Raw genomic sequence first — 70,189 nt, 5'->3', positions numbered from 1 at the left:
AATTATTTTACTTAGCTGTAAACAAGTTAGTTGCAACAAAATTTCTTTTCTGTGAGGATAGCTCCCAACATGTTCTTCAACACAGGAAAACATTTACTGTTCAATTTCTTTGAGAGATTTCCACAGAAAGCATACAGATAGACTGAGACTATCACAGTGTCTGTTCCACTCTATTATTTTCAAATATACTTGCAATTTCAAAGGTGTACCAATTCAGAGATGTAAGAAACTTCATTGGCTTGGATACAGAGCTTAGGAGGGTGAAGGCTGTGAATGCCTCTTTTCTTTAGTGCATGCCTGATTTTCCATTCTTCATACGTAAACAGAGAGTGCCTGCTATTTCATGGACCAAAAAAGAGCAAATCTTCCAAGGAATGGAACTTGCCCTGGCATTCTCTGCGGTATGAAGCCAATCCAAAGCCAAATGCCAAGATACCAGCCAGTGTATTTTTGGGCAATGATCTAAACAACAGACTCTGCTTTCTTGATGATGGCAAATGGGGCCTTTTTCTTGCTTTCCATGAGTAGACACTGAAGCCACGTTGTCAATGTCTTTGCTTCTCTTGTAGTTGAGTGTACTCTGCTTATTCTTTGACCCAAAATTGTGGGGTTTGAGGATTGCCTCCCAGGCAGTGTCTCTGGTGCCCACAGAGCAGAGCTCACCTGCCTCTGCCACTACAGATGGACTATTGCCTGCCTGCAGGTGCCTGCCTCTACCCTTCATGGCACCAGCAGAACAAAGTATGTCATAGTTCCTGATGCCTTTGTAAATGGGTGATTTTATTTATTTTCCAGATAGTTTCCCGTATGTTCCTTGCAATGTATATTGTAAATGCACTGACATCTGTATATTGATTTTGCATCCTGAAACTTCTATATTTGTTTATTTTTCTGACAGTTGTTCATGTAAACTTTAGTGTTTCTATACAAAATACCATGTCATCCACAAATAAAGACAATTTTACTTCTTTTCCATCATGAATGCTTTTTTTTTATCTTTCTCTTGTTTATTTGCTCTGGAAAATACTCTCAGAACTATGTCAAATAGATGTGGTGATAATGAGCACCCTTGTATTGTTTCTGGTTCCATAAGGGAAGCTTTCCTGAAATTAAAAAAGATGAAATGAGATGCCATCCAAACTGGAGGTACTGACGATGAGGTTAATGAGGTGGAAGAAAGAGTGAGAAACATAGAAGATAAGTTGAGAACAAGGAAGGAAGCTGGGGAAAAAAAGAGAAAAACTATTAAAAGGCCATGATGAAGGGTAAAGGGAAATAAATAATAGCCTCAGAAGGAAAAAACTACGTATAACTGGGATTCCAGAGAGTGCCGAGAGGGACAGATGGCCAGAAAGCATATTTGAACAAATCATGGCTGAGAACTTCCCTAACTTGGGGAGGGAAACAGGCATTCAGATCTAGGAGAGAGGAGGCTTCCCCACCCACCAAATCAATAAAAACCATTCAACACCTCGACATTTAATAGTGAAACTTGAAAATTCCAAAGATAAAGAGAAAATCCTTAAAGCAGCGAGAGACAATAGACTCCTAACTTACTAGGGAGAAATATTAGATTAACAGCAGACCTCTCCACAGAGACCTGGCAGGCCAGAAAGGGCTGGCAGGATATCTTCAGGGTCCTAAATGAGAAGAACATGCAGCCAAGAGTACCCTATCCAGCAAGGCTCTCATTCAGAATAGAAGGAGCAATAAAGAGCTTCCAGGATAGGGAGAAACTGAAAGAATATGTGACCACCAAACCAGCTCTGCAAGAAATATTAAGGGGGACCCTGTAAAAGAAAGAGGAAGCCCAAAGAAATAATCCGCAAAAACAGGGACTGAATAGGTATTACGATGACACTAAATTCATATCTTTCAATAGTTACTCTGAACATGAATGGGCTAAATGATCCCATCAAAAGATGCAGGGTTTCGAACTGGATAAAAAGCAAGATCCATCTCTTTGCTGTCTACAAGAGACTCATTTGAGACCTAAGGACACCTCCAGCCTGAAATGAAAGGTTGGAGAACCATTTGGCATTCAAATGGTCCTCAAAAGAAAGCTGGGGTAGCCATCCTTATATCAGATAAATTAAAATTTATCCCAAAGACTGTAGTAAGAGATCGAGAGGGACATTATATCATAATTAAAGGGTCTATCCAACAAGAAGACCTAACAATCATGAATATTTATGCCCCCAATGTGGGAGCTGCCAAGTATATCAATCAATTAATAACCAAAGTAAAGACATACTTAGATAATAATACACTAATAGCAGCAGACTTCATCACAGCACTTTCTGAAAATGACGCATATTCTAAGCACAACATCACCAAAGAAACAAGAGCTTTAAATGATACACTGGACCAGATGGATATCACAGATATATACAGAACTTTCCATCTGAACGCAACTGAATACACGTTCTTCTCAAGTGTACATGGAACTTTCTCCACAATAGGCCACATACTGTGTCAAAAATCAGGTCTCAACTGATACCAAAAGATTGGGATTGTCCTCTGCATATTTTCAGACCACATGCTTTGAAACTAGAACTCAATCACAAGAAGAAATATGGAAGACACTCAAACACGTGGAGGTTAAAGAGCATCCTAGTAAAAGATGAATGGGTCAACCAGGAAATTAGAGAAGAATTAAAAAGATTCATGAAAACTAATGAAAATGAAGATACAACCATTCAAAAATCTTTGGGATACAGCAATAGCAGTCCTGAGAGGGGAAATACATCCCAATACAAGCATCCTCAAAAAATTGGAAAAAACTGAAATACACAAGCTAATCTCACACCTAAAGGAACTGGAAAAAAAACAGCAAATAAAACCCACACCAAGCAGAAGAAGAGAGATAATAAAGATTCAAGCAGAACTCAATGAAATAGAGACCAGAAGAACTATAGAACAGATCAACAAAACCAGGAGTTGGTTCTTTGACAGAAGGGAAGCTTTCAACCTTTCACCATTGTATATGATGTTTGCTGTGAGATAGTCAAATATAGCTTTTATTATGCTGAGGAGTGGCATCCTCTATATTATTCTATGCTTGTAATTTCTGCATATCTGCGTCTTTGACAAAAAATGCCCACTGATCAGAAAGGATTACACTCTTGCACTATTGGTGGGAATGTAAGGCTGGCAGCCACTCTGGAAAACACTACAAAGATTCCTCAAATGTTAAGAATAGAACTTCCCTGTGATCCAGCAATTGCACTGCTAGGTATTTACCCAAGGGATACAAAAATACTAATTCGAAGGGATACACTCTGATGTTTCTAGCAGCATTATTTACATTAGCCAAATTATGGAAACAGCCCAAACATCCAGCAGTTGTTGAATGGATAAAGATGATGTGGTGTGTATAATATAATATACCATTATATGTATATTATGACTCAGCCATAGAAAAGAATGAAATCTTTCATTTCCATCAATGTAGATGGAGTTAGATTACATTATGCTAAGTGAAAAGGTCAGTGAGAGACAGAGAAATACCGTATTTCACTCCTGTGGAATTTATGAAACAAAAAAAAATTAGAGCATAGGAAAAAGGGAGAGAGAATTAGGCAAACCAAGAAACAAACTCTTCACTACAGAGAATGAATTTATGGTTGTCAGAAAGAAGGTAGGTGGGGGGATGAGTGAAATAGAAGATGGGGATTAAGCAGGGCACTTGCTGTGATGAGCACCGGGTATTGTAAGGAAGTGTTGAATCACTGGATTGTCATCTACGAAAAGCCCACAGCAAATATCATTCTCAATGGGGAAGCACTGGGAGCCTTTCCCCTAAGATCAGGAACAAGACAGGGATGTCCACTCTCACCACTGCTATTCAACATAGTACTGGAAGTCCTAGCCTCAGCAATCAGACAACAAGAAGAAATAAAAGGCATTCAAATAGGCAAAGAAGAAGTCAAACTCTCCCTCTTTGCCAATGACATGATACTCTACATAGAAAACCCAAAAGCCTCCACCCCAAGATTGCTAGAACTCATACAGCCATTTAGCAGTGTGGCAGGATACAAAATCAATGCCCAGAAGTCAGTGGCATTTCTATACACTAACAATGAGACTGAAGAATGAGAAATTAAGGAATCAATCCCATTTACAATTGCACCCAAAAGGATAAGATGCCTAGGAATAAACCTAACCAAAGAGGCAAAGGATCTATACCCTAAAACTATAGAACACTTCTGAAAGAAATTGAGGAAGACACAAAGAGATGAAAAAATATTCCATGCTCCTGGATTGGAAGAATTAATATTGTGAAAATGTCAATGTTACCCAGGGCAATGTACACGTTTAATGCAATCCCTATCAAAAAGCCATGGACTTTCTTCAGAGAGTTGGAACAAATTATTTTAAGATTTGTGTGGAATCAGAAAAGATCCCAAATAGCCAGGGGAATTTCAAAAAAGAAAACCATATCTGGGGGCATCACAATGCCAGATTTCAGGATGTACTACAAAGCTGTGATCATCAAGACAGTGTGGCACTGGCACAAAAACAGACACATAGATCAATGGAACAGAATAGAGAATCCAGAAGTGGACCCTCAACTTTATGGTCAACTAATATTTGATAAAGGAGGAAAGACTATCCACTGGAAAAAAGACAGTCTCTTCAATAAATGGTGCTGGGAAAATTGGACAGCCACATGCAGAAGAATGAAACTAGACCATTCTCTTGCACCATACACAAAGATAAACTCAAAATGGATGAAAGATTTTATGTGAGACAACATTCCATCAAAATCCTAGAGGATGGGGATCCCTGGATGGCACAGCGGTTTGGCGCCTGCCTTTGGCCCAGGGCGCCATCCTGGAGACCCGGGATCGAGTCCCACGTCGGGCTCCCGGTGCATGGAGCCTGCTTCTCCCTCTGCCTGTGTCTCTGCCTCTCTTTCTCTCTCTCTCTCTGTGACTATCATAAATAAATAAAAATTTAAAAAAATCCTAGAGGAGAACACAGGCAACACCCTTTTTGAACTGGGCCACAGTAACTTTTTGCAAGATTCATCCATGAAGGCAAGAGAAACAAAAGCAAAAATGAACTATTGGGACTTTATTCTTTTTATTTTTAATTTATGATAGTCACAGACACACACAGAGAGAGGCAGGTGAGTGTGGGCAATTGAATGTTCTACCAGGTGAGTGTGGGCAATTGAATGTTCTGGTCCCTGAAGCCCAAAGGGGCCGTGGGTTTGCCCAAGCCTGCCCTAGGCTGTGCTCTCAGTTTCAGAAAATAGAAGAGCAAGGGGAACAGGGGGTAGTAGGGGGAAGAAGGGGCTTGAGGCAGAAACATGCCTCATGGCCAAGGTCCCAGAGAGCGGCCAGGTGGGACTAGAACCTGAAAGTCACACAGATAAGTTCACAGAAGGTTACAGGGGCTCAGAGGCCTCTTCTTGTTTTACAGGAATTACAACACCCTGAGAAAAACATTTACTGCCAGATCAACCACAAAGCAGAAGTGGCTTCCTAATTACCTCATGGCACTTCTCCTTCCTATCACAGCTCCTGCTGTGGAGCTGGGCAGGGAGTCCTAACAGGAGAGAATGGGTGTTGGTAGCAGAGAGGAAGGGTCATTTCTCTACAGGAGTGACCAGTTCCGCCTCTTGAACAGCATTCTACAAATCTTTTGACCCATAACCCTCTCCCAGACCACTCCCCACTGTACTCCCTGCACCATTCCTGTTAGCCCAGGACCCCTGGGGCCCACCCAGCCCATGGCTGGAATCCAGGGTTCAACTTTGGCTATCTCAGGGGAATAAGAAATCTCAGGCCGGGGGCGGAGGGGTGCTGGATCCTGCCTCAGAAGAGGTACATTCCTGGCCAGAATGGGACTTGCCTTGTCCGGGCTAGTCTAGGGGAGGCAGTGCATGCAAATGAAGCTAAATTGTTTGCTGGTCCTACCTTAAGCTGAGACAACCTGGATCCCAGTGAAAAGAGTAGGAGAAGGAGTGAACTTACCGGGTATGTGCACCTGCTGGCTGGACCATGGCCTGGGAGCAGAGACAGAGGTCAGCACCCAGAGTTGTGAGGAAGCTTGGGCCTACCATCCCAGGTAGGGACAGGTCCTGAACTCTCAGGGACCAGGGAAGAAGCAGCACCTCCCAGGGAGAGACCCATCGGCCTTTTAGGGCACTGAGAGTGCCAGGTTATGACCCATGATCCAAACTCTAGAGGTCAGGGATATGGACAGTGGAGTCCTCCTGTGCTGAAGCCCCAGAGAAAGGTCAGAAACCCCATGGGTGACTCCAGGATTGGACACTATGGGGCGGGACTATGGAGCTCCTAGTCACACCAGGGCTGAAGAGCTACTCACCGGGGGTGGAAGCTGGGATCCGGAGATCTTTGAGATCACGACAGGCACTGACCCTAAGAAAGATCGGCTTAAGTGTGAGGGTTGCAGGGCGAGGTCACAGTTTTGTTGTTATAGTTGGGGATAAGGAGGAGAGTCAATCAGGCATGAGTTACAGAAACCCTCTCTCCACCACTGTTGTTTAGCAGGGCAAGGGCCCAGGAGAGGGGATAAGGAAAGGCATTGGAGCAAGTCTGTCCTGGACCCAGATAGGAAGCCTTAGAGGTTGATGGTATCTAGGAGAATGTGTCCTGAAAAGCGATGAACCACCCAGGAAAGATATAAAACATGAGGATTTGAATGTGTAGAGGGGGCAAGGCTGCAGCATCATGTTCAGGACATGTTGGGAACCCTGGGGATGCTGGATCCCTGAATGTGGGGCCCCTGCTGTGTATTTCCCTCGCCCCCTAAGGCCAGGAGATGCTGTATGTGACAATGACCCATCCTCTATCTCCATCTTCCTGGAAGAGGCATAAAGTACATCCCAGGACCTTCCCTAGGTGATCCCAGGTTCTCTGGTCTCACACAAGTGAGCGTGATGTTGTCATGGTTCCTGCATCTGCAATTTGGGGTGACCATCCCACGTGCCCTGTCAGGTTCTTCCACTCTGCTGTGTGAGCTTCCCCAGGACCTCCCTTACATCCTGAGGCTGCAAATCCCCCTCACAGGACTCGTGGACTTAAATAAACCATGAGAAATGCCCTTTATTGAGCCCTTACTCCTGTCAGCACTGCTGTAGATTTGCCAAGTGAACCAGGACCACCCTGAGGAGCTGTTCCCCAATTTTGTCTAATTTACAACCAACTAGGCTGTGAAGGAAGCATCCAGGACTGCAGCTGGCAAGGAAGGAGCCAGATGGAATGAGATGGACAATCCAGGGGGCAGTTGGGAACCCTGGAAGAGCCACCAGAATCCTAGGTCAGGACTGGCTCTCCCTCCTGCCTGGAAGTCAGCTGTGGGACAGGATCAGCTGTGAGAAATGCCATCATACCGTCCACCCCTTGTGCGGAGCAGGAGACACCCCAGGGCAGCCACGAGTGCTAGTTCGAGCAGAACCCCAAGTGCAATGCCAATGATGGACCCCAAAGGGAAGCCTGTGCTGTTTCTTTTGTCTGAAATATGTAAAAAGGGAAGGGAAGGTGTATGAAGTCAAATCTGGGGATACCACGAGGGGCCAAGAAGGAAGGGCCTGCTTATGGAGGAAGTCAAGGCCACTGAGGTCTGGGTGGTTGTCACCACAGAGTTCTCACCCTCAGACTGCTGCATCACATCTCTTCCTGATGAAACCATGAAATTTCTCTAATTCTCATGTTGTCCCCCATCAGTACCACCATTCTGTTCATCTTCCTATCACAAAATGCTTCTCCCCTGTGTCTTCCCTTTCATTCTCATTGATACTCTTAAAGGGAGACCCTTATCTGTCCACTCAATGCTGATTAAAGGGAATAACATTACCTGATGACTTCTGAGGGCAGTTCTGTGTAAAGCACTTTGGATATACTTTATTTTTTTTTTAATTTTTATTTATTTATGATAGTCACAGAGAGAGAGAGAGAGAGAGGAGAGAGAGGCAGAGACACAGGCAGAGGGAGAAGCAGGCTCCATGCACCGGGAGCCTGACGTGGGATCCGATCCCGGGTCTCCAGGATCGCGCCCTGGGCCAAAGGCAGGCGCCAAACCGCTGCGCCACCCAGGGATCCCGGATATACTTTATATTTAATCTCATCTGCTTCTCTGCTCTTGAGGGTGTAATCCCTACTGTGCAAAATGAGCGTCTAAGTGTGGAAAGGGCTTAACTAAATCAGTGAAGGTCACAGACCTGTAATGTGAGAAGACAACAGTGAATCCCAATTCCACGTGATATTACAGCTAATAACAAAAAGGTTAATGACAACATAATAGTTGCTAAATTTGATTGAGTCCCAAATTTGTGTATGAAGCTGTCTCAGGATTTCATCTCATGAGCTCATATTAACAACCCTCACAACAGCCTTAAGATCCAGCTGTTGTTTCCACTTTTATAGATGAGAACACTCAGGCTCAGGAGCTTGAGTGTCTTTCCCAAGGTCCAACAGCTGGTACATATCAGAACCAAAAGGCTACAAGATTATTCTTAGTCTGGTTATCTTATCCACAAAGTCCTACAGGCCTACATTTCCTGCAGGTCTTTATCCGTCCCATGCCAGGAAAATATACAGGAAGGAAAGTGGAGGAGTTGAAGGTCACTCAAAGCTCACAGTCACACTGAGGGGATCACTTTAGCTGGAACTAACCATGTTGGAGACCTCACACTGGTAATTCCCAGCAGCCTCCCTCCTGACAGGCCTTATGGCCAGGATGCCTTTGAACCGGGACAGCTCCATCCACTCTATGAGCTTTAGATTCTGCCCATTGAAGAACCACTGGATGGAACCCCAGTGTTATTTGTGGAGCAGATCAGGACCACAGAGTCTTTCTGTTCTATGGCATTGGCATTATGTTCTATGTCTATGGCATTTCTGGCCTGGAGAGAGGGCTGGTTCACTGGATCTGTGGAGAAACAGAGGTATGGAAGGAGCATGAGCCTGGAGCTTAGGCCTATGCTCTTTCCTCTGAGATCTTGGCCAACCTAAGACCCCAGTGAGCTATGTAATGGTGACTCAGGGAATGGCCTTGTTACCTGCAGAAGGATGAGTGTCTTTGTTCAAGTGTTGAATGTAAGGAGAGGGCTATGCCTCCCCCTCTGGCCCTCACATTGCCTCATTCACGTGTCTGCTCCGACTGGACAGCTCTGTAGTATCAGCAGCAGGAACATCTCCTATATCCATGTGTCCATAATCCTCATCATCAGGTGGAATTTTTCCCCCATGGATTCGTTTCTTCAATTTTTGTGACTTTATTTATTTTTTATTTATTTATGATAGTCACACACACACAGAGAGAGGCAGAGACATAGGCAGAGGGAGAAGCAGGCTCCATGCACTGGGAGCCCGACGTGGGATTCGATCCCGGGTCTCCAGGATCGCGCCCTGGGCCAAAGGCAGGTGCTAAACCACTGCGCAACCCAGGGATCCCAATTTTTGTGACTTTAAAAGCTCAGGCCTCTTTCCTTACATCCTTTCATGGGGGAGGAAGCCTCACAACCATTCCCTCTCTGTGTCCAAGGCAGCTTTATGGAAAATAGGGAAGGTAATTTACTAAGGAATGAGACAGGCTTCATAGCCTAGGATTCAAAAAGTTTTCAATCTACAGGATTTCTCACTCTGAAGCTTTTCACCTCCAGATCTGTGGATTGACTCTCATGGCGAAAACCTCCTGTAGAGAAGTGGTTTACTATATACAGAATACTGGCACCATTAGGAATACAAGAAACTACCACATCATAATAAAGATATATATTAAATGCCTATAGCTAGCATCATACTCTATGATGAAACACTGAAAGTGTTTCTTCCAGATTACATAGAAGATAAATATGTCATTTAAACAAGCTGTAATCAACAGAGTTCACAAATCCAAGTCAAAATAATTAGAAGGAAATAAACAGAATACAACCAAATTGGAAAGAAATAAGTACAATTATGTCTGTTTGCAGATGGCATGACATTACATGTCTAAAGCAAGGATCACCCTGAAAACTGTCAAAATCATAAATAATTTCAATAACTTTGCAGGATACAAAATCAACATACAAAATCTCTCTGTTGTTAGCATTAACAACAAACTACCCCCAAAAGAAATTAACAGAAATGTCTGTTCATGTGTTCTTCACATTTCTTAACTGGATTCTTTGGTTTTTGGTTGTTGAGTTTGAAAAGTTCTTTATATATCTTGGATATAGCCCTTTATCTGATGTGCTAATTGCCAATACCTTCTCCCATTCTGTAGGGACTTTGTTGGGTTTTGTCAACTGTTTCCTTTGCTGTGCAAAGCTTTGTATCTCAATGAAGTCCCAATAGTTCCTTTTTGTTTTTGTTTCCATTACCTCTGGAGATCCGTCGAGCAGAAAGTTGTGTTGCCGAGGTCGACGAGGTTACTGCCTGTATTCTCATCTAGGAATTTGATGGATTCCTGTCTCATGATTAGGTCTTTCATCCATTTTGAGTTTATCTTGGTATATGGTATAAGATAATGGTCCAGTTTCATTTTTTTCTACAAATGACTTTCAAATTTTCCAAACACCATTCCTTGAGGAGACTGTCTTTTTTCCAAAGAATATTCACAAACAGACATTTCTCCAAAGAAGCCATACAAATAGCCAACAGAGACATGAAAAAAAAAATGGTCCAACACTTGGTATCATGGAAATACAAGTAAAACCACAATGAGATATCACCTCACGGCCATCAGAATGGTCACATTAACAAGTCAGGAAACAGCAAATGTTGGTGAGGGTGCAGAGAAAGGGGAAGACTCGTACACTGTTTGTGGGGATGCAGGCTGGTACAGCCACTCTGGAAAATAGTATGGAGATTCCTCAAGAAGTTAAATATAGAGATACCTCATGACCCACCAATGCACTACTAGGTATGTCCCCGAAGGACACTAATGTGATCTGAAGGGACCTGCATTCCAATGTTTACAGCAATAATATACAGAGTAGCCCAACTGTGGAAAGAGCCCAGATATCCATTGGTAGATGAATGCATAAAGAAGGTATTGGCAAATAGCATATATATATATGAATATATATATGAATATATATATTCATATATAGATGAATAAAAAGTTATATATATGTATATATGCAGGATGAAATATTACCTAGCCATCAAAGGGATGAAATTTTAACATTTATATCAATGGAGATGGAACTGGGGAGTATTATGCTGAGCAAAATGAGTCAATCAAAGACAGACAATTATCATATAGTTTTACTTATGAAGAAATTCAGACACACACACACACAAAACAAATATTGTTAAGGTTCCACTTACACAAGGTACTTAGAATAATCACAGTAATAAGCGAGAGCAGGCAGGGTGGTGGTTACTAGGCTTAGGGGCAGGAGTGTTTAATGGATGGTGGTAATGGTTGCACAAAAATACAAATATACTAATATTACTGAATTGTATACCTAAAATGCTTAAAATGATAAAACTTATGTATATTTTATCACATCAAAAAATGGTAATCGAGGAAGAAAGGAATTTTGTGTAAGGTCACACAGTAAAAGCCAGACCTAGGATCAGAAACTAAGTGTATTTGATTCACAGACTTAGGTCTTCACCACACTCCCATTTTGTTTACTGAAATGGTCCCTGATTCTATTCTGTTCTCCTGCCCTCTGGGCCTTCTATCATTTGCACATCACTGGTAGAGTTATCTTCCCAGGGAGATGTAACACAGGACAAGGTGTCATTTACCTTCTACATCCAGCCTGACAGGGTCACTTTTGCAGAAACTGACCGGATTGGAGACCTCACACTCGTATTTCCCGGCATCCCCCTTCCTGACAGGGTCTATGGTGAGGGTGCTGTTGTCCTGGGACAGCTTCTTCCTATCCGTGAGTATTAGAATCTGGCCATTGAAGAGCCACTGGATAGAGACCCCGGTGTTACTTGAGGAGCAGGTCAGGACCACAGAGTCATCTTCTGTGACTGTGGTGTTGCTGGCAGTGAGAAGGGGTTGGGACACTGGCTCTGTGGAGAAACAGAGGAGGTGACAGCATGAGAGTGGGCCTGGGGTCTGGTGACCCAGCGAGCTCTGTCAAGGTGCCCCTGAGGATGGCCCTGCTTCCTGCACAAGGTTGAGTGTCTGTGTTCAGGTGGCAGTCTGTCAGGACTGGGCTGTCCCTCTAACACTGGCCCTCTGTCACGTGTCTGCTCTTCCTGGATATCTCTGTACCGTCAGCACCAGGAACCTTCTAAATCTCCATGTGCAGCATCCTCAACATCAGGGGGAATTTTATAGCCACTGGCTTCTTGGGAACATTTCCTGAGCTTTCTGAAAAGATCAGGCCCTCTCTCTAGTATGGTGTTTTACATAGAAAGGGAAGGCATTTATTTCTCTTTTGTAAAATAATTTATTAGAAAATGAGAACAGCCCAGCCAGTCTTTCTGAGCTTAGGTTTGGAGAAGCTCCAATCTAAAGGGTTTCTCAATCTGAATAAGACTTTTACTTCCTGCCTGTGGATTGACTATTACAGGGAGAACCTCTTTAGAGTAGTGGTCACAGTTTTCACAGAAGGCTGGTACTCTTAGCTGTGGGCATAAATATGTACTTTGGCATTGCTCCTTCTGTGCCATGAAGGGACGTCATGGGGGCATCTACCTATATTGCAGTGGGCACCATTATGCAGTGTTCTCTCAGTGTTGGATCAAATGTGCTGGGGTCATACAGTGTTAGAGAACTGGGAGACTGCAGAGTCAGGACACAGTAGAGGGGCTGCATCAGGACTCTTTCTTTCCCATTCCCCAGTGGTCTCACTGCAGAGATGCTCTGGTACAACTGGAGACACAGTTTGGCCAGATTACAGACAGGGGTGACTGGAAGGGTGGAAACCAGGTTATTTAGTAGTTAAGTGTCTGCCTTTGACTCAGGTCATGATCCCAGGGTCTGAGGAAGTCTGGGGAACCACTGGGAAGAAAGAGTTTCACCAGGAGGAGGATATGAGTCAGGAGTAAAAGGCACGAAATGAGCCCATGAGCCTATGGGGACTGCAAACCTGCTCCTACTGCCTTTGACTCCCTGGATGAGTCACGTAGAGAGTAGATCAAGGGATCATATGTCCCTGTCAGGTGTGTTCCACTTGTTACAGTAACAGAGGGAAAAAGCCCTGGATGATGGCACAGTGAAAGATCATTCTCCTGGTGACCTGGTCAAGCTGGCTCCTCACGGAACCTGGCAGACGCTGCTGCTCTGATTTCTGTGTCCTCCAGGCAATAGCCTGGGAGGGTGGGCCTGGCCACAGGGTTTATCAGAAGAATCCAGGAAAGGCTTAAGGGTAGAGGGAGCTGCACAGAGCAGGACTAGTCCCAGCCGAAGAGGAGGAGGAGGAGGAAGATGAAGGAGATGGAAGGAGCAGGAAGCCAGAAATGTCCCAGGCTGTGAGCAGGGGGGGTTACAAGTGACTTCAAAGACTCCAGGAAGAACCCACAGCTGACCAAGGGGCAGGGCCAAGGCAGCCCTGCAAATCCTCCCATGGCCAAGCAACACCACAGGCGTCAGGAGACTCGTCTCGGGGAGTGGCCTAAGGGGCTGGTGGTCAAAGGGACAGAACATGGCTCTCAGTCCCTGAATGGACAGGGAGCAGGTATGGCCAGGATCTCCTGGGACTCTGCATCCAGGGACCAGATATGAAGAGACTGAATCATTCATTCATTCCTTTCCTCCTTCATGAAAGAGCAATTGAGATGTTGGGTCTTGTGCGGGTTCAGGGTACATGGTCAGGAGGAGAGGGCGGAGTCCTTTCTCTTACACGCCCCTGGGATCACACCAACACATCGGGAAACAGTGAGTCCAGGTCCAGTGCAGGAGCTGTGGATCGGCCACTGGGGAGGCCTGGGCATTCCCCGCACTGACTCTGATCGTTGATGAAGGTGATTTAGTTCCTGAGTAAAACCATGAATTCTCCATTTGCTCTCCCTTCCCAGACCAGAAAATCTGCCTTGAGCTGTGGATCCCTAAGAAGAAAGGTCTGATCCACCAGCTGCTCTCAGGGTCCAAAGATGCCTAATAAGGCCCCCTGAGTGGAGGAGGAGATGTGGCCGTGGCTGCAGACAGACCCTGTGGGATTGTGATCTGCCTGCTGCTCTGGTCTGTGTGACTCTGATTCAGTGTCTGCATCGCCCTCTGCCTCCATTTCCCCTCAATCAAAATCAAGTAATGGCTTTTGATTAGCTGTGTTCTCTGTCATTAACCTGAAATCTTTCACAATTACCTGACCTAAGGCTGGCTATAGAGGAGCTGCCCAAATAAACATCTGTTATTTGCTTCCATGAGACACAGCTCCCTGGGCTGTATCCTAAGTGCAGGAGTTACTACCAGGAGTGCTGACCTTCCTCTAGGGTCTCCTGTCCTCCAGGGCGCTCAGTGTCTCAGGAACCTTGCCTATCACTGCTTTCTGCCCCACTTCTCAGGTGAGGGACCAGGCTCTGCCCCTCCCCAGATGCTGAGCCCTGGCGGGTGACCCGCTCAGGAACCTCAGGACTCAGGCACCAGGAGATCATTGCTCCCAGTCAGCCCTGCCAGGAAGTCAAAACCCAAGCCTAGCACAGACTCCCCTAGCTTGGTCACAGGAGTCAGAAGTCCTAAAATGGGTGTAGACAGGAGCTTTCTGGCCTGAGCTCTCTTGAGGATCCCAGGGGACCCATCAGGCCTGGCGTTAACTGAGCCCCACTGGGTCTTTCTCAGAGTTATGATCACAGACAGGGAGGAGCTCCAGGGGCTGGACTGAATCTGTCTCCCTTTGCTGAGTTACACCTGTCAGGCTTGTTCTCTTTGCAGGGAATGTCTGCTGGGTTGGAATCCAGGAGTCAAATTCTGATCTTTGGAAATGTGTCTCCACTGTGTGTCCTGCACTAAATGCTTGAACCACTACAGGGACATAAAGCAGAGAGGGATGGAGGCCCAGTGCAGGCCTGTGAATCCTGTGTGTGTGAAGTAGAATTCCCCCCACCCGACACCAGAGGTGAGAGAGGAATTACTCACGGAATACTCGGAGCTGTCCAGGTACTAGTGCAGTTTCAAATTTTCTGTTTATGATTTGTAGGATGTAGGATCCAGTGTCGTTCAGGGTGATGTTCTGGAACAGCAGGGATCCATTGGGGTATATTGTCTCTCTGCGGCTGTATGCAGGCCCCGGGGTAGTGACTTTGGTGTCTATTACATATAATAGAATTTTATGGGTCGGCAATACAGTTTCCCCTCTGAACCAGGCAAGGCCTGCTGTATCCCCAGGCAGATTGAGGACCCGCAGAAGAGCATCCTTCCCTTCAGCAGCATTGGGAGGCACGGACTCCACAGTGACTTGGGCAGTGGTGGGCGGATTCCAGGAGATTAAGAGTGAGACTAGGAGGGAAGAGAGGGGACGGATCAGTGTTTGGACCTATATGTTGGAATGGAAATCTGGGACCCTGGAGGTAGAGCAGGTCCTAATCCCCCAGGCTTAGGGTTAGTGCGAGCATGCACAGTATCTGGGTGTCTGTGTGTGTCTCTTGCTGGTCAAGGTCAGCTACATGGCTGTGCTAAAACTGGGCCTCTGAACTCATTTCCTCCTTTTGAACACTCTCCCTCAGATGTCTGTGGCTCTCTCTTGATTGCCCTCAGATACCTGCTCACACTCAGGGGCTCTTGGGAGAAGCCTGTCCTGACCACCTCCTCTGAAGATCTTCTGTCTTCACGTCCTGACCTTTCCCTGATCTGTTCCCTTCAGGGGGCTTGTCCTTACCTGACATGACATTCTAGATGTCTCTGTGGGTCTGTCTTCCTCCCAGAGAAGTGAGCTCAGGGAGCAGGGACTGGTCTGCTCTGTGCTGTCCCCCGGGGTGGCCCGGCTGCAAATACCAGGGCTGAGCGTCCCCAGGGCCCTCCGAGTCTGGCGCTTATCGGTCAGGACCCCAGGGTGGTGGCAAGGCCAGGGTTTAGGGTCCCTGGGTGTGGTTCCCGTCAGGTTGCAAAACTGAGTCCCCGGTGAGGAGGCCCTTGGGACCCAGCCCCTCACTCCCCACTTGCAGATCCCGAGGCCGCCCCGTCGCTGAGCCGGCTCCCCCGCCCCGCCCGCCGCCCCGTCCCCCGCGGAGCCCCGTCCGCCCCCCCAGGCCCCAGGCCCCAGGCCGCCGCTCCCCCGTCCTCCCGCCCCTCCCAGGGGATCGGCCCCCTCACCGGCCAGCAGGAGCTCCTGCCAGGGGCCGCGCCCTGCTCGGGGAGAGGCCGAGGGGGGCTCCATGGTGCCCGCTGCCCGCTCCGTCCGGCCGGGGTGAGAGCAGCTGCCGCCGCGCAGACGCTCGGGCCCCGCGGTCCGCCCCACAGCGCCGCGTCCTTCCCCCTCCGCGCGGGGCCGCCTCTGGGGGCGGGGCCGGGTCACGTGGGCCGGGCGGGGGCTCGCCGGCCCCCCCCCGACGGCAGGTCCCGGGGTTCCCTTCCTCTGTCCCCGTGGGGGTCCCCGCAGCTGCTGAGGCCTCCGGTCTTCAGCGGGGATTTCCCGGCAGACGCGAGCGCGCGCACACGGCCTGCTTGGCCCGAGCACGAGCCCGGGGCGTCGGGTCCGGGGCGCGCCCCGCAGCTGGGGGCGAGGTGCAGGGTCCGCGCCCCCACAGCCCTCCCTCCTGGCCCTGGGGCTTCCCCCTGCAGAGCGGGAGCCCGCGGCCGCCTCCAGAGCCTGTCCCGGGACGTCACCCCCACCGGGCCTGGGGATCACCTGGGGAACGTCATCAAGACTGCGGAGGCCCAGGTGACCCCTGGACAGGCTGCTTTAGCAGATGCGCAGCCAGGCTGAGACCCCGGGACGTGGCGCCGGGGCCGCCTCTGCTCTGCGCCCACGGAGGGAGGGTCCGCAGATCCTGTGGAAAAGCAGATCTGACTCGGCAGGTGTGGTGTGGACCCCGGAGCCTGCATCTAACCAGCTCCCAGGGGACGCGGATCCTCCTGGCCCTGGGGGGCAGGCTTTGAAGAGCCGGGCTGAGGGGGACCCGGCTCCCTGAGAGGGTGACCCTTGTCCCTTCCCTCAGTGGCCTGTGCTGTGTCCTGGCCTTGAGTCTGTGGGCACCACACACACAGCCCAGGGTCCCCAGATCCAGGGGATCGTTTCCCTTTGTTACAGGGAAGTCCTGCTGGGCCTGGGTCTCCCCAGTGATCTCACCTGCACTGGGGAGTTTGGATTTCCTCCTTGCAGCAAGGTCACAGAGAGGGCTCTGGGGGTGAGAAAGGGGCAGACTGGTTGATGACTAGTGAGGGACCTAGTGGGCAATCCTTTGTGTACCTGCTGCCTGGCCTCTCAAGAGCTCAGTTCCCAGATGGGAAGTGTTTTTTTCTGTGTCATGGGAAGAGAAGATGGTGGTGGCATATTGGGTGCCTAGGACTCCCTGGCTCAGGGAAGGATTTGAGTAGACCCTCCCTCTCAGTGTCTGTTGGCTGATCTGTGGCCCAGAGAATGTCATTTGCTCCCAGTCATCCTGGGCAGCCTGTGTCCTCTGCCTCATAGACTTTCCTATGGTTACTCTGCCTCCCCTGTGGGTGGTGCCAGGCAGGCAATAGGAAGTTACATAGGGACCCCTGGCAGATTGGGGTGCTCCTAGGGCCCTCCTGGCAGCAGGCAGGACAGTACTGGCACGTGGGAGGGACCAGAGGTTCTGTTAGAGAAAGGGATGGAAATTAGGCTCCCCCTCCACCTCATCCATAAGCTGCTTCTGGGTTTGCGCTCCTGTGTGTTGTCTGCATGTCCCTATGTCACCTCCTGGAGCTGATGCTGGGGCAGGCTCCAAAAGGATTTGAATGAACTCAGACCTGTTGAAAGGGCTAGCCTATTTAAAATCAAGTCATTTGTTTTCTTTTTTCTTTTTTCTTTTTTAATTTTTGATAGTCACACAGAGAGAGAGAGAGAGAGAGAGAGGCAGAGACACAGGCAGAGGGAGAAGCAGGCTCCATGCACTGGGAGCCTGACGTGGGATCCGATCCTGGGTCTCCAGGATCGCGCCCCTGGCCAAAGGCAGGCGCCAAACCGCTGCGCCACCCAGGGATCCCTGTTTTCTTTTTTAGTATGCTGTTGTTGAGTTCCTTATATATGTTAGATATTAATCCCTTAACTCTACATAGTCTGAAAATATTTTCTCACTTGGTAGGTTGGCTTTCCATTTTGTTCATGGTTTCTTTTGCTGTACAGAAACTTCTTAGTATGATATAGTTCTGCTAGTTGACTATCATTTCTGTTGCCTGTGCTTTTTGTGTCATGTTCATAAAGTCATTGCCAAGATCAATGTCATCAACATTTTCCCCTATGTTTTTTTTCTTAGGAGTTTTATTGCTGGGGTCTTATCTTTAAGTTATTGATCCATTTTGAGTTGATTTGTGTATGTGTAAAGTAAGTGTGCCATTTCATTCTTTTGCATGTGGCTATCCACTTTCCCCAACATCATTTGTTGAAGAGACTATCCTTTCCCACTGTGTATTCTTGACACCCTTGTCGAAGATCCGTTGACCTTATATGCATGGATTTGGTTCAGGGCTCTTTGTTTGTTCCACTATTGTTTCCCTCTGTCAATACAGGTACCTGCTAGAGAACTGGTTCTGAACTTGGGTTTGGCTCCTCACATCTCAAAAACCCACACTTGAGAGACAAATGACGGCAGATGCACTCGTTGGAGTGCTGTCATCATGCCTTACTGTTTTGATGACTGCTATTTTGGAATGTAGTTTCAAATTAGGAAGAGTGATGCCTCCAGCTTCGTTCTTCTTGATCAAGTGGACTTTGCTATTTGGCGTATTTTGTGGTTCCATGCAAATTTGAAAATTGCTTTCTTTCTCTTTCTCTGAAAAATACTGTTGGCATGTTGATGGGGATTGCATTGCATCTATAGGTCATGTTGACTAGTAACGATATTTTAACACAATTCTTCCAATCCATGGACAGGGGATATCTTTTCATTCATTTGTGTGTGTTTCAATATTTTTCATAAATGTCTCACAGTTTTCAGTGTATTTATCTTTCCCCTTCTTGGTTACATTTAGTCCAAATTATTTGATTCTTTTTTTCTCCGTTTTTTTCCTCAGAAGACCTTGAATTCTTTTACTTATCTGTAAACAAGTTAGTGGCAACAAAATTTCTTTAAAAAAGAAATTTTAAAATTTATTTTTTAAAGATTTATTTATTTATTTATTTATTTATTTATTTATTTATTTATTATAGACAGAGAGAGAGAGAGAGAGGCAGAGACACAGGAGGAGGGAGAAGCAGGCTCCATGCCGGGAGCCCGACGTGGGACTCGATCCCTGGACTCCAGGATCGCGCCCTGGGCCAAAGGCAGGCGCTAAACTGCTGAGCTACCCAGGGATCCCCATATATTATTTTCAATACACTGCAGTTTGAAAGGTGTACCAACTCAGAGGCATAAGAAACTTCAAAAGCCATAGATACAGAGCTTAGGAAGGTGAAGGCTGTGAATGACCATTATCATTTAATGCATGCTGGATTTTCCATTCTTCACACATAAGCAGGCTGGTCATGTTATTACATGGGCCAAAAAAGAGCTAATCTTCCAAGAAATGGAACTTACTCTGGCATTCTCCTAGGTTTGCAGCCTTTCCAAAGTCAAATGCCAAGATACCAGCAAGTGTATCTTTGGGCAATGATCTAAACAACAGGCTCTGCTTTCTTGTGGTGGCAAATGGGGCCTTTGTCTTGCTTTCCATGAGTAGACGCTGAAGCCATGGTGTCTTTGTCTTTGCTTCTCTTCTAGTTGAGTGTACTCTGCTTATTCCTTGACCCAAAATCTGTGGGGACTTGGGGGTTGCCTCCCAGGCAGCATCTCTGGTCCCCACAGAGCAGTGCTCACCTGCCTCTGCCACTACAAACAGGACAGGTGCCTGCCTCCAGGTGCCTGGCTCCACCCCTCATGGCCCCTCCAGAACAAAGTATGTCATTGTTTCTGATGGTGTTGTAAATGGGATGATTAATTCAATTTCCAGGTAGTTTGCTGTATGTTCCTTGTAATGTATAGAAATGCACTGATTTCCAGGGGAACTTAGGTCACTCAGTGGGTTGAGCATCTGACTTCATCTTGGGTCATGATTCCAGAATCTCGCAATTGAGCCCCAAGTCAGGCTCCCTGTTGGGCAGGGAGAGTGCTTCTCCCTCTCCCTCTACCACTCCCGCTGCTTGTTCTCTCTATGTCAAATAAATTTTAAAAATAAATTAAATCTATAAATACATACATAAATGATTCTTTATAGAAATACACTGATATCTATATATTGATTTTGCATCCTGCAGCTTCCATATTTGTTTATTAGTTCTGTCAGTCATTGATGGAACTTTTAGCATTTTTTATAAATGAGATCATATCATCTACAAACAAGGACAATTCTTTCCTGGCAAGAATGCCTTTTCTTTCTTTTTTCTTGCTAATTGCTCCAACTAGGACTCTCAGTACTATGCAAGCACACGTGGTGAGAATGAGCACCCTTGTCTTGTTTCTTATTCTAGTAGGGAAGCTTTCTACCTTTCATCATTGTGTATGATGTTTGCTGTGAGATTGTCATATACAGCTTTTATTATGTTGAGGAGCAACATGCCATATATTTTTCATACTTGTCATTTCTGCATATCTGTGTCTTTGCACAAAAAAATGTCCACTGATCAGAAAAGATTACACTCTTGCACTATTGGTGGGAATGTAAAGTAGGCAGTCACTCTGGAAAACAGTATAAGGGTTCCTCAAAATATTAAAAACGGAACTACCCTGTGATCCAGCAATTGCACTACTAGTTATTACCCAAGGGATACAAAAATACTAATACAAAGGGATACATACACTCTGATGTTTATAGCAGCATTATTTACAGTAGCCAAACTGTGGAAACAGCACAAACGCCCAGCAGTTGATGAATGGATAGAGATGATGTGGTATATAGACACAATGGAATATGACTCAGTCACAAAAAGGAATGAAATCTTGTCAATTGCAACAATGTGGATGGAGCTCGAGTGTATTATGCTATGTGAGATAAGGTGCTCAGAGAAAGAGAAATACCATATGATTTCATTCCTGAGGAATTTAAGAAACGAAACAAATTAGAATAGGGGAAAGAGAGAGAGACAAATCAAGAAACAGGCTCTTTACTATAGAGAACAAACTGATGGTTGTCAGAAGGGAGGTGGGTTGGGGGATGAGTGAAATAAGAGATGAGGATTAAGGAGGGCACTTTTTTTGTGAGGAGCACCAGGTGTTGTATGGAAGTTTTGAATCACTGTATTGTACACCTGCACTAATATTACACTGTATGTTAACTAAATGGAATTTAATTAAATTCTAAATATTTATTTTCATTTGATAGAGAGTGAGAGAGAGAGAATGGGCAGAGGGAGAGGATCTCCAGCAGACTCCACACTGAACAGTGAGCTCTGTGATTCCACGACACCCCGAACATGACCCAACTGAAACCAACAGTTGGATGCTCAACTGACTGAGCCACCCAGGTCTACAAATAACTGGAATTTAATAAAAACTTTTTAAAAATGCCAACTGATCAATTTTTATGTCACTGGCATAAGTTAGACAACTATGCCTCTTTATTTTTTTTTCAAAGATTCCATTTATTTATTTATTCATGAGACACACACACACACACAGAGGCAGGCAGAGACATAGGCAGAGGGAGAAGCAGGCTTCATGCAGGGAGCCCAATGTGGGACCTGATCCCGGGACTGTGGGATCACACCCTGAGCCGAAGGCAGATGCTCAACCGCTGAGCCACCCAGGCCTCCCAACTATGCCTCTTTATATGATACAATATAAAACCTAGCAAGCATTGTCCAAGATATCTTGAATCTACTTAAGCTTTGAGATTCATTTTCCAATTTATAGGAAGTACAGGTTATAGAGAAGCAAGTAAAATGACACCATAAGGAAACAAAGTCAGAATGTGGACATTCTATAAGACAAAATGTCTGGGCTGGTCTTTTCCAAGAGTCTATGCCATAAAAAATTTGGAGGAATAGAGGACTGTTACAGAGTGAAGTGTTTTGCTTACTGAATTTTCAAAAATTGAACACGCCCATGAATCTAGCAGCTATTTTAGGAAACAAAATATAGCTAGCACTCTATAAGTTCCTGCCTCTTCCATCTATAAATAACTTTTTAATATTTAATTATTTATTTGAGAGAAGCGGGAGGGGCAGAAGGATAGGGAGAGAAATCCTTAAGTGGACTCCTGGCCGAGAACAGAGCCAGACATGGGGATCAATCCCAGTGCCCTGACTTCATAACCTGAGCCTAAATCAATAGCCGGCTGCTTAACCAACTAAACCACCCAGGTGCCCCCCAATTATACACTTTTCATGCTCAGTCACCTTTGCTTTCCCGGGATAAATTGCACTTAGTCCTGGTCTACTGTCTTATTCTATGTACTACTGGACTTGGTTTGAGAATACTTTCTTTAGCATTTTTGCCTCTCTGTTCATAAGGATGACTGGCCTGATACTTTCCTCTTTTTGTACCTTTGTTGTCGGTCCTATTTCAGTTTAAAGGTTATAGTAACCTCAGAATGAGTTGGGGGATATTCCCTCTCTGTTCTATTGATGAATTTGTCTGATTTTGAGACTGTATGTCTTGAAAGTTCTGTGGAACTCACTGATAAAACTTCTGAACTGGAAATTTCTCTTTCCTTAAAATCTTTTCATATAAAAAAATCTCAAAGATATGCAAAGAGAATTTGTATACAAACATATACAAATGGACTCTAGCTCATTATAATACAGAGAGTGGTATGGTGAACCACCATGTACCCATCCCCAGCTCCAAAGTATCAACTCCTGATGAATTTTGCTGTATCGAGGTACCTGGTTGGCTCAGTGGTTGAGCATCTGCCTTTGGCTTAGGTCATGATCCCAGGATTCTTGGATTGAGTCCCACATCAGGTTCCCTGTAGGGAGCCTGCTTCTCCCTTCCTGCCTATGTCTCTGCCTCTCTCTGTGTGTCTCTCATGAATAAATAAATGAAATATTGGAGGGGAATCATGCTTTATCTATCTCCGTTCTACTCCTCTACCCACTGGATTAAATATTAGAAATCATAGAGATTGTTTGGAAACATTTTGCGTGTGCTTCTAAAACATAAGGCCCCACCCCCAATTGCAAAAAGCAAACTTAAAAAAGGTTGCAAGACTATTAGAGGAAACTCCATATACCTTTCATGCTTATTTACCAATGCCACATTTGCATAGATGTAAATATGCATGGGCATCCATACAAACCTTCTTCAGTTTACATGTATATGATTTTTTGATGAATTACATGAATGTTATAGGTATTCTAAAACTTCATCCTAACTACCTCAGCCCAAATCTCATCAGAAACAGGATTTTCTCCTATATCCACAGTAAGATACTTAAGCTCCAACAATCTGATATTAATACAATAATATAATCTACTATGATGTCTACACTAGCTTCCTATTACTGCTGTAACAAATAACCACCAACACAACAGCTCAAAAGCAACAGACATTTCTTATCTTACATTTTGGGAGGTCAGAAGTCCAATATGGGTTTTATTGGGCTAAAATAAAGATATTGGCAGGGCCACATTCCTTTCTGAAGATTCTAGAGGTGGATCTATTTTCTTGCCTTTTCCAGTTTCTAGAGCCTGCTGATACTCCTTGACCTGTGGTCTCTTGATGTGGGCTCATGTCATGATGTCAGGGTCTTTAGGTCAAGCCTTGCACTGGGCTCCCTGCTCAGTGAGGAGTCTGGTTGAGGATTCTCTCCCTCCCTCTACCTTTGCCCCTCCCCTTTCTCAGGAGCAATCTTTCTCTCTCTCTCTCTCTCTCTCTAATAAAGAAATCTTAAAAAAGGAAAGGATCTTACATTGGCACCACTGGATACCAGGAGAAGGAAAAAAGTATGGATTGAAAAAGTGTCTGAAGAAATAATGGTCCAACAAGCTGAGTGAACCCCAACATGATAAGCATCACTAAGACACATGGCAAATTTCTGAAAACTAAAGAATAGAGAAAAAATATCTTAAAAAGAGCCAGTGAAACAACTCATTGCATATTAAGGAACACTAATTCAAGCGACAGATTTTGTATCTGATGGCTTGGAGGCCACAATGAAGTGGTCTGGTTTTCAAGTGGAGGACAAATCCTGTGTCTGGCAAAATGATCCTCAGGAATAAGAGAAAGAAGGAAATTTTCTAATGAGGGAAGATTATGAAAATTTGTTGCCAGCTGATCTGCTATTAAAAGATGGATAAAGGAAAAGATGACCAATCCATCCTCTTCTGTTGCTTATGTTTTGTGTCCTATCTAAAGCTAACCAAATTTACTTTGTTTTGAAGTATACTATACCCCCACTGGGGGCTCGAACTTACAATTCAGATATCAAGAGTCACATGCTCCACCAACCAAGGCAGCCAGGCGCCGCTAACAAAATTTATTTTTTAAGATTTCATTTATCTATGTGTGAGAGAGAGGAGAGAGAGCACGCAGGGGGAGAAGCAGAGGGAGAGAGAGAAGCAGGCGTCCACTGACCAGGGGACCAATGTGGAGCTGGATCCTGGGGGTGGGGGGCTCGATCTAAAGAGGGTGTTCGAATACAGGAGCCTGAAATCATGACCCAAGACAAATGAAGCCCCTTAACTGAGCCACGCAGGTGCCCTTACGTAACCAATATTAAAATAATTGAATTCAGAGAATGTTCTCTGAAAATAGTAATCAAACTAGAAATCAATAATAGACGACAGAAAAATTTCCAAAAACTATGGAAAGTAAACTACATATTTGTAAATAAAATATGGGTCAAAGCAAGATTCAAAAGACATTTTAAAATACACAGAATTAAATTAAATACAAAAAAAAAGAACCTCCACCATTTGTGGAATGCAACTTATGCTGTGCTGAGAGGGGAATTTGCCCTGAAATGCTTACATTTCATGAAAAGAAATGACTCAAATCAATAATCTAAGTTCCTACCACAAGAACTAGGAAATAAGAGCAAAGAGAACCCAACTAAAAGCAGAAAGAAAGAAATCATAAAGAGAAGAGCACCCAGGTGACCCTTATGTCAGGCACTGTGAGTGGACAAAATGGACCTGAGCCCCATAGAAGGGCAGGGCTGGGTCTGTAGCACCAGAGTTGGTTCTGTGGGTGGGATGTGGATGCGAAGGAGGAGATGGGGGAGGCTGTGAGGGGCCTAGTCTTTTCTCTCCCTCTGCAGGGTCACAGGCAGATGCAGGAACCCTCAGATGTTGGCTTCTACCCTGGGAGATCTTCAGGCTCCACCTGCCCTTGGGTGGAATGTTTGCTCTGCTGGGAAGGGCAGGCAGAGGGCAAAGGACTCTGACACCAGGCACAGGGCTCAGCCAGGAGCTGGGGGAAGATCCCAGGGTTCTGCTCAGCCCTGCTGCCTGGAAGGCTCAGCTGGGGCTCAGGAAACAGGATACTGTGCTCAGGGGGGCTGGGTGATGGGTAATGGGTGTGTTTCCAAGATAAGGCACCAAGAGTCAGAAGTTCATCATGAAACATTCTTGCCTTACTATAGACAAGGGAGAGGCCTGAATCTCAGGGGCCAGGAGGTTCCTCAAGAAGCTGGAGCAGAAAGTCTCCCTGAGGACACCCTCTGGGTGCTGCAATCAGCACTGCAGGGAGCTGGAATGGATGTGCCAGCAAGTAACATCCACACATATGCAAAGGTTTGAGGATTGACAGATGAAAGCAGAATCGGGTTGTCCCATGAGAATGCTACTTCTGCCTCACTGCACTCTCTTCTGCAGAACAGAAATGGGCGGCATCTCCAGCAGTCCCTCATTGCTCCTCCCTGCTCAAGTCCTGGGAGGAGCAGGGCTGAGACACTGTCCGTGGTTCAGAGGACTCTCAGGCCTTCCTAGGGCTTGGGAGCCTTGATCTAGCTGTATCCCCTTTCTTCCATTCTTAACATGGAGCATTACTGATGAGGAGGTGGAGAGGGCTGCAGGGAGTGTGGACTGGCCTCTGTCTCCATCGCTCAGGGCAGTTAGAGTCCTGTGGACATCATGGCAGGAAGTGACTCCACAATCAGATGACCAAGTCCAGGCTGCTCACCAGCAGTTTGTAGTGAAGAAGGGTGATGAACTTACCCTTGATCCATGACCCTGAATATCCTCAACGTTTAGCATTGATTCTGTGCTCAGGCCTTGGCTCCTGACCCCACCAATGGCCTGGGGTTACAGGAGAGCCCCGGGAAGGAGGGTTCCAAGGTGAGACTAAGAAGCTACTTCTGCTTTGTGGTTAATCTGGCAGTAAATGCTTGTGTCAGGGTGTTGTAATTCCTGTAAAACAGGAAGAGGCCTCTGATCCCCTGTAAACTTCTGAGAACATTTAGGCTCTAGGCCTACCAGGGCTGCTCTCTGGGATTCGGCTGTGTAGCAGGTTTCTGTCCCAGACCTTTTCTCCCTCCTACTACCCCCTGTTCCTCTTTGTTCTGCTGTTTCCTAAACCTGAGAACACAGCCAGGGGCAAGCTGGTGGCAGATCTTCTGTCCCTTTGAGTTTCAGGGACCAGAACATTCATTGCCCACACTTACCTGGTATATAGGAACCTCTTTTGTGGGGCTGGGCAAGGAGGCCTAAACAGGAAATAATGGGTGTTGGTATATAGAAAGGGAGGGTCATTTCTCTACAAGAGTGACCAGTTCTGCCTCTTGAGCAGCCTTCTCTAAGCCTTTTCCAAATCCCGTCCCACACCACTCCCCACTGCACTCTCTGCCCCATCCAGGACCCCTGGATGCTGCTCCCAATGCCCACTCTGTCCCTGGATGGACTACAGGGTTCACTTTTGTCCAGCTAAGGGAAGCAGGGAATACTCAGGATATCGTGGGGTGTGGTCCTGCCCCTGATTGTGTCCATTCCCAGCCCGAATGAGGCTTGTCTTGTCCTGGCTAGTCTGGGGCTAGCAGGGCCTGTTTTGTGCTGCTGAATTAGTTGGTGACCCTGCCTTGTGCCTGCAAAGCCTAGACCCCAATGGAAAGAGTGGGGGAGGAGGCAGGCTTACCGGGGATGTGGAGCTGCTGACTGGGGCATGGCCTATGAGCAGAGAAAGGAGTTAGCACCCAGCGTTGTGAGGAAGCTTGGGCCCACCACCCCAGTCAGGGACATGTCTTTAGCTCTCAGAGAACCAAGGAAGAATGTGCACTCCCAGAGAGAGACCCATGGGCCATTTTAGGGTCCAGTGAGTGCCAGGTGCTGATCTATGATCTATATTTCCAGAGAATATACCCAGTGGAGGTCTCCAGTGCTGAAGCCCAGAGAAAGGGTGAGAGGCTCCGGGGGTGGGGGTGACTGGCAAGAGTGGACACTGTGGAAGAATTCAGGGCTCCCAGTCCCACCCATAATGAAGAGATACTCACAAGGGGTAGATGCTGGGTGCCAGAGCTGTCTGAGATCATGCCAGGCACTGGCCCTAGGAGAGATCATCCTTACTGATGTGGGTGTAGATTGAGGTCACATCATTGGTGCCAGAGCAGGGGGCAAAGAGGATCTTCATTCAGGTAAGAGTTAGAAAACTCCTCCCTCCACCACTGCTTTTTAGGAGAGCAAGGGCCCAGGAGAAGGGATAAGGAAAGGCCTTTAGAACATGTCTGTCCTAGGCCCAGAGAGGAAGCCCCACAGGCTGATGGTATCTAAAAGAAAGTGTCTTGAAATGGGATAGAGGACTTAGGAAAGGAATCAAACTTTATGGTTTGACTGAGTGGAAAGGTCAAGGCTGCAGCTGCAATTGCAGGACATGTGGGGAGGCCTGGGGATGCTGGATCCCTGTTCATGCATGGTCATACCATAACCCCATCAGGTAAGGAGATGCTGTAATGGGACAATGGCCTGTATGCCATTTCCATTGGCCTGGAAGAGGCATAAAGGGCATCCAGGAACCTCTCCCTGGATGAGCTTAGGTTCTCTGGTCTCACACTACAGAGACAATGGTTCTCACATCTGCCATTTGTGAGGATGACTCCATCTGGCTTCTTAAGCTCTTCCACTCTCTGCTGTGTGACCTTTGCCAAGACCTCCCTCTGATCCTGAGGCTGCAAATCCCCCTCATAGGGTATGTGGACTAAACCATGGGAGGTGCTGTTTACAGAGTATGTAGTCCTGGACGTACTTCTGTACTGTTGCCAAGTGAATCAGGACAACTATGAGGGGCTGTTCACCAACTGTCCCTAATTTATAACTGAGGAGGCTATGAAGGAAGCACCCAGGTTAGCAGCTGGTCAGGAAGGAGGAAGACAGAATGAGAGGGAAAATCCTGGGGCATTTAGGTAGCCTGGAAGAGTCAGTGAGAATCCTAGGTCAGGGGGCATCTCCTTCCTGCCCAAGTGTCAGGTGTGGGACAAGATCAGCTTGTGGAAAATGCCATCATACCTTCCAGTCCTTGTGCAGAGCAGGAAATACGCCAGGGTAGCCATGAGTGCTACTCCAATCAGGACCCCGAGTGCAATGCCAATGATAGACCCCACAGGGAGACCTGTGGTGCTTCTTTTATCTGAAATAAGAAGAAAAAAATGAGGGGGACAAGTCTCAGGTCAAATCTGGGGAAACCAGGAGGGGCCTCGGGGGAAGGGCCTGGTTAGGGAGGAAGGCAAGGCCACCAAGGTCTGAGTGCCGTATGTGTTGTTACCACAGTGACCCGACTCCCTTGGCCACTGCATCATTTCTGTTCCTCACAGTGAAACACTGGACATGCTCTAATCTTCAAGTTCTCCCACCACCTCCAGAGCCAGTATTGGCATCCAATTCAATTTCCTCTCACATTATGCCTCTTCCCCTGGGTCTTCCTTTTCATCATCATTGATGGTCTTAGAGAGTGGCCCTTACCTGTCCACTCAACACTGATTAAAGAGAATACCATTAGCTGACTGATTTTGAGGTCAGCTCTATGAAAGACTTGAGATAAATATTATCTCATCTGAGCCTCCTGTGAGGGCCTGGGTATCATCCCCACAGTGCAAAATGAGCATATGCATTGTATAAAGGGTTTAGCTAAATCAATGAAGGTCACAAAGCTGGAATTGATAACATAACACTTAATCTCAAGTCCACATGATATTACAGCTAGTAAAAAAAAAAAAACTTAATAAAGGAAAAATACCTGCTAAATTTCATTGACTCCTAAATCTGTATATGATGCTTTCTCAGGATTTCATCTCATAAACTCATATTAACAAACCTTACAAAAAAAATAAAAAAAAAATAAAAAAAAAAACCTTACAGAAGCCCCAATCCAGCTGTTGTTTCTCATTTTATAGAAGAGAAAACAGAGGTTCAGGAGATTGAGCATTTTTCCTGAGGTCCACAGCTGGTATTTATCAGAACCAAGATGCTAACAAGAGTAGTTTAATTCTGGGGATCTTAAGGACATTTCCCTAGAGGCTCTGGAGGAGGCTCCCATCTTCTCTGAGGCTGCATCCATTTTACACCCCCTACCAGCAAAATACACAGTGTGGAAGCGGGAGTGGACAAGTGTTGCTCACAGATCACATACAGCTAGATGGGGTCACTTTTGCTGGAACTGACCACCTTGGAGACCTCACACTGGCAATTCCCAACATTCTCCTTGCTGACAGGGCATACGTTCAGGATGCTGTTGCCCTGGGAGAGCTTCCTTCTCTCCATGAACTTTAGATTCTGGCCATTCAAGAATCACTGGGTAGAGACCTCAGCATTATTTGTGAAGCAAGTCAGGACCACAGAGTCCTTATCTTCTGTGACTGTGGTGTTGCTGAACTGAAGAGAGGGCTGGGCCACTGGCTCTGTGGAGAAATACAGGAGGTGATGAAATGATAATGGGCCTGAAGCCATGCTCCTTTCTCTGAGATCACAGCCACTCTGAGGGCCCCAGCAAGCTCTGTAAAGGTGCCCCAGAATATGGCCCTGCTGTCTGCAGAAGGATGTCTTTGTTCAGGTGATGATCTGCGGGAGGGCTGTACCTCCCCCACTGATCCTCACATTCTGTTGTGGCCCTCAGTCATGTGTCTGCTCTTCTTGGACATCTCTGTAATATCAGCACCAGGACCTCTTCCCCCACATGGCCAAAAACCACCTTGACAGGTAGAATTTTTTCCCATGGAAAACTTATTTTTGAACTTTTGTGACTTTAAAAGATCAGGCCTCTTTCCTTATATACCTTCCCGTGTATTTGGGGGAAGGAAGACTCACAGCCCTTCCCTCTCTGTGTCCAAGGCAGGTTTGTGTAAAATAGGGAAGGCATTCACACTGTTATAATTTACTAGGGAGTGAGAGCAGCCTGCCCATTCAGCATAACCTTGGGAATCAAAGGGTTTTCAATCTACAGGATTTCTCATTCTGAAGAAGACTTTCACTTCCAGATCTGCGGATTGATTCTCATGGTGAAAACCTTCTGTAGAGAAGTGGTTTCTGTATACAGAATACTTGCACCCTTAGGAATAGAAGGAAACTACTGCAACATAATTAAGGCCTTATATGAAATGCCCTTAGCTAGCCTCATACTCCATGATGAAACACTGAAAGCATTTCTTCTAAGATCAGATAGAAGATAAACATGCCATTGACACCACCAGTATTCAATACAGTACCGGAGTCCAGGCCTAGGACTAGGAGGAAAAAACCCAAAATGCAGTCAAATCGGAAAAGAATAAGTTAAATTATGTCTGTTTGCAGATGACATGAAATTATATGTACAAAACCCTAGAGATAAAAAAAAACCCTAGAGATGACACACAAAAACTGTTGAACTAATAAATAATTGCAAAATACAAAATAAACATACAAAAATAACTGTATGGTTAACACTAACAGTGATGTACTCAAGAAAGAAATTAGGAAAAACATTCTATTTGTAAGAACAGTGAAAAATAGGGGATTACTGGGTGGCTCAGCAGTTTAGTGCCTGCCTTTGGCCCATGACATGATCCTGGAGTCCTGTGATCAAGTCCCACATCGGACTCCCTGCATGGAGCCTGCTTCTCCCTCTGCCTGTGTCTCTGCCCCTCTCTCTTTCTCTCTGTGTGTGTGTTTCATGAATAAATAAATTTTTAAAAATTTAAAAAATAAAATAAAATACTTAGGAAAGAAGAAAAATACTCAGGAATTAACTTAATTTATGAGTCAATAGACTGTCTATGGAATTCTATAAATCATTGCTGAAAAATATTACAGAGGACACCAATAAATGGAAAGATATCCCATGTTCATGGATGATAAGTTCATATTGTTAAGATGGCAATGTTAACTAAAGAGATCCATAGAGTCAATGTCATTCCTATAAAAATCTTTTTTTTTAAGATTTCTTTTTTTTTACTTTTTATTTATTTATGATAGGCACACAGTGAGAGAGAGAGAGGCAGAGACACAGGCAGAGGGAGAAGCAGGCTCCATGCACCGGGAGCCCGATGTGGGATTCGATCCCGGATCTCCAGGATCGCGCCCTGGGCCAAAGGCAGGCGCTAAACCGCTGCGCCACCCAGGGATCCCTAAGATTTCATTTTGAGTAATCTCTCCACCCAACATGAGGGTCAAACCTACAATCCCTAGATAAAAGAGTCTCATACTCTACCATGTGAGCCAGCCAGATGCCTCCCTATCAAATTGTTAAGAAAATATTTTGCAGAAATAGGAAATCCAAAAATTCACATGGAATCTCAAGGACCTCAAATACCAAAATTATTTTGAAAAAGAACAAAGTTGGAGGACTCCTACTTCCTGACTGCAGAGTTACAGTACCAATAACATTATATTGGTATTTTTAAAGATTTTATTTATTTATTCATGAGAGACACAGAGAGGCAAAGACATAGGCAGAGGGAGAAGCAGGCTCCCTTGTGGGCAGCCCAATGCTGGACTCAATCCCAGAACTCTGGGATCATGCTCTGGGCCAAAGGCAGATGTTCAACCACTGAGCCACCCAGGCGTCCCTATATTGGTATGGTATTAAGGGAGACATAGAGACCAATGGAATAGAACAGACACCCTTGAAACACACCCTGACATATGTGGTCCAGTGATTTTCAATAAGGTTGTCACGACTATTCAATGGAGAAAAAAAATCTGTTAACAAATGGTGTTGGGAACACTGGATATTCATGCCAATTAATGAAGTTGGACATGACCTTATACCATGTGCAGACATTCACTTAAAATGATCAAACATCTAAATATAAGAGTCAAAACTATAAACGTCTTAGGAGATAACATAAAGTAAAAAGTTATTGGGACTGGATTTCCTAATGATTTCTTAGATATGATACCCAAAGCAAAGACAACAAAAGAAAAAAACAAATGAATTGGATTGGATCAACATGGAAAACTTCTGTGCATCCAAATACAATTAGCAGAGTGGTAGCCTAGTTATGGAATATACAGGATATAGGGAGGAAATGTACAACATAGGAAATACAGTCAAAATATTTTAATGGGGCTGCATAGTGATGGATGGGAGTTACTCTGTGTGGAGTATAGCAGAACCTATAGAGTTGTTCAATCACTGTGTTGTACACCTGAAACTAATGTCACATTGTGTGTCAACTAAAGTTAACTTTAAAAAAAAGAGAGGGCAATGCAAGGATTGGAAGGAAATACTAGCAAATCATATCTGGTATGAGATTAATATCCGGAATATATAAAGCACTTCTGCAATTCAACAACAAAAAGCACCTTGACCCTGAGGATCCTTCTTTCTTCCCCATTTGCAAAGCCCTCATTTATGCATGGGGCTTTCTGGAGCTGAGACACCGCTCTCCCCATATTCCAGGCTGGATCCAAGGTGCTATGAGAAATCTGAAAATAAGGGAAGAAAGCATTGCAGACAGGTAATGGGAGAGCTCCAGGACAGAATTGGGATTTGCTCATGATAAGAAGATGGGAAAGAACTTCTAGGCTCTTTTCTGAAAGGCAGGCAGATCTTGACCACAGTAACTCAATGCAGATGTTCCAGGGATGCACTTACCAGAGACTGTGATAGTCTTGACTGTGGTCTTATTGAGGCAGGTGCCAGAGATAGAGACGAGGCAGGTATAGGATCCACCATCATTCACAGTGATGTTGGGTATAAAGAGCTCCTGTGTGGATGGCTGGGGTCTCTCATTGATAAGCCAAGAATACTGTGCAGGTGGGTTAGAGGCTGCATGGCAGGAGACACTGAGGTTTCCCCCTAGATGGTAATAGGAGTCTGAGGGGGAAATGGTGGGTGTGTCCGGGCCATCTGGAGCAAACAGAATAAAGCCACATGTGTTGTAGTAAGAGGGAAGGGGAAGTTCCCAGTCTGCATAAGGGCCACAGCTCTGAGCTGGATGCAACCTTGTTTTCAAACGTCCCAACCAGAAGCCCCCTGTGTTTACTAAGCCTCAGTCTGAGACATGAAGCTGTTTCCCCTCCCAGGCTGTTGACCCTCCCAGGGAGGAGCAGCCAACCCCCTCCTAGTCTTGGTTAGGCTGGGCCTGCCCAAGTTTGCTGGGGACAGGAAGCCATGGCCAGACTGGGTGTCAGCTGAAGGTCATGGATGTGGACTCTAGAAGGGTGAATGTGGCCTGGCCTCTAGCTGTGTGGACTTGGGCTGGCAGTTGGGCCAGGTAGGAACAGAAGTTACTCACAGAGAACATTCAGGGTGAATGGGTCACTACGATCGGCACTCACTGGGTTCCGAGTTTCACACTCATAGGGTCCTGTGTCATTCCTCGTGACACCATGTACAGTGAGAGTCCTGTTGTCCAGGGACAGCTCCAGCCTGGGACTATCCAGGTGGCTCTTACTGCTACAGGCAGCTTGTGCTCTGAGTCTGAGGTTCAAATGTTAATACTACAGAATCCACATTCTCCACAGGGTTTGAATTGTTGCTTGTGATATGGGGTTTTTGTAACTCTGCTGTGCAGACAGGAGAGAGAACATTGCCCTGTGTGGTACCTGTGATTCCTCTATCGGCATCTCTTTTTTTTTTAATATTTTTACTTATTTATTTGAGAAAGAGAGAGCAGGGGGAGGACTAGAGAGGTAGAGGGAGAAAAAGACTTCCCATTGAGCAAGGAGACCCACTTAGGGTTTACCCCAGCATTTTGGCATCATTGGCTGATCCAAAGACAGGTGTTAACCAACTGAGCCACCAGGTGCCCCTTTCCACAGGTATTGTGAGTCAGAGTTGGCATCTCTCACCTCTCAGCCAACCTGAGTCTTTAAAAGAATATGCAAACTGTGTATGTCAAGACCAACCGATGAAGATGTGAGCGCTCAGAAATAGTAAAGCCCCTGCTCTATGTTGAAAGCACAGGCTCTCTTGTGTGGATTAGACAGCAGCATTTGGTCAGGAAAGATCTGGGACAGAGTCACAGATAGCACTGGACTTCCCTTGGTTCATCATAGACCTGAAGGCCCACCCTGGAGATAGGGTTCTGGGGAGAACTGACTCCCGGAGAAACCAGGAATAAGCCCAGAGGTCAGTTAGGCACTCAAGCCCCAGGGCATGGGGGTACAGCTCTGCCCAGCTGTTTGATAACGAGTGACATGATGCAGTGTGACCCCTTACATGGCAGAGCCGAGTCCAAACACCGAGCAAAGAGTCAGAGGATGAGTAGGAAGCAGGGGTGGTGATCTATGAATGATCCATCATCTCTTTAGAGAGGCGTCCTGGGTGCAGGATCCTAGGAGGTCTGTCCATGCAGGTTCCCCGCCCTCCAGCAGCAGAGATACCTGCACCATCCACTTCATCCTCCTAAACAAAAGCAACTGAGTTTGTTACCCATGAACCCTGTGCTGGTTTCAGGTGCAAAGTTGGGAGGGGAAGGCAAGTCCCATCCCTTACACCCCAGTGGGAGCCACAGCAACACATCAGGAAACAATCTGATTTCAAGTCCAGCCCAGGGAGGTGAGGATGAGCCCCCTGAGGGGAGGCAGGAGCATTCTCCCTCTGATTGCTGAGGCAGGTCATTCTGGTGTAGAGTAAACCCAGAGTGAGCCTCCTTTTGCTCTCACTGTCCAGACCAGCATTCGTCCCACTGAGGGAGGAGAGGATGGGGCTGGATCTGCAGGCAGAACTTGGATAACAAATGTGCTGCTCATCAGTCTGTGACCCTGATTCAGTGACTGTATGTCCCTGTGCCTTGGTTTCCCGGAATGCAGTAGGAATAATGGTAGATGATGTCTACATGCCAGGCCTGTGAATTAACCATTAAACATCCTTAAATACCTGACCCAAATATCGTCCATAGCAGCTGGTCAATCAAATGGCCTTTGTTCCTGCTCACCCCACAGGAGAGGGCTCCCTGGGCCTGATTCTGGGTGGAGGAGGAGCTGCCAGGAGCGTCTCTGCTCTGTTCCTCCCTGGTGGTGCTGCCCTTCCTCTGGAGTCCCCCAAGTTCCCCACAGCAGCTGGCTAATGGACTGGGGACCTGTTATGTCGATGCTGTCCATGCTGAGCCTCAGGTAAAGGACCAGGCTCTGCCCCTCGCCCAATGTGGCTCTTGAGCCTGAGCACTGACTGGTGACCAGCTCAGGCTGCCGGGAAATCCTTGCTTCCAGTCAGCTTGGCCCAGGAGCACTTATCCCAACCTGGCACAGACTCCCCAGGGTCACCAGAATCAGGGGCCCCCAGACAGTGGTTTGGGCAGGGGCTTTCTGGACTGAGGTCTGGGGAGGATTCCAGGGACTCCTCAGGCCTGGCAGGAATGAGTCTAGGAAGTTCTTTGTGATGATCAGAGTCTGGATTCCAGGAAAGGAATTCCCATCTCAGGAAGTTTGTCTCCACTGTGTGTGGGTCCCCCACTAAATGTTCAAACCACTAAAGGGACATAATGCAGAGAGGGATGGAGGCCCAGTGCAGGCCTGTGAATCCTGTGTGTGTGAAGTAGACACCAGAGGTGAGAGAGGAATTACTCACGGAATACTCGGAGCTGTCCACGTACTTGTTCAACTTGAACATCATTTGTAATGATTTGTAGGGTGTAGTACCCCGTGTCCTTCAGGGTGATGTTCTGAAACAGCAAGGATCCATTGGGGTATGCTGTCTCTCTGCCGCTGTGTGCATGCCCGGGGGTAATCACTTGTGTGTTTACCACATATGACACAATACGATTATTGGTCTCTACACTTTTCCCTCTGAACCAGTGATAGGCTAAAAGATCCCCAGGCAGATTGAGGACTCGCAGAAGAACGTCCTTCCCTTCAGCAGCATTGGGAGGCACCGACTCCACAGTGACTTGGGCAGTGGTGGGCGGGTTCCAGCAGGTTAAGAGTGAGACTAGGAGGGAAGAGAGGGGACGGATCAGTGTTTGGACCTATGTGTTGGGAAGGAAAGCTGGAGCCCTGTTGACAGAGTGGGTCCTAACCCCCCAGCCTCGGAGTGTGTGTGTAAGAGTGCATGCGAATCTGGGTGTCTCTGTGTGTGTGTGTGTGTGTGTGTGTGTGTATTCTGCTGGTCATGGTCACTGGAATGACCACTTTACTTATACACCCAAGAGCTTATTTCCTCTGTTTCAAATGCTCTTCCTCACATGACACCATCACTGCCCTCAGATACCTGCTCATACTCAAGTGGTCCTTGGGAGAGGCCTGCCTTAACCTACTCCTCTGAGGACCCTCTGTCTTCATGTCCTGACCTTTCCCTGCTCTGTTCCCTTCAGGGGGCTTGTCCTTACCTGACATGACATTCTAGATGTCTCTGCGGGTCTGTCTTCCTCCCAGAGAAGTGAGCTCAGGGAGCAGGGACTGGTCTGCTCTGTGCTGTCCCCCGGGGTGGCCCGGCTGCAAATACCAGGGCTGAGCGTCCCCAGGGCCCTCCGAGTCTGGCGCTTATCGGTCAGGACCCCAGGGTGGTGGCAAGGCCAGGGTTTAGGGTCCCTGGGTGTGGTTCCCGTCAGGTTGCAAAACTGAGTCCCCGGTGAGGAGGCCCTTGGGACCCAGCCCCTCACTCCCCACTTGCAGATCCCGAGGCCGCCCCGTCGCTGAGCCGGCTCCCCCGCCCCGCCCGCCGCCCCGTCCCCCGCGGAGCCCCGTCCGCCCCCCCAGGCCCCAGGCCCCAGGCCGCCGCTCCCCCGTCCTCCCGCCCCTCCCAGGGGATCGGCCCCCTCACCGGCCAGCAGGAGCTCCTGCCAGGGGCCGCGCCCTGCTCGGGGAGAGGCCGAGGGGGGCTCCATGGTGCCCGCTGCCCGCTCCGTCCGGCCGGGGTGAGAGCAGCTGCCGCCGCGCAGACGCTCGGGCCCCGCGGTCCGCCCCACAGCGCCGCGTCCTTCCCCCTCCGCGCGGGGCCGCCTCTGGGGGCGGGGCCGGGTCACGCGGGCCGGGCGGGGGCTCGCCGGCCCCCCCCCGACGGCAGGTCCCGGGGTTCCCTTCCTCTGTCCCCGTGGGGGTCCCCGCAGCTGCGCACACGGCCTGCTTGGCCCGAGCACGAGCCCGGGGCGTCGGGTCCGGGGCGCGCCCCGCAGCTGGGGGCGAGGTGCAGGGTCCGCGCCCCCACAGCCCTCCCTCCTGGCCCTGGGGCTTCCCCCTGCAGAGCGGGAGCCCGCGGCCGCCTCCAGAGCCTGTCCCGGGACGTCACCCCCACCGGGCCTGGGGATCACCTGGGGAACGTCATCAAGACTGCGGAGGCCCAGGTGACCCCTGGACAGGCTGCTTTAGCAGATGCGCAGCCAGGCTGAGACCCCGGGACGTGGCGCCGGGGCCGCCTCTGCTCTGCGCCCACGGAGGGAGGGTCCGCAGATCCTGCGGAAAAGCAGATCTGACTCGGCAGGTGTGGTGTGGACCCCGGAGCCTGCATCTAACCAGCTCCCAGGGGACGCGGATCCTCCTGGCCCGGGGGGCAGGCTTTGAAGAGCCGGGCTGAGGGGGACCCGGCTCCCTGAGAGGGTGACCCTTGTCCCTTCCCTCAGTGGCCTGTGCTGTGTCCTGGCCTTGAGTCTGTGGGCACCACACACACAGCCCAGGGTCCCCAGGTCCAGGGGATCGTTTCCCTTGGTAACAGAGAAGCCCAGCTGGGCAGGGTCTCCTCAGTGATCTCACCTGCTCTGGGGAGGATGGATTTCCTCCTGGCAGCAAGGTCACAGAGAGGACTCTGGGGGTGAGACAGGGGCAGGCAGGGTGATGATGACTGGTGAGGGATAGTGTCCAGCCCTGGGTGTCAGCAGCCTGGCCTCTGCTTCCAGGTACAGAAGACCCTAGACCAGGCATTTCAGGAGCTCAATTGCCAGGTGTCAAGGGGGTTTCTGGATGTCCTGGGAAGAGAAGCAGTGGTGGGAGGTCGGTGACTGGGGCTTCCTGGTCCTCAAGGAAGGATTTGAGGAGACCCTCCCTCTCAGAGTCTGTTGGCTGAACTGTGGCCCAGAGACTGTCCATGTGTGCCTGGGAGGCCTGGGCAGCCTGTGTCCTCTGCCTGGGGAACCCTCCTGTGGGTGGTTCCCGTCAGGCAATGGGGAGTTACATAGGGACCCCTAAAAGACTGGGTGCTCCTCAGGCCCCAAATGGAGCAGGCAGGAAAGAAAGTCCAGGTGGGTCGGACCAGAAGTTCTGTTTGAGCAAGGGATGGAAATCAGCTCCTCCACTTTCTTAGCCAAGGCCAGCTTCAGGGTTTGGTTTCCTGGGTGTTGTCTGCGTGCCCTAGGTCGCCTCCTGGAGGCAGTGCCGGGAGCTGCACCCAGTGTGCTGACCAAGCTCCAAAGGATGTGAGTGGCCCTGAGCTCTGGGCAGAGGTGAGGACTGGTCAGAGGACTGGTCAGCCTGGGTCCTGGTCCCTGTGGGTCCTACACTGCCTGAGTCCATCCCAGGGCAGGGTGAGCCTGGGGAAAGGACAGGCACTGTCCAGAAGATTCCTGAGCCTGTGCCAGGAGAATTGTACACTCAAGGATGTGTTCCCTCAGAGGAGCTCCCTGTCCTCCAGATTTCAAGGAATGACCTAGTAGTGGTCTCTTCAGACTTTGGAGGAAACTCACGTGCCTGGGAGTCTGGACACCAAATGTCCTCTCTCCCCATCACAGCCCAGGGGTGGGGGCACTGCCTTCAAGTCATCTGTGTCCCTGTCTGTCCTCTGCTCCAGGCGTCCCCACAGGAACCAGGAGCTGGAGCGGCTCCACCCAGACTCAGCTGAGGGATCCCAGGGCTGCCTCTGGAAAGGGGAGGAGACCCTCAGCCCCTTGGAAACAAAGGCAAATCCTGGGTTCTCCTGTCCCACCTGCACAGGAATGTCCCCTGGTTCCCCAGGCCTCCATGGGCTGCTGAGAAATCTTCAGGGGTCTGCACAGAGCAGGGTCCTCAGGATGAGTAGCCTGGGAGCCGGCAGGATTGTGCCTCGGTGAGACTCAAGTGGGTCAGAGCCTGCTGGGCTCTGGCGCCCTGAGCAGGGCTCTTGGCTACAGAGCAGCTCTGCCGCCCTCTGCTGGACAAGGAGGGAAGACAGAGACCTGCCCTGCAGTTGGCTGTTAGAAATTTGTACTCTAAATAATATTTCATGTATGTATACATAATTTTAACAACATTATTGAGATATGGTGGAAATATAGGAAACTCACAAGGGCGCCTGGGAATTCAGTGTCTGTCCTTGGCTCAGGTGATGATCCTGATGCCCCAAGTGGGTCTCCTGCTCAGTTGGGATTCTGCTTCTCCCTTTACCCCTCCTCCTTACTCCTGCTATCTCTCCCCAATAAAGAAATAAAAAAGAAACTCAACATATGTAATGTATACAATATATTAAGTTTTTCCATGTGCATGCACCAGAGAATTCTTTCCTATATGAAGATAATGAATATGTCCCTCCCCACAAAAAATCTCCTGATGTCCTCTTTATTCCCTTCATTTGGCTCCTCTAACCCTCCTTCTCCATGATCACATGAAACCTTACATTTGCTTGTTGTTCTACATTGGTTTACATTTTTTAGAACTTTGAAAAATTGAATAATACAATTTGGGGTTAGGGTGAGTTCTTTACTCAGCATAGTTTTTAAAAATTAACCCATTGGAACATTTATTGCATGAATCCACAGTTTTTTCTTTTTCATCTCTTAGTTGTATTACACCTGGAAGGATTCAGAAAGATTTTTTTAAATTCACTCACTTATTTATGGACATTTCTGTTGTTTCCACCCCTGGGCTATTACAAGTAGACCTGTCAGGAACTTTAGTGCAGGAGTCTTTGAAATGGGCGTGTGCTCTCATATCTCTTGGGGAGAGTTGAACCCAGGAGGGCAGTGAGGGGATCGCTGAGGAGGCACAGGTTTAATTTGTTGAAGAATGTGCTACATTGTTTCCCAAAATATTGTAATTTTACTTTCTCACTAGCAATATATGAGAGTGCTGGTGGCCCCCATCCTCAACAACACTAATTATGGACAGTCTTTTAAATTATTTTCCAGTCTGATGTATGAGAAATGGCATCTCAGTGTGCTGTTTGCTTTAGTTTCAACTGTGAAAACATTTATCATTTTCTTTTATCTTACTTTTATTTTATTAGCAGTTCATATGACATCTAGCCTCTTAATAGTGTTCCATTATACATATATACTATGTCTCCCTCAACCATTTGTCTACAATGGACATTTGGGTTTCCATATGTGGGCTATTGGAAATAGTGCTGTAATGAGCACAGGTGTGCTAATATCTCCTCCAGATCTTGCTTTCACTTCTTTTGAAGAATTATCTAGAAGTGGTATTGATGGATCGTATTGTAGTTCTATGTTTAATATCTTGAGGAACCTCCATACTGTTTTCCAGAGTGGCTATATCAGCCTGCATTTCCGCCAACAGTGGAAGAGGCTTCCCCTTTCTCTGCATCTTCACCAACATTTATTGTTTCCTGTCTTGTTAATTTTAGCCATTCTGATGGTGTAAGGTGATAACTTTTTTTTTGGTATTACTCTTTTATATTTATTACAAAAGTATTTTAAATAATTTTTTAAATTATGATTTGAAAGATCCATTTAAAAATATTTTATTCTATTTTTATTTTTTTTTTACTGGAGTTCAATTTGCCAACATATAACATAACACCCAGTGCTCATCCTGCCAAGTGCCCCCCTCAGTGCCCATCATCCAGTCACCCCAACCCCCCACCCACCTCCCCTTCCACTACCCCTTGTTCATTTCCCAGAGTTAGGAGTCTCTCATGTTCTGTCATCCTCACTGATATTTCCCACTTATTTTCTTTCCTTTCCCCTTTATTCCCTTTCACTACTTTTTTTTTCCTTTCACTACTTTTTATATTCCCCAAATGAGTGAAACAATTTGTCCTTCTCTGATTGACTTATTTCACTCAACATAATACCCTCCAGTTCCAATCACGTTGAAGCAAATGGTGGGTATTCATCGTTTCTAATGGCTGAGTAATACTCCATTGTATACATAAACCACATCTTCTTTATCCATCATCTTTCGATGGACAACGAGGCTCCTTCCACATTTAGCTCATGTGGACATTGCTGCTATAAACAATGGGGTGCGGTGTTCCAGATGCGTTTCACTGCATCTGTGTCTTTGGGGTCAATCCCCAGCAGCGCAATTGCTGGGTCCTAGGGCCGTTCTATTTTTAACTCTGAGGAACCTCCACACAGTTTTCCAGAGTGGCTATACCAGTTCACATTCCCACCAACAGTGCAAGAGAGTTCCCCTTTCTCCACATCCTCTCCAACATTTGTTGTTTCCTGCCTTGTTAATTTTCCCCATTCTCACTGGTGTAAAGTGGTATCTCATTGTGGTTTTGATTTGTATTTCCCTGATGGCAAGTGATGCGGAGCATTTTCTCATGTGTTTGTTGGCCATGTCTATGTCTTCCTCTGTGAGATTTCTCATGTCTTTTGCCCATTTCATGATTGGATTGTTTGTTTCTTTGCTGTTGAGTTTAATAAATTCTTTATAGATCTTGGATACTAGCGCTTTATCTGATATGTCACTTGCAAATATCTTCTCTCATTATGTAGCCTTTCCCCTAAGATCAGGAACACAAGGATGTCCACTCTCACCACTGCTATTCAACATAGTACTAGAAGTCCTAGCCTCAGCAATCAGGCAACAAAAAGAAATTAAAGGCATTAAAATTGACAAAGAAGAACTCAAACTCTCCCTCTTTGCAGATGACATGATATTGTACATAGAAAACCCAAAAGACTCCACGCCAAGATTGCTAGAACTCATACAGCAATTCGGCAGTGTGGCAGGATTTTGTATCCTGTTGTACAAAATCCTGTTTGTATCCATTGTACAAAATCAATGCCCAGAAATCAGTGGCATTCCTATACACTAACAATGAGACTGAAGAAAGAGAAATTAAAGAGTCAATCCCATTTACAATTGCACCCAAAAGCATAAAATACCTAGGAATAAACCCAACCAAAGAGGTAAAGGATCTATACCTTAAAAACTACAGAACACTTCTGAAAGAAATTGAGGAAGACACAAAGAGATGCAAAAATATTCCATGCTCATGGATTTGGAGAATTAATATTGTGAAAATGTCAATGCTACCCACGGAAATTTACACATTTATTATTATTATTTTGATCCGTATCAAAATACCATGGACTTTCTTCAGAGAGTTGGAACAAATCATCTTAAGATTTGTGTGGAATCAGATAAGACCCTGAATAGCCAGGGGAATATTAAAAAAGAAAACCAGAGTTGGGGGCACCACAATGCCAGATTTCAGGTTGTACTACAAAGCTGTGATCATCAAGACAGTGTGGTACTGGCACAAAAACAGACGCATAGATCAATGGAAAAGAATAGAGAACCTAGAAATGGGCCCTCAACTCTATGGTCAACTAATATTCGACAAAGCAGGAAGGACTATCCACTGGAAAAAGGACAGTCTCTTCAGTAAATGGTGCTGGGAAAACTGGACAGCCACGTGCAGAAAAATGAAACTAGACCATTGTCTAACACCAGACACAAAGATAAACTCAAAATGGATGAAAGATCTAAATGTGAGACAAGAATCCATGTTCTTTCCATTTCTTGACAGGATTCTTTGTTTTTTTGGGGGGTGTTGAGTTTAATAACTTCTGTATGGATTTGGATACTAGCCCTTTATCCATAAGAAATTTACAAATATCTTTTTCATTCCTGAGGTTTCCTTTGAGTTTTGTTGACTGTTTCTTTTGCTGTGTAGAAGCTTTCTATCTTGATGAAGTCCCAATAATTAATTTTTGCTTTTGTTTCCCTTACCTTTGGAGACATACTGGTTTATTTAAAATCAGATAGTTTCTTTCCTTTTTAGTATGCTGTTGTAGGAGTTCATTATATATGTTAAATATTAACCACTTACCTGGTACATGATCTGAAAATATTATCCCCCATTTGGTAGTTTGTCTTTTCATTTTGTTTATGATTTCCATTGCTATGCAGAGCTTTTATAGTGGGATATAGTCCTCTTTGTTGATTTTCATTTCTGTTGCCTATGCTTTTTGTGTCATTTTCAATAAACCATTGTCAAGACCCATGTCATCAAGTTTACCCCTGTTTTCTTTTAGGGGTTTTATTGTTTGGGGTCTTATATTTAAGTGATTGATCCATTTTGAGTTGATTTGTGTATGTGTAAAGTGAGTGTGCTGTTTCATTCTTTTGCCTGTGGCTATTCAGTTTCCCCAACATCATTTGTTGAAGAGACTATCCTTTCTCACTGTGTGTTCTTGACAACCTTGTCACAGATCCATTGACCTTATATGCATGAATTTAGTTCAGGGCTCTCTGTTCTGTTCCATTGTTCTTTCCCTTTGTCAATTCTGTTACCTAACAGAGAACTGGTACTGAACTCAGGTGTGTTCATCACACCTTGCCAATCCACACTTGAGAAACAAGCAATGGTAGGTGAGGAAAGGTTGCTATATTCAAGAAGTTGGCATGCTGGGAAGATGGTGAACTAATGTTTCAAAACCTAGTTCCCTGTCCAGGGGGATTGGGGATGGAAGCTGGTTTCAAGTGAAAGGCATGAGAAAGAAAAGGGGCCTACGTGCAGGGGAAGCAGGTGGGCAGGCAGCTAGTCTATGTAGACATGGCCCTGAACAAGCTTGTTGACATCCAGAGAGGCTATTTTCCAATATAAGCAGGACTTATCTCCTGGGAAAAGGTGGTCCTTTGCTCCTCAAGGCCAGTGGTCTGCAAATCCCAAAGAAATTAGGTTAGTTATACTACAGATCATGGGACATGGGTTTGCAAGCAAGGGGGCACATGCTTGGAGCAAGTGAACCCTTTTATCCTGCTGGTGCCATCCTGCTTTGATAAGTGCAGTTTTGTAATGTAGTTTGAAATCAGGAAGGTGATGCCTCCAGCTTTGTTCTTTTTCAAGTTGGCTTTGGCTATTTGGCGTATTTGATGGTTGCATAAAATTTGAGGATTGCTTTTTTCTCTTTCTCTGAAATATGCTGTTGGCATATTGATGGGGATTGCATTGCATCTGTAGATCATGTTGATTAGTATGGATATTTTAGCACTATTAAGTCATCCAACCTATGAATACAAGATATCATTTTATATATTTGCCTGTGTTTCCATTTCTTCTTTATTAATGTTTCATAGTTTCCAGTCCACTGGTCTTTCCCCTACTTGGTTACATTTAGTCCACATTTTTTATTGCTTCATATATATATATATATATATATATATATATATATATATATATATATAATGGTTTTATTTATTTTTTCATGAGAGAGGCAGAGACATAGGCAGAGGGAGAAGCAGGCGTCATGCAAGGAGCCTGATGTGGGACTTGATCTCAGGATTCTGGGATTACACCCTGAGCTGAAGGCAGACACTCAACCACTGAGCCACCCAGGTGTCCCTACTCCAAATTATTTGTTTCTTTCATTTCACCTTTTTCTCCAAAGAAGACTTTGAATTCTTTTCCTGAGCTGTAGACAACTAGTTGCAACAAAATTTCTTTTCAGTGTCAATAGCTCCCAATATGTTCTTCCACAGCAGGAAAACCTCAATGTCATTGAGAATCTTCCACATGCCAGTAGAGTCAGACTATCACAACGTGTCCATTCCACTCTATGTATATTATTCTCAAGTATATTTGCGATTTCAAATGTGTACCAATTCAAAGGTGTAAGAAACTTCAAAAGCCAGAGCTTAGGAAGGTGAAGGCTGTGAATATCTTTTTTCATTTAATGCAGACTTGATTTTCCATTATTCACACATTAACAGGAAGGTCATGTTATTCCATGGGCCAAAAAAGAGCAAATATTCCCAGGAATGGAATTTACTCTACCATTCTCTTAGGTTTAAAGTCTTTCCAAAGCCAAATGGCAAGATACCAGCAAGTATATCTTTGGGCAATAATCCGAAGAATAGGCACTCTTTCTAGTTGTTGGCAAATGGGGATCTTTGTCTTGCTTATCATGAGTAGACACTGAAGCCACAGTATCTTTGTCTATGATTCTATTCTAGTTGAGTGTGCTCTGCTTATTCCTTGACCCAATGTTGGTATGGGTTGGGGGTTGCATCATAGACAGTCTCTTTGCTAAATAGAAGTGATAAGAATGAGCACCCTTATTTTGTTTCTGATTTGAGTTAGGATGCTTTCAACTTTCCACCATTAAGAATAATGTTAACTCTCAGATTGCCAGATAGAGCTTTTATTATGTTGAGGATTATTATATATTTTTCATACTTGTCATTTCTGGATATCTGTGTCTTTGAACAAAAAATGCCCACTGACCAGAAAGAGCAATACTCTTGCACTGTTGGTGGGAATATAAAGCAGGCAGCCACTCTGGAAAACAGTATAACATTTCCTCAAAAAGGTAAATATAGAACCACCCTGTGATTCAGCAATTGCACTACTAGGTATTCACCCCAAGGATACAAAAATACTAATTCAAGGGAATACACAAACTCTGATGTTTGTAACAGCATTATTTACAGTAGCCAAACTATAGAAACAGCCCAAGTGTCCATCAGTTGATAAAATGCAAAGACGATGTGGTTTATATATATAATAGAATTCAGCTCAGCCACAAAAAGGAATGAAATCTTACCATTTGCAATGATGTATATGGTGCTAGATGTATTATATACATGAAATAAATCAGTCAGGGAAAGAGAAATACCATATGATTTCACTCCTGTGGAATTTAAGAAACAAAACATATTAGAATAGAGGAAAAAAGAGAGAGGAAGGTAAACCAGGAAACAAACTCTTCACTGTAGAGAAAAAAACGATGGTTCCCAGAAGGGAGGTATGTATGGCGGGATGAGTGAAATAGGAGATGGGGTTAAGGAGGGCACTTGTTGTGGTTAGCACCAAGTATTTTAAGGAAGTGTTGAATCATTGTATTGTACAAATGCAACTAATGTTATACTGTATGTTAACTAACTGAAATGTATTTTATTTTATTCTTTAAATTTCAGAGATTTATTATTGGGGGGTTCAGGGTCAGAGGAAGTGGGAAAGGATCTCCAGCCGACTCCAATAAACTGGATCTTGATGCAGAGCTTGATTCCACAACTCCAGGTCATGACCCAACCTGAAACCAAAGGTCAGATGCCCAACTGACTGAGCCACCCTGATGCCCCAACTAACTGGAATTTAAATAGAAACTTTAGAAAATGCCCACTGATCAATTTTTATGTCACTAAAATAGTTACACTGGAATAAGTCTAGACAACTAGTTAGAATGTGCCTCTTGATATGATGCAATAAAAAACCCAGGAAGCATTCTTGCATATATATATATATATATATATATATATATATATACACACACACACACACATATATATATAAGCTTTGAGATTCAATTTCTAAGTTACAGGAAGTACAGGGTTTAGAGAAGCAAGTAAAATGACACCATAAGCAAACAAGTCAGAATGTGGACATTCTATAAGACATCATGTCTGGTCTGGTCTTTTCAAAGAGTGTAGATCATTGAAAAAAATTGAGGGGGTATGAGTATGTTACAGTGTGAAGTGCTTTGCTTACTGAATTTTCCAAAACTGAGCATGCCCATGAATCTAACAGCTAGATCTGGAAACAAGGGATCCCTGGGTGGCGCAGCGGTTTAGCGCCTGCCTTTGGCTCAGGGCGCCATCCTGGAGACCCGGGATCAAGTCCCATGTTGGGCTCCCAGTGCATGGAGCCTGCTTCTCCTTCTGCCTTGTCTCTGCCTCTCTCTCTCTGTGTGTGTGTGTGACTATCATAAATAAATAAAAATTAAAAAAAAGAAAGGTAAAAAAAAAGATCTGGAAACAAAACATAGCTAGCACCCTAGAAGTTCCTGCCCTCTTCGATGTATAAATTCCTTTTTAAAAATATATATTTATTTATTTGAGAAAAGGGGGAGGGGTAGGTGGAGAGGGAGAGAAACCCTCAAGCAGGCACAGAACCTCACACAGGGATCAACCCAGGGCCCTGACTTCATGACCTGAGCCAAAATCAAGAGCCAACTCCTTATCTGACTGAACCACCCATGTTCTCCCATTGACACACTTCTAATGTTAAATCACCTTTGCTTTACTGGGACAAACTGAACTTAGTCCTGGTCTACTGCCTTATTCTATGTACTGTTAGATTTGGTTTGAGAATACCTGCTTTAGCATTTTTGCCTCTGTTCATGAGGATAACTGGCCTGATAATTTCCTCTTTTTGTGCCCTTGTGTTTGGTCTATTTCAACTTAAGAGTTATACTAATCTCTGAATGAGTTGGGGGATATTCCTACTCTATCCTATAGTTGAATTTGTATAATTTTGAGGCCATTTCTCGAAAGTTCTGTGAAACTCACTGATAAAACTTCTGAACTGGAAATTTGTTCCTCTTTCCTGAGAATCTTTTCACATGGAAATTCCCAAAGACAGAAAACAGAGTTTGTATACAAACATATACAAATGGAGTATACTTCATTATACCAGAAAGAATGGTATCCTGAACCCCCATGTACCCATCTCCAGCTCCAAAGCATCAACTCCTGATGAACCTTGTTGTATCTATCTCCCTTCTACACCTCCACCCACTGGATTCAATATTAGAAATCATAGAATATGGTTTATAAATACATTTGTGTGTACTTCTATAACATAAAGCTCCATGCCCCAATTGAAAAAAAAAATAACCCTGGGGCACCTGGGTGGCTCAGTGGTTGGGTGTCTGCCTTTGGCTCAAGTCATGATCCCAGGGTCCTGGGATGGAGTCCTGCATCGGGCAGGGAGTCTGCTTGAGGATTTTTTCCCTCTCTCTCCCTTACCTCCTCCTCCTTATTGGGAGGGAATCTCTCCCCCTCTCTCTTTCAAATAAATAAATAATTCTTAAATTTAAAAAAAGGAAAAGATCTCATATTGGCACCACTGAATACCAAAATTAGGGAAAAAGTATCTGAAGAAATAATGGTCCAACAAGCTGAGTGAACCTCAAGCATGATAAGCAGTCACTAAGACACGTGGTAAGCTTCTTAAAGACTAGAGAAAAGAAAGTCTTGAAAATCAGCCCAAGAAACCACCCATTGCATATTAACGAACAGTGACGGTAGGTTTTGTACCTGGCAGTTTGGAGGCCAGAAAGAAGTGGCCCATTTTTCAAGTGCAGGACAGATCCTGTATCTGGCAGAATGATGAAAATTTGTTGCCACTGACCTGCTATTAAAGAATGGCCAAAGTAAAAGATGTGCAATTCATCGTTCTCTGTTGCTTATGTTTGGTATGCTATCTAAAACTAACCAAATTTACTTCATTTTGAAGTAAACTCTATCCCTAAAGAGGGGCTGGAACACATACATGTTCCTGAGATCAAGAGTCACATTCAACACACATGGAGGTAGAAAGCTGCCCGTAACCAAATTTACTTTTTAAAATATTTTATTTATTTGAGAGAGAGGGTGAGAGAGCAGAAGCAGGAGGCACAGCAGAGGAAGAGAGAGAAACAGGCTCCCTGCTGAGCAGGGGGTTAAATGGGGGTTTGATCCCAGGGGATCTCGATCTCAGTGATGGCTGATGGCTCGATCCCCAACCCTGGGATCATGACCCTGCAAGGCAGATGTTTAATGGACTTAACCACCCAGTGCCCTGCCCCTAACCAAATTTAAAATAAATGAAATCAGAGTATGTTCTCTGAAAACAGTAGTCAAACTAGAAATCAATAAAAGAAAGACAACAGAAAAATCTCCAAAACATTTTGAAAGTAAGCTACATATATGTAAATAAATTATAGATCAAAAGAGAACACTCAAAGAAAGTTTTTAAAATACACAGAATTAAATTAAATACACTGAAAAAAATCTCCACCTTTATGGGATGCAACTTATGCTGTGTGTTGAGGGGAATTTATACCCTGAAATGCTTACATTACAATGGAGGAAATATCTCAAATCAAAAATCTCATGTCCTACCACAAGAACTAGGAAAATAAAAGCAAAGAGAACCCAATTGAAAGCAAAAAAAAAAAAAAAAAGAAGAAGAGAAAGAAAGAAATCATAAAGAGAAGAGCACCCAAGTGGCCCTGATGTTGGACACTGTCAGTGGACAGAATGGACCTGAGCCCCGTAGAAGGTCAGGGCTGGGTCTGTAGCATCAGGGTTGGTTCTGTGGGTGGGATGTGGATGCAAAAGAGGAAGATGGGGGAGCCTGTGAGGGCCCTTGTCTCTTCTCTCCCTCTGAGGGGCCACGGGCATGTGCAGGAACCCTCAGATGTTGGTTTCTATCCTGGGAGATCTTCTTGCCCTTGAAGAAGTGCCCTTGTTCCACTTGCCCTTGAGTGGAATGTTTGCTCTGCCTGGAAGGGCAGGCAGAGGGCAAAGGAGTCTAACACCAGGCACAGGGCTCAGCCAGGAGTAGCTGTGAAAGAGCCCAGGGTTCTGCTCAGCCCTGCTGCCTGGGAGGCTCAGCTGGGGCTCAGGAAACAGGATACTGTGCTCAGGGGGGCTGGGTGATGGGTGATGGGTGATGGGTGTGTTTCCAAGGTCAGGCACCAAGGGTCAGAAGTTAATTACGAAACATTCCTGCCTTCAGTAGGCAAGGGAATGGCCTGACCCTCAGGGGCCAGGAGGTTCCTCAAGAGGCTGGAGCAGACTCCCAGCCTCCCCCAGGACACCCTCTGGATGTAGCCATCAGCCATGCAGGGAGCCAACTCGTGACATCCACATATGTGCAAAAGATTTAGGATTGAGAGATGAGAACAGAATTGGGTTGTCCCTGTGATCGCATTCTGCCTCAATTGCATTTTCTTCTGTAGAACAGAAATGGGCAGCCTCTCCAGCAGTCTCTCACTACCTCCTCTCTGCTCAAGTCCTGGGAGGAGCAGGGCTGAGATGCTGTCCGTGGTGCTGAGGACCCTCAGGCCTTCCCAGGGCTTGGGAGCCTTGATCTAGGTGTGTCTGCTTTCTTCCATTCTTCAGAGAAGCATTACTGACAAGAAGGAGGTGAAGAAGGCTGCAGAGAGTGTGGACTGGCCTCTGTCTCTAACACTCAGGGCAGTGAGGGTGCTGTGGACATCACTGCAGAAAGTGACTCCACAGTCAGATGACCGAGTTCAGGCTACTCACCAGCAGTTTGTAGTTAGTGAAGGAGGATGATGAACTTGACCCTTGATCCATATCCCTGAATATCTTCAAGGCTTAGCACTGGCTCTGTGGCTCAGGCAATGGCTCCTGACCCCACCTACAGCCTGGGGTCACAGGCGAGCCCCAGGAAGGAGGGTTCCAGGGTGAAACTAAGTAGCCATTTCTGCTTTGTGGTTAATCTGGCAGTATATGTCTGTGTCAGGGTGTTGTAATTCCTGTAAACAGGAAGAGGCCTCTGAACCCCTGTAAACTTCTGAGAACATATCTGGGTGACTTTCAGAATCTAGGCCCACCTGGGCAGCAACTCGGAGAGCTGGGCTCTGTGGCTCGTTTCTTCTCCAGGCCCCTTATACCTCCTACTACCTCTTGCTTCCCTTTGTTCTGCTGTTTCCTGAAGCTGAGAGCACAGCCTGTGGTAGGCTGGGGGCAGATCCTCTGGCCCATAAAGCTATGGGGACCCAAACGACCATTGCCCACACTCACCTGGTAGATAGGAACTTCTGCTGTGGGGCTGGGCAGGGAGTCCTAAACAGGAGAGAATGGGTGTTGGTAGATAGAGTGGGAGTGTCATCTCTACAGAAGTGACCAGTTCTACCTTTATAGCAGCCTTCTCCAAGCCTGATAACCAAACCCCTGTCCCAGACCACTCCCCACTGCACTTCCTGCCCCATTTCTGTTACCCCAGGACCCTTGGTTGATGATCCCAATGCCCACCCTGCCCCTGGCTGGACTCCAGGGTTCACTTTTGGCCAACTCAGGGGAGCAGGGGAAACTCCGAACATGGTGGGGTGTGGTCCTGTCCCTGAAGTGGGTCCACTCCTGGCAGAAAAGGGCTTGCCTTGTCCTAGCTACTCTGGTGGAAGCAGGGTCCACACTGTGCTGTGGAATTTGATTGATGGCCCCGCCTTGAGCTTGTACAGCCTGATCCCCAGTGGAAAGAGTGGGGGAGGAGTGGGCTTACCGGGGATATGGAGCTGCTGGCTGGAGCATGGCCTGTGAGCAGAGACAGGAGTTAGCATCCAGGGCTGTGAGGAGGCTTAGGCCCACCCTCCCAGTCAGGGACACATCTTTAGCTCTCAAAGAACTAGGGAAGAAGGAGGACCCCCCCCCCCAGGTAGAGACCCACTGGCCATTTTAGGGACCAATGAGGGCCAGGTGACCTATGATCTATTTCCACAGGTCAGAGAGTATGACCAGTGAGGACCTCTGTGCAGAAGCCCTAGAAAAAGGATCAGAGGCTTCAAGGGTGGGTGACTGGCAGGATTCACACAATGCAGCAGGATTTTATGACTCCCAGTCCCACCCAGGATGAAGAGATACTCACAAGGGGTGGATGCTGGGCACCAGAACTCTCTGAGATCACACCAGCCACTGGCCCTAGGAGAGAACATCCTTACTGAGGTGGGATGCAGGGTGAGGTCATATCATTGGTGTTGTAATAGGAGACAAAGAGAATCCTCATTTCAGGCAGGATTTAGAGAACTCTCTCTCCACTACTGCTGTTTAGGAGAGTAAGGGCCCAGGAGAGGGGATAAGGAAAGGACTTTAGAGCATGTCTGTCCTGGGCCCAGAGCGGAAGACCCGCAGGCAATGGGATCTAGGAGAAAGTGTCCTGAAATGGGACGGAGGACCCAGGAGAGGAATCAAACCAAGGATTTGACTGAATGGAACTGCAAGTCTGCAGCTGAAAATGCAGGACATGTGGGGAGACCTGAGGATGCTGGATCCCTGAATCTGGGGCCCCTCCTGTGGCCAGACCTTCACCCCCTCAGGCCAGGAGATGCTGTAGTGTGACAACAGCCTGTATTCTCTGTCCATCAGCCTGAAAGAGGCATAAAAGACATCCCAGGACCTCTCCCTGTATGAGCCCAGGTTCTCTTGTCTCACACAACAGAACCTATGGTTCCTGCACCTGCCATTTTGGGGGATGACCCTACCTGGCTTGGAAGGCTCTTTCAGTCTCCCTTGGGTGCAATTGGCCAGGACCACCCTCACATCCTGAGGCCACAAATCCCCGTAAAAGGCCTGTGGACTTATATAAACCATGAGAGTTGCTGTTTACTAAGCACTTACTCTTGTCTGTACTGCTGTATATTTGCCAAGTGATCCAGGACAACCCTGTGGAGCTTTTCCCTAATTATCTCTAATTTATAACAGAGAGCACTGTGAAGGAAGCACCCAGGTCTGCAGCTGATGAAGAAGGAGCCTGAAGGAATGAGAGGGAAAACCCAGGGGGCAGATGGGAGGCCTGGAAGAGCCAGCCCAGAATTCCAGGTCAGGAAGGGTTCTCCCTCCCGCCCAGAGGTCAGCTGTGGGACAGAATCAGCCTGTGCCATTGTACCTTCCAGTCCTTGTGCAGATCAGGAGATACCCCAGGGTGGCCACAAGCGCTACTCCAATCAGGACCACGAGTGCAATGCCAATGATGGACCCCAAAGGGAGGCCTTTGGTGCTTCTTTCATCTGAAATAAGAAGAAAAAGGGAGGAGAAGGAATCCAAAGTCAAAACTGGGGAAACCAGGAGGGACAGTGTGGGAAGGACCTGCTTAGGGAGGAAGGCAAGGCCACCAAAGTCTGGGTGCTGTGTGTCCTGACCCCCTTGGCCACTGCATTATTTCAGTTCCACACAGTGAAACCGTGGACATGCTATAATCTTCAAGTTATCTTTCCACCTCCAGGGCCAGCCTTGGCATCCAGTTCAATTTCCTTTGACATTATGCCTCTTCCTCCGCATCCTCCATTTCATCATCATTGATGGCCTTAGAAGGAGGTCCTTACCTGTCCACTCAACATTAATTAAAGAGAATACCATTAGCTGACTGCTTTTGAGGTCAGCTCTGTGAAAGGCACAAGAGAAGTATTATCTCATCTACTGCTTCTCCTCCCGTGAGGGCCTGGGTATCATCCCCACAGTGCAAAATGAGCATCTGCATTGTGTAAAGGGCTTAACTAAATTAATGAAGGTGAGAGAGCTGGAATTTGATAACAGAACACTTAATCTCAAGTCCACATGATATTACAGCTAGTAACAAAAACTTAATAAAGGAAAAATACCTGCTAAATTTCATTGAGTCCTAAATCTGCGTATGATGCTACTTCAAGATTTCATCTCATGAACCCATATAAACAACTCTCATGACAGCCCTAAGGTCCAGCTGTTCTTTCCAGTTTTATAGATGAGAAAATGGAGGTTCAGGAGATTGAGCATTTTGCCTGAGGTCCACAGCTGATATATATCAGAACCAAGATGCTAACAAGAGTAGTTTAATTCTGGGGATCTTAAGGACATTTCCCTAGAGGCTCTGGAGGAGTCTCCCATCTTCTCTGAGGCTGCATCCATTTCACACCCCCTACCAGCAAAATATACATGGAGGAAGGGATGGTGAATGAGGGTCACTCACAGATCACATCCAGCTTGATGGGGTCACTTTTGCTGCAACTGACCACCTTGGAGACCTCATACTGATAATTCCCAGAATCCTCCCTCCTGACAGGGAATATGGTCATTGTGGGGTTGCCCTGGGACAGCTTCCTTCTCTCCATGAGCTTTAGATTCTGGCCAATCAAGAACCACTGGATAGAGACCCCAGCATTACTTGCAGAGCAAGTCAGGAACACAGAGTCCTTATCTTCTGTTACTGTGTTGTGCTGCCCTGGCAAGAGTCCTGGGCCTGTGGCTCTTTGGAGAAATACAGGAGATGCAATGAGAGTGGGCCTGAGGCCATGCTCCTTCCTTTGAGATCACAGCCACTCTAAGAGTCCCAGAAAACTCTGTAAAGGTGTCCCAGATTATTGCCCTGCTGATTGCAGAAGATGAGTGTCTTTGGTCAGGTGATGGTCTGTACCTCCCCCTCTGACCCTTACATTTCCTTCTGTCCCTCAGTCATGTGTCTTCTCTGCCTGGACATCTCTCTAACATCAGCATCAGCAATCTCTTCCCCCACATGGTCAACCATGTCACCAGGGGGAATTTTTTCCCATGGAAAACTGTAAATTTCTTGAACTTTTGTGACTTTAAAAGATCAGGTCTCATTCCTTATATAACTTTCCATATGTGTTGGGGGAGGAAGACTCACAGCCCTTCCCTCTCTGTGTCCAAGGCAGCTTTGAGTAAAATAGGGAAGGCATTCATATTGTTACAATTTACTAGGGAGTGAGAGTGGCCTGCCCATTCAGCATAACCTTAGGATTCAAAGGATTTTCAATCTACAGGATTTCTCACTCTGAAGAAGACTTTCACTTCCAGATCTGTGGATTGACTCTCATCCCTTCTGTAGAGAAGTGGTTACTGTGTACAGAATACTTGCATCCTTGGGAATAGAAGGAAACTACTACAATATAATGAAGGCCTTATATGAAACGCTCTTAGCAAGCCTCGTACTCCATGATGAAACATTGAAAGCATTCTAAGATCAGATAGAGGATAAACATGCCATTGACACCACCAGTATTAAATACAGTACAGAAGTCCAGGCCTAAATACTTAGGAGGAAAAAAAAACAGAATTAGTTGGATTGGAATCAAATTGGAAAGGAATAAGCACAATTATGTCTGTCTGCAGATGACATGAAATTATATGTACAAACCCTTAAAGATGACATGCAAAAAACTGTTGAGCTAATAAGCAATTGCAAAAAATTGCAGGATACAAAATAAACATACAAAAAGGACTGCGTGGCTAACACTAACAATGACGTACCCAAGAAAGGAATTAGGAAAACAATTCTATTTGTAAGAACAGTAAGAATAAAATACTTAGGAAAAAAGAAAAAAATACTTAGGAATTAATTTATGAGTCAATATTGTCTATGGAATTCTATAAATCATTGCCGAAAGAAATTACAGAGGACACCAATATATGGAAAGATATCCCATGTTCATGGATGATAAGACTTCCTAGTGTTAAGATGGCAATGTTAACTAAAGAGGTCCACAGAGCCCATGTAATTACTATCAAAATCTTTTTTTAAGACTTCTTTTTAAGTAATCTCTCCACCCAACATGAGGGTCAAACCTACAACCCCTAGATCAAGAGTCTCATACTCCACCATTTGAGTCAGCCAGGTGCCTCCCTATCAAATTGTTAAGGAAATATTTTGCAGAAATAGGAAATCCAAAAATCCACATGGAATCTCAAGGACATCAAATACCAAAATTGTTTTGTTTTGTTTTGTTTTTTGGGTTTTTTTCCCCAAAATTGTTTTGAAAAAGAACAAAGTTGGAGGGCTCCTACTTCCTGACTGCAGAATCACAGTAGCCAATATTATTATATTGATGTGGTATAAAGACAGACATAGGGATCAGTGAAATAGAATAGGCACCCCAGACACAAACCCAGACATATGCAGTCCAATGATTTTCAATAAGGCTGTCATGACCATTCAAAGGAGAAAAAAACCTATTCAAAAAATGTTGTTGGGATCACTGGATATGCATGCAAATGAATTAAGTTGGACCTGACCTTACATCCTGTACAGAAATTAACAACTTAGGGGATCCCTGGGTGGCGCAGCGGTTTGGCGCCTGCCTTTGGCCCAGGGCGCGATCCTGGAGACCCGGGATCGAGTCCCACGTCGGGCTCCCGGTGCATGGAGCCTGCTTCTCCCTCTGCCTGTGTCTCTGCCTCATTCTCTCTCTCTCTCTGTGACTGTCACAAATAAATAAAAAAAAATTAAAAAAAAGAAATTAATAACTTAAAATGATCAAACATTTAAACACTAGAATCCAAACTATAAAAATCATAGAAGAAAATGTAAAGTAAAAACTTACTGAAACTGAATTTCCCAATGATTTCTTAGATATGACACGAAAGCAAATACAACAACAACAACAACAACAAATAGATGAATGGGATTCCATCTTCTGTGCATCCAAACACAATTAGCAGTGGTGTAGCTCTAGTTTATGGAATGAACAGGATATAGGGATGAAATGTACAGCACAGGAAATACAGTCAATGTATTTTATTGGGGCTGCATGGTGACAGATGTGAATTACATTGGGTGGAAATAGCATAACATATAGAGTTGTTCAATCTACGTTGTACTATGTAGTACTATGTTGTACACCTGAAACTAATGACACATTGTGTGTCAACTAAAGTTCACTAAAAAAAAGTGAGGGCAACTCACAAATTGGAAGGAAACATTTGCAACTCATATCTGGTAAGAGGTTAATATCCAGAATATATAAAGCACTTCTGCAATTTAACAACAGCAAAAAGCAACTTGGCCCTGACGACTCTTCTTTCTTCCCCATTTGCAAAGCCTACTTTTATGCGACAGGCTTTCTGGAGCTGAGAACCCCTCTTCCCACATTCCAGGCTGAACTCAAAGTCTGCAATGAAAAATCTGAGAGCAAGGGGAAGAAGCACCTGCAGACATGTAGTAGGAGAGTTGAGGGAGAGATCTGGGACTTGATCGTGTCGAGCAAAGGGGAAATAACTTTTCCAGGTTCTTTTCTGAAAGGCAGACAGACCTTCACCACAGTGCTCAGTGCTGATGCTCCAGGGATGCACTCACCAGAAACTGTGATAGTCTTGACTGTGGTCTTATGGAGGCAGGTGCCAGAGTTATAGACGAGGCAGGTATAGAATCTGCTATCGTTGGCAGTGATGTTGGAGATGATGAGCTCCTGTGTGGATGGCTGGGGCCTCCCATTGATAAGCCAAGAATACTGTGCAGGTGGGTTAGAGGCTGTGTGGCAGGAGAGACTGAGGTTTACCCCTAGATGGTAGTAGGAGTCTGAGGGTGAAATAGTGCGTGTGTCCGGGCCATCTGGAGCAAACAGAATAAAGCCACATGTGTTGTAGTAAGAGGGAAGGGGAAGTTCCCAGTTTGCATAAGGGCCACAGTGACCCTCTGAGCTGGTTCCAACCTTGTTTTCAAACATCCCAACCAGAAGCCCCCTGTGTTCACTGAGCCTCGGTCTAAGACATGAAGCTGTTTCTCCTCTCAGGCTGTTAACCCTTCAGGGAAGAGCAGCCCTTCCCTTCCTAGTCTTGGTTAGGATGGGCCTGCTCAGGTTTGCTGGGGACAAGAAGCCATGGACAGGCTGGGTGTCCAGATGAGGGTCATGGATGTGGACCCCAGAAGGATGGATGTGGCCTGGTGTCTGGCTGTGTGGACTTGGGCTGACAGCCCGGACCAGGTGGGAATGAGAGATACTCATAGAGAACATTCAGGGTTCTGAATGGGTCACAACAATTGGCACTCACTGTGTTCCAGTGAGTTGGGTTTCACTGGATCCTGGGTCCAGGACCCATAGGATCCTGGGTCATTCCTTGTGACACCATGAACAGTGAGAGTCCTGTTGTCCAGGGACAGCTCCAGCCTGTGACTGTCCAGGGGGGCTTTTTACCATTTGCTGACCATAGGTGCTTGTGCTCTGAGTCTCAAGATTCTACAGAATCTGCATTCTCCATGGGGTTTGAGTTGTTGCTTAGGATGTTGGGGTTTTGTAACTCTGCTATGCAGACAATAGATAGAACACTACCCTATCTGGTAGATATGATTCCTCCACAGGCATCTTTTCTTTTCTTTTTTTTAGATTTTTTATTTATTAGGGGAGAGAGAGAGAGAGAGAGAGAGAGAGAGAGAGGCAGACAGAAGGAGAGGGAGAAGCAGACTCCCACTGAGCTGGGAACACAATCCGGGCCTTGATCCCAGACCAGGCAGCCTGAACTGATCCAAAGGTAGACATTTAACTGACTGGTGTCAGATGTCCCTTTCCACAGGCATCTTGAATCAGAGTTGGCTTCTCTCCCCTCTAAGCCAACCTGAGTCCATAAAAGAATTCAAGACAAATGCATGAAGATCTGAGCTCTCAAAGAAAGTAAAGCCCTTGCTCTGTGGACTTGAAAGCACAGGCTCTCTCAAATGTCAAAAACCAAACATCATTTGGTCATGGAAAACACAGGAGAGTCGCAGAGGGCCCCGAAACTCTGCTGACTCTTCACTGTCCTGACAGCCTGACTGGGGGATGGAGTTTGTGCAGAAATGACACCCGGGGACACCAGGAACAAGCCAAGAGGTCAGTTCAGTTCTGAGGCACCAGGGCCTGGAGGGGGGCAGCTCTTCCCAAGTATTTTATAACAAACAACATGAGACATTGACCCCATACATAGCAGACCAAGTCCAACCACCAAGCAAAGAACCAGAGGATGAGCAGGAAGCAGGGGTGGTGAGTGAAGAATGATTCATCATCTCTTCAGAGAGGGGTCCTGGGTGCAGAATCCTAGGAGGTCTGGCCCCACGGGCTTCCTGTCCTCCAGGGAGAGAAACTCCCGCATCATTCACTCCATCCTCCTATACAAAAGCAACTGAGTTTGTTACATGTGATCCTGTGCTGGTTTCAAGTGCAGAGTCAGGAGGGGAAGGCAAGCCCCATCCCTTACACCACAATGGGAGCCACAGCAACACATCAGGAAACAATCCGATTTCAAGTCCAGCCCAGGGAGGCAAGGATGAGACACCTGAGGGGCGGCAGGAGCATTCTCCCTGATTGCTAAGGCAGGTCATTCTGGTCTAGAGTAAACCTGGAGCAAATGAAGTGAGCCTCTACTTGCTCTCACTGCCCAGACCAGCATCCCTCTCACTGATGGAGAAGAGGACAGCCCTGTCCTCTTTCTCTTCTGCAGAGAAAACTAGGGTGACTGATGTGCTGCTCATCATTCTGTGTGACCCTGATCCAGTGACTGTATCTCCTTGTGCCTTGGTTTCCCCTTAAAACAATAGGAATAAGGGTAGATGATGTCTACTTGCCAGGCCTGTCCTGAAAATCCTCACTTAATTTTGGTATATAGCTGGTCAGTCAAATGGCCTCTGTTCCTGCTCACCTCCATAAGAATGGGCTCCCAGGGCCTGATTCTGGGTGGAGGAGGAGCTGCCAGGAGCATGTCATTGCTCTGCTCCTTCCTGGGGGTGCTGCTCTTCCTCCAGTATCCCCCAAGTTCCCCACAGAAGTTGGCCAATGGACTGGGGACCTGTTATGTCTGTGCTGTCCATGCTGAGCCTCAGGTGAAGGCCCAGGCTCTGTCCCTCCCCCAAAGTGGCTCTTGAGACTGAGCACTTGGCTGGTGATCAGCTCTAGCAAATCCTTGTTCCCAGTTCTGTGCTCTGAACAGGAGCCCTAACCCCATCCTGGCACAGACTTCCAGAGTCACCAGAATCAGGGGCCCCAAGACAGTGGTCTGGGCAAGGGCTTTCTGAACTGAGGTCTGGGGAGGATCCCTCAGGCATGGCCTTGTATGAGTCCTGCAGGGTCTTTGTCAGATGATCACAAGAGTCTGGATTCCAGGAAAGGAATTCGTATCTCAGGAAATGTGTCTCCAGTGTGTGTGGGTCCCCACCTAAATGCTTGAACCACTACAGGGACATAATGCAGAGAGGGATGGAGGCCCAGTGCAGGCCTGTGAATCCTGTGTGTGTGAAGTAGAATTCCCCCCACCCGACACCAGAGGTGAGAGAGGAATTACTCACGGAATACTCGGAGCTGTCCAGGTACTAGTGCAGTTTCAAATTTTTGGTTTATGATTTGTAGGATGTAGGATCCAGTGTCTTTCAGGGTGATATTCTGGAACAGCAGGGATCCATTGGGGTATATTATCTCTCTGCCACTGTATGCAGGCCCCGGGACAATTACTCGTGTGTCTACTACATATAATACAATTTGATGGACAGGTGCTACAATTTCCCCTCTGAACCAGGTAAGGCCTGCTGTATCCCCAGGCAGATTGAGGACCCGCAGAAGAGCGTCCTTCCCTTCGGCAGCATTGGGAGGCACGGATTCCACAGTGACTTGGGCAGTGGTGAGCGGGTTCCAGGAGGTTAAGAGTGAGACTAGGAGGGAAGAGAGGGGATGGATCAGTGTTTGGACCTATGTGTTGGGATGGAGAGCTGGGGCCCTGGAGATGGAGCAGATTCCAATCCCCCAGGCTCTGAGTGTGTGAGCATTTACACGTATCTGGGTGTCTGTGTGTGTCTCCCGATAAAGTCAGCAGAATATCCATGTTACTTATGTGCCCCTGGGCTTATTTCTCTCTTTGGAATGCTCTTCCTCAGATGTGTGTGGCTCACTCCCTCACTGCCCTCAGATACCCGCTCACACTCAGCGGGTCCCTGGGAGAGACCTGCCCTGAGCACCTCCTCTGAGGACCCTCTGTCCTCATGATCTGACCTTCCCCTGCTCTGTTTCCTTCAGGAGGTGTGTCAGTACCCGACAGGACATTTTAGGTGTTTCTGCGGGTCTGTCTTCCTCCCAGAGAAGTGAGCTCAGGGAGCAGGGACTGGTCTGCTCTGTGCTGTCCCCCGGGGTGGCCCGGCTGCAAATACCAGGGCTGAGCGTCCCCAGGGCCCTCCGAGTCTGGCGCTTATCGGTCAGGACCCCAGGGTGGTGGCAAGGCCAGGGTTTAGGGTCCCTGGGTGTGGTTCCCGTCAGGTTGCAAAACTGAGTCCCCGGTGAGGAGGCCCTTGGGACCCAGCCCCTCACTCCCCACTTGCAGATCCCGAGGCCGCCCCGTCGCTGAGCCGGCTCCCCCGCCCCGCCCGCCGCCCCGTCCCCCGCGGAGCCCCGTCCGCCCCCCCAGGCCCCAGGCCCCAGGCCGCCGCTCCCCCGTCCTCCCGCCCCTCCCAGGGGATCGGCCCCCTCACCGGCCAGCAGGAGCTCCCGCCAGGGGCCGCGCCCTGCTCGGGGAGAGGCCGAGGGGGGCTCCATGGTGCCCGCTGCCCGCTCCGTCCGGCCGGGGTGAGAGCAGCTGCCGCCGCGCAGACGCTCGGGCCCCGCGGTCCGCCCCACAGCGCCGCGTCCTTCCCCCTCCGCGCGGGGCCGCCTCTGGGGGCGGGGCCGGGTCACGCGGGCCGGGCGGGGGCTCGCCGGCCCCCCCCCGACGGCAGGTCCCGGGGTTCCCTTCCTCTGTCCCCGTGGGGGTCCCCGCAGCTGCGCACACGGCCTGCTTGGCCCGAGCACGAGCCCGGGGCGTCGGGTCCGGGGCGCGCCCCGCAGCTGGGGGCGAGGTGCAGGGTCCGCGCCCCCACAGCCCTCCCTCCTGGCCCTGGGGCTTCCCCCTGCAGAGCGGGAGCCCGCGGCCGCCTCCAGAGCCTGTCCCGGGACGTCACCCCCACCGGGCCTGGGGATCACCTGGGGAACGTCATCAAGACTGCGGAGGCCCAGGTGACCCCTGGACAGGCTGCTTTAGCAGATGCGCAGCCAGGCTGAGACCCCGGGACGTGGCGCCGGGGCCGCCTCTGCTCTGCGCCCACGGAGGGAGGGTCCGCAGATCCTGCGGAAAAGCAGATCTGACTCGGCAGGTGTGGTGTGGACCCCGGAGCCTGCATCTAACCAGCTCCCAGGGGACGCGGATCCTCCTGGCCCGGGGGGCAGGCTTTGAAGAGCCGGCCTGAGGGGGACCCGGCTCCCTGAGAGGGTGACCCTTGTCCCTTCCCTCAGTGGCCTCTGCTGTGTCCTGGCCTTGAGTCTGTGGGCACCACACACACAGCCCAGGGTCCCCAGGTCCAGGGGATCGTTTCCCTTGGTAACAGAAAAGCCCAGCTGGGCAGGGTCTCCCCAGTGATCTCACCTGCTCTGGGGAGGATGGATTTCCTCCTGGCAGCAAGGTCACCGAGAGGACTCTGGGGGTGAGAAAGGGGCAGGCGGGGTGATGCCTGGTGAGGATCCAGTGTCCATCCCTGGGTGTCAGCAGCCTGGCCTCTGCTTCTAAGAATACAGACCCAGAACCCAGGTGTCTCAGGAGATCAGTTCCCAGGTGTGAAGAGGACTTCCTGCATGTCCTGGGAAGAAAAGATGGTGGTGGGAGGTCAGGTGGTTGGGGTTTCCTGGTTCTCAAGGGAAGGTTCTGAGGAGACCCTCCTTCTCAGTGTCTGTTGGCTGAACTGTGGCCCAGAGACTGCCCATGTGCTCCTGAGTGTCCTGGGTAGCCTGTGTCCTCTGCTTGGGGAAGCCTCTTGTAGTCACCCTGCTGCCTCCATGGCTGGTGCCAGGCAAAGAGTAGGGGCTGCACAGGGACTTCTGACAGATTGGGCTGCTCCTAGGGCATAGATGAATAAGCAGGACAGAACAGGCATGTGGGAGGGACCAGGAGGTCTGTTGGAGAAAGGGATGGAAACCAGGCTCCTCCTCCACCTCCTAAGTCAAAGCCAGCCTCAGGGTTTGGGTTCCTGGGTACTGTCTGCATGTCCCTATGTCACCCCTGGAGGCCCTGCCGGGGGCTCCACCCCGAATGCTGACCAGGCTCCTAAGGATGTGGGTGGCCCTGAGCCCTGGGCAGAAGTGAGGGACAGGTCAGCCCGGGTCCTGGTCCCTATGGGTACTAGACTGCCTGGGTCCATCCCAGGGCGGGGTGAGCTGGGGGAGAGGACAGGGCACTGTCCAGAAGATTCCTGATCCTGTGTCAGGAGAATTGTACACCCAGGGATGTGCTCCACAGGGCAAGTTCTCTGTCCTCGAGAGTTCAAGGAATGACCTAGTAAGTCTCTGGAGAATTGGGGGAAAAGGCAAGAGTCTGGGGGGCTGGACAAGACAATCCCCTGTCTCCGCATCACAGCCCAGGGAGTGGGGGGACTGCCTCCAAGTCATCTGTGTCCCTGTCTGTCCTCTGCTCTAGGCGTCCCCACAGGAGCCAGGAGCTGGAGCGGCTCCACCCAGACTCAGCTGAGGGATCCCAGCGCTGCCTCTGGATAGGGGAGGAGACCCTCAGTCCCTGGAAACAAAGGCGGATCCTGGGTTTTCCTGTGCCATCTGCCTGGAAACGTCCCCTGGTTCCCCAGGCCTCCGTGGGCTGCTGAGAAATCTTCAGGGAGACGCAGCAGGGGTCTCCACAGCTCACCAGCCCTCAGGATGAGGAGTCGCCACAGGGCATCTTTTGAAGTCAGTGTAGGGCTCTGACCTCCCCCGGTGGTAACTCCGCCTGGGGTGTGATCCAGAATTTGTGCCAGGTCAGATCTCTGAGAGAAAAGGAAGGACACAGGCTGTCATCCCAGGCCTCTGGGGAGAGAAGTCATTCACAAGATGGAGATGGTAAAGGGCGTCAATGTTCTGAATTTCCGGGTGTCCAGCCTCTAACTGTTGGAGGCTCCTGTCCTCCCTCCTGAATCTAGAGGGGTAGAGGCCCCACAGCCTTAAAGGGATGGCCTTGAGCACTTGCTGGCCTCCTCCCATGCTGATGCCATGGCCCTGTGTCTACAGGGAAGGGGCTCTGACTAGGTATCACCTGAGGGGGGGAAATGCTTTCATTGTGTGATTTCCCTCATGCATGTATTTATGGGGCATCTGTGACGTGTCAGGCCCTGGGCTGGGTCCTGGGAACTACACAGAAAACAGGACAGAAATGGGACCTGAGGGGTTACCCTGTTTCAGAGCCACAGGCACTCAGGATCTCGGCACCAAGGAGTCAATTATAATCGAGAGAAGGGCCAGGAAGGGAACGTGTCTGGTGGGTTTGGAATATGGAAGGGGTTTAAAAAAAAAAAAAAAAGGGGATCCCTGGGTGGCGCAACGGTTTAGCGCCTGCCTTTGGCCCAGGGCGCGATCCTGGGGACCCGGGATCGAGTCCCACATCAGGCTCTCGGTGCATGGAGCCTGCTTCTCCCTCTGCCTATGTCTCTGCCTCTCTCTCTCTCTCTGTGACTATCATAAATAAAAATAAAAATAAATGTTTAATTAAAAAAAAAAAGGAATATGGAAGGGGGTCTCAGCTGTTGGGGGGGGGGTCACATGAAGCAGTCCTGGGAGAGGGATCTTTTACCGAAGCAGGAAGCGTGAGTGGACCTTCACCCCTGGAAGGACAGAGTTTTTGGAGGGACAAACTGCCCACAGAGGAACCAGTCTCAGCAAACAGACACCTGGCCAGCCAGCCAGAGGGGGTGAGAGAGTGCAGTGGGGGGAGCCCGGGAGCCAGGAGGATGGTGACTGGGTGAGGTTGGGAAGGGTCAGAGCCTGCTGGGCCATGGGCTCTTTGAGGAAGGCTGCAAGCTGTGGAGCAGCTCTGCTGCTCCCTGGTGGACAAGAAGGGAAATATATGGCAGAAAAAGTCCTGCTACCCAGTTCGGTATTTTTAAAATTTTGTACATTAATATTTCCCATATGCATCAAAAATTGTTAATGACTTTGTCCAGTTAGAGTTGACATATAAGAAACTCAACATATTGATGGTATACAATGTAATAAGTTTTGCCGTGCCCCTGTACCAGAGAATTCATTCCTACCTGAAGATAGTGAATGCGTCCCTTTCTCTCAAAAATCTCATGTCCTCTTTATTCTTTTCATTCTGCCCCATTTGACCCTCCTTCCCTATTTTCCCATAAAACCTTATATTTTATTTTGTCATTACAGATTGGTTTGCATTTCTTAGAAATTTGAAAAGTTGAATAATACAATAAAATGTGGGACGGGACAATACAATGTCAGACTTCTTTAATCAGTGTCATTTATTGCTACATGTTCTTGGATATATTCAGTTTTTTTCTTTTTTAAGCTTTGTTACATTACATTGAACCATGCAGAAAATTTTTTAAGGTTTTTTACTATTTATGTATTTGAGAGAGAGAGAGAGCAGAGTGAGAGAGAGCAAGAGAGTGGGAGAGAGAGAGAGAAAACACAAGTGTGTGGGGGTAGGCAGAGGGAGAAGAAGACTCCCCACTGAGCAAGGAGCCTGGAACGAGGCTCAATCCCAGGACCCCAGGATCATGACTTGAGTCAAAGGCAGACACTTAAGCAACTGAGCCACTCAGGAAATCCAGGCTTTGTGGTTTTTTAAATTCATTCACTCGTTTATGCAGTTATGTTGTTTCCAACTCTGAGCTATTACAAGTAGACTTACCAGGAATTTTTGTGCAGGAGTCTTTCAAATGAGTGCATCTTTTCATTTATCTTGTGTAGAGTTTCACCCAGGAGGGCAGTGAGGGGATCACTGTGGAGGCACACGATTAATATTTGAAGAACGTGCTACACTGTTTTCCCAAGTATTATTATTTTACTTTCTCACTAGCAATGTATGAGAGTGCCCGTTGCCCCTCATCCTCAAGAACACTTAGCATGGACAGTCTTTTAACTTTTTTAGCCAGTCTGATGTCTGAGAAGTGACATCTGAGTGTGGTGTTTGCTTTTGTTTCAACTGGGAAAATATTTTTCATTTTCTTTTATCTTTCTTTTACTTTATTATCAGTTCATGGGAGATCTATCCTCTTAATAGCTTCCATTATACATATATTACATCATCCTCAACCATTCATCTGTCGATGGACGTTTAGGTTGTTTCCCTATCTGGACTATTGAGAATAGTGCTGCAATGAGCACAGGTGTGCTGATATCTCCTCCAGATCTTGATATCAATTCTTTTGAAGAAATACTCAGAAGTGGGATTGCTCGATCATATTGTAGTTCTATGTTTAATTTATTGAGGAACCTCCACACTGTTTTCCAGAGTGGCCACAACAGCTTGCCTTCCCACCAACAGTATGCAAGGGTTCCAGTTTCTCAATTTCTTAACATCCTCACTAACACTTTTCTTTCTTTCTTAAATTATAGCCATTCCAACAGATGTGTGGTAATATCTCACTGTGGTTTTGATTTGCATTTACCCTTTTTCATGTACCTGTTGGCCACTGGAAAATGTCTGCTCAGGTCTTTAGCCCTCCCATTTATATTTTATAAGTTTCTTTTTAAAAGTTTTTAAAAAAGATTTTATTTATTTTTCATGAGAGACACAGAGAGAGAGAGAGAGGCAGAGACACAGGCAGAGAGAGAAGCAGGCTCCATGCAGAGAGCACGATGTGGGATTTGATCCTGGGTCTCCAGGATCATGCCCTGGGCTGAAGGGAGGCATCCCACCATTGAGCCAACCAGGCTGCCCATCTTTTTAAAATTTTAAATTGATTAATTAATATATAATGAATTGTTGCTTCAGAGGTAGAGATCTGTGATTCATCAGTCTTTTTAAATTTTTATTTATTTATTTTAAAATATTGTATTTATTTATTCATGAGATACACAGAGAGAGGCAGAGACAGGGGCAGAGGGAGAAGCAGGGTCTCTACAGGGAGCCCGATGTGGGACTCGAACCCGGGATTCCAGGATCATGCCCTGGACCAAAGGGAGGCGTCCCACTGCTGAGCCACCCAGGCATCCCATTTTTAAAATTTAAATTGAATTAGCCAACATATATTAATTACATCATTAGTTTTAGATGTACTGTTTTTAAATAATAAAAAAAAAAACATGGACACCTGTGTGACTCAGAGGATGAGCATCTGCCTTTGGCTCAGGTCTTGATCCCAGGGTCCTGGGATGGAGTCACACATCAGGCTCCCTGAGGGAGCCTGCTTCTCCCTCTGACTGTCTCTGCCTCTCTCTGTGTCTCCATGAATGAATGAATGAATGAATGAATATTAAAAAAAGAGATTTTATATATTTGCCGGGAGAGAGAGAACAAGCATAAGCAGGGGAGAGGGAGAGGGAGAAGCAGGTTCCCTGTTGAGAAGGGAGCCTGATGCAGGGCTGGATTCCAGGACCCTGGGATCATGCCCTAATACAAAGGCAGACGCATAACTGACTGAGCCACCCAGGCACCCCTGTAGTGTTCATTAATTTGTCAGTTGCATATAACATCCAATAATCATCACATCACGTGACCTACCTAATCCTCATCATCCATTTACCCCATCCCACCCACACACCTCCAGCCCAGCAACTTTCAGCTTGTTTTCTATAGTTAAGAATCTCTCATGGGTTTCTCCTTCTCTGATGACTTCCCATCCAGTTTTCTAAAAACTCCCTTCTGTTATGATCCTCTGCACAGTTTTTTATATTCCACATATGAGTGAAAGCATACGATAATGGTTCTTCTCTGGTTGAATCATTTCGCTCAGCATCATACCCTCCCTTTCCATCCACATCAATATAAATGCTAAGTATTCATCCATTCTGATGGCTGAGTAGTATTCCATTGTATATGTATATATAGCACATCTTCTTTATCCTTCCATCTGTCCATGGATATCTTGGTTCTTTCCACAGTTGGGATATTGTACACATTGATGTTAGAACATTGGAGTGCAAGTCCCCCTTCAAATCACTACATTTGTATCTTTGGGGTAAATACCTAGTAGTGCCATTGTCAGGTCACAGGGTAGCTCTATTTTTACCTTCTTGAGGAGCCTCCATGTTGTTTTCCAGAGTGGCTGTACCAGCCTGCATTCCCACCAGCAGTGGAAGAGGGTTCCCCTTTCTCTGCATCCTCATCAACATTTACTGTTTCCTGTCTTGTTAATTTTAGCCATTCTGACTGGTGTATGGTGATAACTCATTGTGGTTTTGATTTGTATTTCCCTGATGCCAAGTGATGTGGAGCAGTTTTTCTTGTGTCTCTTGGCCATTTGGATGTCTTCTTTAGAGAAAGTTCTGTATAGATGTTGGAAACTAGCCCTTTATCTGATATGTCATTTGTAAATATCTTCTCCAATTCCATAGGTTGCCTTTGAGATTTGTTGACTTTCCTTTGCTGTGTAGAAGCTTTCTATCTTGTTGAAGCCCCAAGAGTTTTTTTTTTTTTTTTTTTACTTTTGTTTCCCCTGCCTTTGGAGACATGCTAGCCCATTTAAAATCAGATAATTTGTTTCATTTTTACTATGCTATTGTAGGTGTTCCTCATATATGTTAGATATTAACCCCTTATCTGTACATGGTCTGAAAATATTCTCTTCCATTTGGTAAGTGACCTTTTTATTTTGTTCATGGTTCCCATTGTTGTGCAGAAGCTTCTTAGTGTAATATATTCCATTTGTAGATCTTCATTTCTGCTGCCCAAGGTTTTTTTTTTTTTGTCATATTCAAGAAGTCATCACCAAGACCAATGTTATCAAGCTTTTCTCCTGTTTTCTTGTAGGAGTTTGTGATCTTACATTCAAGTCGTTGATCCACTCTGAGCTGATTTGTCTATGTGTAAAGTAAGTGGGCAATTTCATTCTTTTGCGTGTAGCTATCCACTTTCTCCAATATCATTTGTTGAAGAGACTATATTTTCCCACTATATATTCTTGACACCTTTGTTCAAGATGCATAGACCTTATATGCATGGATTTAGTTCAGGGCTCTCTTTTCTGTTGCATTGTTCTGTCTCACTGTCAATACTGTTACCTGACAGCTGGTTCTTTTTTTTTTTTAATTTTTTATTTATTTATGATAGTCACAGAGAGAGAGAGGCAGAGACTTTAGGCAGAGGGAGAAGCAGGCTCCATGCACCGGGAGCCCGATGTGGGATTCGATCCTGGGTCTCCAGGATCACGCCCTGGGCCAAAGGCAGGCGCCAAACCGCTGCGCCACCCAGGGATCCCTAGAGAGCTGGTTCTGAACACAGTTTTGGCTGCTCACACCCCACAAATCCACACTTGCGAGTTAAGTAATGGGAGGTGAGGAAGTGTTTTTTTTTTTTTTTTTTTTTTTGGAAATGTTTCTATATTCAGGAAGCCACAATGCTGGGAAAATGGTGGACTGCTGTTTCAAACACTGTGTTCCCCATCCATGGGGACTGGGAGTGGAGGGTGATTACAAGTGGAAGGCATGAGAGGGAGCCTGCATGCAGGAGAAGCAGGTGGGTGGAACTGGTTTCTGTGGACATGACCCTGAATAGACTTGCTGGCACGCAGGGAGGCTGTTGTCCAATGGAGGCAGGACTCATCACCTGGGAAAGTTTGGTCCTTCACTCCTCAAGGCCAGTGGTCTGCAAATCCCAAAGAAATTAGGTTAGTTCTGCTACAGATCATGGGACTTGGGTCAGCAAGCAATGGGGCACATGCTTGGAGCAAGTGAACACTTAAACCTGGTTGGATTGCTGTCATGATGCCACACTGCTTTGATGAGTGTAGTTTTGGAATGTAGTTTGAAATCAGCAAGAGTGATGCCTCCAGCTTTGTTTTTGATCAAGATGGCTTTCGCTATTTGGTGTATTTTGTGGTTCCATACAAATTTGAGAATTTTTTTTTAATCTTTCTCTGAAAAATGCTGTTGGCATGTTGATGGGGATTGCATTGTATCTGTAGATCATGTTGAGTAGTATGGATATTTTAACCCAACTAATTCTTCCAATCCATGGAAAGGTGATATCTTTTCATTCCTTTCTGTGTATACCAATTTTTTTCATCAGTGTCTCATAGTTTTCTGTGTTTCTCTTTCTCATCCATGATTACATTTAGTCCAAACTATTTGTTTCTTTTCCTTCTTCCTTTTTTTTCACAGAAGACTTTGAATTCTTTTACTTAGCTGTAAACAAGTTCGTTGCAACAAAATTTCTTTTGGTGTGAAGAGCTTCTAACATGTTTTTCTACAGCAGGAAAATATTACTGTTCAATGTCATTGAGAATCTTCCACAGAAGTCATGCCAATGGAGTGAGATTATCACAATGTATAGTATATTATTCCACTCTAAGTATATTATTTTCTGGTACACTTGCAATTTTAAAAGTGTACCAACTCACTTGGGTAGTGTAGGAAGTAGGAAACTTCAAAAGCCATAGATACAGAGCTTAGGAAGGTAAAGGCTGTGAGTGTCCCTTTTCATTTAATGTATGCTTGATTTTCCATTCTTCACAGATAAACAGGCAGTTCCTGCTATTCCCTGTGCCAATAAAGAACAGATCTTCCAAGGAATGGAATTTACTCTGACATTCTCATAGGTATGATGAAGTTTTTCCAAAGCTAAGTGCCAAGATATCAG

The 70,189-nt window shown here is 46.7% G+C and overlaps 3 protein-coding genes across 13 annotated transcripts; all 3 read right to left on the bottom strand.

Moving 5' to 3' along the window:
* Positions 1–9,734: 9,734 nt before the first annotated feature.
* Positions 9,735–16,340, bottom strand: LOC140604594 (cell adhesion molecule CEACAM21-like). Its single transcript, XM_072775826.1, has 4 exons — positions 16,180–16,340; positions 15,007–15,366; positions 11,721–11,996; positions 9,735–10,808 (listed from the first exon to the last, which is right to left on the bottom strand). The coding sequence occupies exons 1-4, from the start codon at positions 16,241–16,243 to the stop codon at positions 10,723–10,725; spliced, it is 786 nt and encodes a 261-aa protein (XP_072631927.1). The 5' UTR covers positions 16,244–16,340; the 3' UTR covers positions 9,735–10,722.
* A 3,922-nt stretch (positions 16,341–20,262) lies between these two features.
* On the bottom strand, positions 20,263–37,331 carry LOC140604565 (cell adhesion molecule CEACAM4-like). 6 transcript variants are annotated; one of them, XR_012007394.1, is made up of 9 exons: positions 37,071–37,325; positions 35,880–36,239; positions 32,961–33,215; positions 28,400–28,520; positions 27,391–27,443; positions 27,036–27,067; positions 26,569–26,610; positions 26,123–26,314; positions 20,263–26,027 (listed from the first exon to the last, which is right to left on the bottom strand). XR_012007394.1 is itself a non-coding variant. In XM_072775805.1 (8 exons), the coding sequence occupies exons 1-8, from the start codon at positions 37,132–37,134 to the stop codon at positions 26,249–26,251; spliced, it is 993 nt and encodes a 330-aa protein (XP_072631906.1). In that variant the 5' UTR covers positions 37,135–37,325; the 3' UTR covers positions 20,263–26,248. The 6 variants fall into 6 exon arrangements, 3 of the variants coding, with proteins under 3 accessions (XP_072631906.1, XP_072631920.1, XP_072631917.1); XM_072775805.1 differs by having other exon boundaries at positions 20,263–26,314; XM_072775819.1 differs by lacking the exon at positions 32,961–33,215 and having other exon boundaries at positions 20,263–26,314; positions 37,071–37,327.
* Positions 37,332–46,327: 8,996 nt separating this feature from the next.
* LOC140604545 (cell adhesion molecule CEACAM4-like) lies at positions 46,328–61,390 on the bottom strand. 6 transcript variants are annotated; one of them, XR_012007365.1, is made up of 9 exons: positions 61,116–61,390; positions 59,946–60,305; positions 56,988–57,242; positions 52,809–52,929; positions 51,792–51,844; positions 51,429–51,460; positions 50,951–50,992; positions 50,450–50,571; positions 48,750–50,312 (listed from the first exon to the last, which is right to left on the bottom strand). XR_012007365.1 is itself a non-coding variant. In XM_072775795.1 (8 exons), exons 1-8 carry the CDS (start codon positions 61,177–61,179, stop codon positions 46,435–46,437), a joined length of 939 nt encoding a protein of 312 aa, XP_072631896.1. In that variant the 5' UTR covers positions 61,180–61,390; the 3' UTR covers positions 46,328–46,434. The 6 variants fall into 6 exon arrangements, 5 of the variants coding, with proteins under 5 accessions (XP_072631896.1, XP_072631881.1, XP_072631885.1 ...); XM_072775795.1 differs by lacking the exons at positions 48,750–50,312; positions 50,450–50,571 and adding an exon at positions 46,328–46,446; XM_072775780.1 differs by lacking the exons at positions 48,750–50,312; positions 50,450–50,571 and adding an exon at positions 46,692–48,548.
* Between the last annotated feature and the right edge of the window lie 8,799 nt (positions 61,391–70,189).

This window comes from Canis lupus, chromosome 1 (assembly GCF_048164855.1).
Source record: "Canis lupus baileyi chromosome 1, mCanLup2.hap1, whole genome shotgun sequence".
NCBI lineage: Eukaryota > Metazoa > Chordata > Mammalia > Carnivora > Canidae > Canis > Canis lupus.
The sequence above is the reverse complement of the archived record's forward strand: the minus strand, read 5'-3'. Positions and strand labels throughout refer to the sequence as shown.

Coding starts and splice junctions, on each gene's coding strand:
- LOC140604594 (XM_072775826.1), bottom strand. CDS start 16,243: ATGGAGCCCCCCTCGGCCTCTCCCCGAGCAGGGCGCGGCCCCTGGCAG. Junction 15,367..16,179: donor GCAGGAGCTCCTGCTGGCCG/GTGAGGGGGCCG, acceptor CTTCCCTCCTAG/TCTCACTCTTAATCTCCTGG. Junction 10,809..11,720: donor TGTCAGGCTGGATGTAGAAG/GTAAATGACACC, acceptor ACTATTTTCCAG/AGTGGCTGTACCAGCCTGCA.
- LOC140604565 (XM_072775805.1), bottom strand. CDS start 37,134: ATGGAGCCCCCCTCGGCCTCTCCCCGAGCAGGGCGCGGCCCCTGGCAG. Junction 33,216..35,879: donor TGGACAGCTCCGAGTATTCC/GTGAGTAATTCC, acceptor TGTTTGCTCCAG/ATGGCCCGGACACACCCACC. Junction 27,444..28,399: donor CTCTGCACAAGGACTGGAAG/GTATGATGGCAT, acceptor GATCTCTCCTAG/GGCCAGTGCCTGGCATGATC.
- LOC140604545 (XM_072775778.1), bottom strand. CDS start 61,179: ATGGAGCCCCCCTCGGCCTCTCCCCGAGCAGGGCGCGGCCCCTGGCGG. Junction 52,930..56,987: donor CAAGACTATCACAGTTTCTG/GTGAGTGCATCC, acceptor TTCTTATTTCAG/ATGAAAGAAGCACCAAAGGC. Junction 51,461..51,791: donor GTGCCCAGCATCCACCCCTT/GTGAGTATCTCT, acceptor CTCTGCTCACAG/GCCATGCTCCAGCCAGCAGC.